The 72,089-nt window shown below is 39.6% G+C and overlaps 2 protein-coding genes and 1 long non-coding RNA gene across 3 annotated transcripts; 2 read left to right on the top strand and 1 right to left on the bottom strand.

Moving 5' to 3' along the window:
• The first annotated feature begins 30,772 nt into the window (after positions 1–30,772).
• Positions 30,773–32,712, top strand: LOC141607281 (CBL-interacting serine/threonine-protein kinase 6-like). The gene has a single exon (XM_074426639.1). It carries the CDS (start codon positions 31,146–31,148, stop codon positions 32,445–32,447), a length of 1,302 nt encoding a protein of 433 aa, XP_074282740.1. The 5' UTR covers positions 30,773–31,145; the 3' UTR covers positions 32,448–32,712.
• A 506-nt stretch (positions 32,713–33,218) lies between these two features.
• LOC141607293 (uncharacterized) lies at positions 33,219–34,764 on the top strand. The gene is made up of 2 exons (XR_012526904.1): positions 33,219–33,478; positions 33,554–34,764. It is a non-coding gene; the product is annotated as an uncharacterized LOC141607293 (long non-coding RNA).
• LOC141607287 (uncharacterized) lies at positions 33,816–39,064 on the bottom strand. The gene is made up of 2 exons (XM_074426645.1): positions 38,488–39,064; positions 33,816–34,556 (listed from the first exon to the last, which is right to left on the bottom strand). The coding sequence occupies exons 1-2, from the start codon at positions 38,960–38,962 to the stop codon at positions 34,048–34,050; spliced, it is 984 nt and encodes a 327-aa protein (XP_074282746.1). The 5' UTR covers positions 38,963–39,064; the 3' UTR covers positions 33,816–34,047.
• Positions 39,065–72,089: the final 33,025 nt, after the last annotated feature.

Genomic DNA, 72,089 nt, shown 5'->3' with positions numbered 1-72,089 from the left:
GTCGCATCATTCAAATTCCCGGAGAATCAAATTACTGTGGGAAATAATCTGTATACTTCCCTTATTATTAAGGATTATAACGAATTTAATGATGGCGATCACTAGTCATAAATTAAAATACATAAACAAAAGTAAAGGATTCAGAATTAACCTTCGGTCCTAGCAAATACGGCCTAAGAACAATATCAAAATAGATATTCTCCTATCAGTTGCACCCAAGATGCTCTGAGAATGCCCTTGATTTTGCTAGAATCGATCCAAAAATTAAAATAATTTTTAGGTTTTCTTTGTGTTTTCCGATGAGAGAGGAGGCAAAAATGAAAAATGAATTAGGTCAGAAAATCCTCTCCCTCACTCACCTATAAACCGTGTATAGGAATGAATTAGGGTAGGCTTTTCTTTTCTATTTTTCTCGGCCCATAACCGAAATAAGGAGTATTCTTTCCTTATTTTTGGTTATTCCAAAAATGTATAAAATGTGTTAAATTGTCATCTAGTGAGGATCGAACCCATGACCTCTTGGTTTGTGTACCCTCACTATTACCACTATGACACATTCAACTTGTTGATATTAAATATAACCGATTACATTTAATTACGAATTAACAGATTAATTCGTCCAAGCTAACATTACATACATTTAATTAAATATAACTTATTATATTTAATTTACGAATTCACAGTTAATTCGTCTCAACTAATATTATTTAATCTTCATTAAATAATTGTCTCATCAACACATTGACTAACTATTTAGTCATATTAGGCATCAATGTGATCATATTTCTATAACCACATCTCTCAAACACATCCTATAGGTGTGACCTTTAGGGACCAGTTGATCACCGCCATCTGTATGATAATAACGTCAAACTTTCTAGCAAGTCAACCGTTATTAGGTAAACGTTAATCAACTGATTAAATATACGAAGTATACCCTTGTGAACCTGTAAGAGATTTACAAATGTTATCACACTAATTTGTGGAGGACACAAGCTCCAACATTTACATCGCAGGATACTGGGAAAGGACCGAAGATGTTCTTGCTAGATGTGGAGCCATCTTCCAAAAGTGTCCAGTTTATGATGCGGTGTATGCTTCATTATATTCTTATGTCCGAGAACCTTGTATTTTGCGTGCATTCCTAGAAGCTTGGTGTTCCATTACCAACGCACTTCATACTATGTTTGGAGAATTTTCTATTTCTCTATGGGATTTCCATCGTCTCAGCGGTTTGCCTATCCTTGGATCAATTTATGATGAAGAAGTTCCTAGTTTTGACAAATTACATGCTCTTGATGCTCAAGGTGTTTGGGTAATTCCCCGAGCATGTCATTTCTTACTAGTTGTTTATCATCGTCTTAAAATGCAATCTGGTGGAAAAGGTATAAAAGGTGTCACTTCACAACAATGGATTGAGTTTTGGTGCAAGAGGTCCCATGTATATAAAATGCCCCCGAAGCGACGACGAGAGAGCAAGAATCCTCCCAAATTCACGGGAAACCCTTCTGGAAACATTTACCCAAAACCGCTTGTCTAGACAGCTAAAGAGGCAAAAATATTTGAGTCATTGGGAATAGTTCATGAAAGTCGGAAGCAATCAACATATTTGGCAGCCTTCTTGTCATATTGGTTATGTAACTTTGTACTCCCGGAATCTGAAGATCGACTTATTAGACCAGAAACTTTTGAGGTAGCAAGCTTGATGGCTCGTGGAGAAGTATTTAGTCTTGCACCGCCGGTGTTAGCTAGTATTTATCGAGGGCTCAAAATGATTTCTACATCTCCCAAGCCTGGTTATTCGGGTTACGTCTTCCCAGCCCATTATTTTATGACTGGCTCGCTTACTATTCCAGGACACATCATGAAGTTGAACCATGCCCGAGGGGTCCAAGAATGGTGCTTTGTTCTAGTGCGCAACATGTAAAATTTTTCAGAGATGACGAAGCTCGTAGACTCATTCATGAGGGACGGTCTATCAACCTTGGCAGTATTACTAAATTTTTTGACAATGGTGTATGTTTGCACGATGATGGAGCCTTAGATAAAGTAAACTTCATCTATTTCATTTGTTTACGTACTGCATATTTTCCATTACGCTCCGGTGCATTATTTGTGCTCCAACCATACACCCCATATAGATTTTCAAACAATTTGGTTTCTGTCAAGCGCTTCCTAGCACTCTTAATTAACTTCAGACGTGAAACATGTATCTTGCAAAAAAAGATCTAAAAAAATGGCGAATGATTTTATTTGAAGGTAGTCGATCTCGGGTGAATTTGTTTCCTCCTCCAAGGTCAAAGTGGCGCGATTATAATTCGGTAGCTTTTGAGAAGTGGTGGAGCAAGGTAGATGTAAAGGACTTGTTAGCAAAAGCTTCTGTGCTGAATTCGGCAATAGAACCTGATCCGACCAAGAAGTTGTCTAAAAGTCATGGGAAAAAGAGTGCAATACGTACGTCGCCGATTCATTCCATAACTGAAGGCTCTGGTGAGACACCATTCATAATTCAATCTCCGAGAAACCAGGCGGGCAGTTCACAACCAAACCAAATTATTGCGGGAGGAGTGGATAGTGACAATGGGGAGTCGGACACCAACTTCAAACATAGACGTCGAGGAGACGTTGATAAAGCCAAAGCTGCTACTATCAATGTGCGAAACCTCAATCGAGTTAATGTAGACCTCTTTGCAAACATACCATAATTCTCTGACAATCCCTCAAAATTGATTCTGGTAGCCCACCTTTTATTCTTGTTATTTTATATATTTTTTGTACACCTTTTATTCTTGTTACTTTTTATATTTCTTTTTTTTTTCTTACTGTTTTTTTATTTCTTTCTGCAGGACGGAGAATTTAACGTCGAGAAAGAAATGCCAAATTTGATAGGTGACCCTCTTCTAGATGTTGTTGTTGACCGACCGAATTCACGCAAAGGCAAGGAGTTAAAAAAGTTCAAACATCATCTTGACGAAGGTATAATAGAATCATCTCATCCAAAGAACAAAACAGTGGCTTTGTCAACCTCTACCAGTCAACCGTTTGTTCAAAGTCCTCACTCCCTAGAAGCAGTTACAAGGCAAAATCTTGAATTCCAGAAGAGGACGCTTGGTACTTTAGTCAACGTACATCCAACATGTTCGTCCCTGTGCCGTATGTGATTACAATTATGCCAGAGACACCAGTAAAAAGGATTTTACATACAGGCTTGAAGTTGGCTGCTATAGTTTGTTGAAGACCGTAAAAGAGGCAGCTTTTGCAGATGTCGAGAAAATCGGGAAAGAGGCTGCCTTGGTTTACAAATGTATAAAACACTTTAAAGGTGGTCCAACACGGGTTGAAGACAAGATAGAGTCGTATGTCGCCACCGTCAAGGTTTTTTGCTTTCTAGAAGAAGCTACCAGGGACCGTCTTCGCCATGATGATTTGGGCAAATAAATTACTGAAGAGCGCGAAGGGCCCGAAAAAGATAGTCATGTTCTTGCTGATTCCGAGGCGGCTTGTCTCACTATAGCGGAAAATATGTCCGATGTAGGCATGTTGATAGCTCAGCTGGAGGATACGTTAGAAAAAGCTCATCAAGCATATCGTCATTTAGCTAGTGACATGGAAAATCTTGAGAGATCTCGCAGGGCTGCCCGAGACCAAATTGAATCAAGAGGGTCGAAGATCGCTAAATTGGAGGCAACCCCGTAATTGAGTGCAGAAGACGTAGCCGTTCTTGAGGATAAGAGACGTTTAGTCCTGAAATTGCAATCATCGTTGGACCCAGATGCTTGGATGGATTTGGTACTCTAGGATAAATTTTATCATAGGTCACCATCGTTTTTTTTTACACGTACCCATTTTTATTTTAACATAATAACGAGGTACGTTATGACTTAGTAAGTAGGAGTTGTAGTGTTTGGTGCACACACGTACCCTTACATGGTAATTTTGTAACTAGCTGATATGTTGTGTACTTCTCTCTTTTGGGTATAATGTAAATGTAATGTTACATTATAAATATGCATTCCGCTGCTAGACTATATCTATGTCTAAGATATAATGTAACTGGGCACGATATAATTTTTTAGATTTAGTCGTTCACAGTTTAGGCTCATGTGGGCCAGGAGCGTTACTTTTTTTTTTTTGTGACAATTTTTTTGATGTCACACATTTTTTTCTTTTTTTTTTATATGACACAATTTTTTTTTATATGTCACACAATTTTGTTTTTTCATTTTTTTTTTTTTGGTACGGCTGCACTTAGGTTACATGTCCATCCAAGCTACTTACGTACTTGCAAAGTAAAAATAGTACTTCATAAGATCAAGCCGACGTAGTTCAAACAGGTTTGCAGTTTACGCTCTTGCTTAGGAGCATGTCATTGTTTCAAGAGTAGTAACGTTTGAGAAATTTACCATTTATTTGGTTTCTGTCAAGCGCTTCCTAGCACTCTTAATTAACTTCAGACGTGAAACATGTATCTTTCAAAAAAAAAGCTCTAAAAAAATGGCGAATGATTTTATTTGAAGGTAGTCGATCTCGGGTGAATTTGTTTCCTCCTCCAAGGTCAAAGTGGCGCGATTTTAATTCGGTAGCTTTTGAGAAGTGGTGGAGCAAGGTAGATGTAAAGGACTTGTTAGCAAAAGCTTCTGTGCTGAATTCGGCAATAGAACCTGATCCGACCAAGAAGTTGTCTAAAAGTCATGGTAAAAAGAGTACAATACGTACGTCGCCGATTCATTCCATAACTGAAGGCTCTGGTGAGACACCATTCATAATTCAATCTCCGAGAAACCAGGCGGGCAGTTCACAACCAAACCAAATTATTGCGGGAGGAGTGGATAGTGACAATGGGGAGTCGAACACCAACTTCAAACATAGACGTCGAGGAGACGTTGATAAAGCCAAAGCTGCTACTATCAATGTGCGAAACCTCAATCGAGTTAATGTAGACCTCTTTGCAAACATACCAGAATTCTCTGACAATCCCTCAAAATTGATTCTGGTAGCCCACCTTTTATTCTTGTTATTTTATATATTTTTTGTACACCTTTTATTCTTGTTACTTTTTATATTTCTTTTTTTTTTCTTACTGTTTTTTTATTTCTTTCTGCAGGACGGAGAATTTAACCTCGAGAAAGAAATGCCAAATTTGATAGGTGACCCTCTTCTAGATGTTGTTGTTGACCGACTGAATTCACGCAAAGGCAAGGAGTTAAAAAAGTTCAAACATGAAAAATGAAAGAGGAGGCAAAAATGAAAAATGAATTAGGTCAGAAAATCCTCTCCCTCACTCACCTATAAACCGTGTATAGGAATGAATTAGGGTAGACTTTTCTTTTCTATTTTTCTCGGCCCATAACCGAAATAAGGAGTATTCTTTCCTTATTTTTTATTATTCCAAAAATGTATAAAATGTGTTAAATTGTCATCTAGTGAGGATCGAACCCATGACCTCTTGGTGTGTGTACCCTCACTATTACCACTATGACACATTCAACTTGTTGATATTAAATATAACCGATTACATTTAATTACGAATTAACAAATTAATTCGTCCAAGCTAACATTACATACATTTAATTAAATATAACTTATTATATTTAATTTACGAATTCACAGTTAATTCGTCTCAACTAATATTATTTAATCTTCATTAAATAATTGTCTCATCAACACATTGACTAACTGTTTAGTCATATTAGGCATCAATGTGATCATATTTCTATAACCACATCTCTCAAACACATCCTATAGGTTACCTTTAGGGACCAGTTGATCACCGCCATCTGTATGATAATAACGTTAAACTTTCTAGCAAGCCAACCGTTATTAGGTAAACGTTAATCAACTGATTAAATATACGAAGTATACCCTTGTGAACCTGTAAGAGATTTACAAATGTTATCACACTAATTTGTGGAGGACACAAGCTCCAACAAACTCCCACTTGTCCTCACAAGTGTATGTGCGATAACCGATTCTCATATCCTAAAATTTCTCCCACTCAATGTAAAACAATTTGCAAATCCATATTCACAAAGGTCGTATTTTACAAGCGATCATCATCAAGAGTGGTTTCCCCGACTAGAGAGTAACTTAACTGATAAACGAATCAACATTCGAGCATGGTCATGCATTTCAGTTACAACTCCTCGAGTGGCCCCGAGAAATAACTTACCCGATAAGGGTTGGATATTTTCCTCAACTCGAATCCTGCAGATGTAAGCACGATATGAAATGACCCAGAAAAAATCTACTTAGCCTCCGATTACGGCGGACCGTGAGAAAGAAACCAAAGTCACCCAAAAACTGCCTTAATCTCAAGAGACAGTCGATAGTCAAAAGAATCGACTCTAGGAACACAATGGATGTCCTATCCACGACCTGGCACCGAATGTTATTAAACATTTAGGACTCCATTACGTTGTCACAAAAAATTTGTCCTACAAGGTATCGTTATAATCTCGCATCTGTGATCGATCAGTCAACCGTTTGACTTATGGCTCGTTGAACCCACCATCAATCGTCTGCACAGTATAATAACCGGAGTTATCAGCTCACATTGGCGATTATGGACCAAAACAAATATAATGTAATTCAGTTCACTTTGTGGCGTTCAATGTTGTCAGTACAATCCACATGAAAAACAAAATATTATATATAAAACGATGAAGTTATAAATAGTATATATGAAAAAGATAACGTATCGAATTCATAATCAACTACTATAACTCAGGTACACGTTTAATTCTCATGGAAATAACGTGCCCTCCATGCTTATCATATTTCAATAGCTCAGTAGTAGAATCTGCTACAACTTCCTGTTTGGAACTATTCCAGCTGACCGCAGCACCATTAAGAGTAACAACGAATCTAGACTGAGATTTCTAATCATCTCGATCCGTTTGGAAGTTAGCATCTGCGTAACCGATTGCGCATAGCTTATTATCTCCTCCATAAGTCAATACCCAATCCTTAGTCCTCCGTAGGTACTTGAGGATGTTTTTAACAGCTATCCAGTGTGTTTCACCTGGAGTCTTTTGGTACCGACTCGTCATACTCAATGCATATGCCACATCTGGACGTGTGCATATCATGGCATACATGATTGATCCTATTGCAGATGCATAAGGAACACGACTCATGCGCTCAATCCCTTCAGGCGTCGTGGGTGACTGAGACTTGCTCAACTGCATCCCAGTCGTCATTGGAAGGTTCCCCTTCTTGAAGTTGGTCATGCTGAACTTCTCAAGTATATTATCCAAATAAGACTCCTGACTAAGTGATAACGTCCATCGTGATCTATCTCGGTAGATACGGATTCCCAAAATGCGCTGTACCTCACCCAGATCTTTCATCTGGAAATGGTTCTTCAACCATTCTTTAACCGAAGATAGGAGAGGAATGGCATTCCCAATCAAGAGTATGTCATCGATATACAATATCAAGAATACAATCTTGCTCCCACTCGACTTGATATATAAGCATAGTTCCTCGACCGATCGAGTGAAACCATACTCTTTTATCACCTGGTCGAAATGATGATTCCAACTCCGAGAAACTTGCTTAATTCCATAAATGGAACGCTTAAGCTTGCATACTTTCTTAGGATGTTCAGGATCTATGAAACCTTCGGGTTGCACCATGTACAACTCTTCCTCCAAATAACCGTTTAAGAAGGCGGTTTTCACATCCATTTGCCAAATTTCATAATCATGAAAAGCGACAATCGCTAAGATTATCTGAATGGAACGTAGCATGACTACAGGTGCAAAAATCTCATCACAGTGCAATCCGTGCACTTGAGTGAAACCTTTTGCCACAAGTCGTGCCTTATAGGTATCTGGTTGCGCGTCTACAGAACGCTTTATCTTGTAAAGCCATTTGCACTGTAGAGGTTTTACCTTATTAGGTAAATCAACTAGATCCCACACGTCATTCTCATACATGGAGTCCATCTCGGATTGCATGGCTTCGAGCCATAGCTTTGAGTCGGAACAGGTCATAGCACCTTTATAGGTAACGGGTTCATTACTCTCTAGGAGTAAAACGTCATTCTCCTCGACCATACCAATGTATCTGTCCGGAGGATGAGAGACTCTACCCGACCTCCTAGGTTCCTCACGAATATTAACCGTATCAATAGTTGGAGGAACAACTTCCTCCATCCGTTCCTCGGTTGTTGGTTCTGGAATCTCCGACAGCTCGAAGGTTCTATTACTTGTCTTGTTCTCGAGAAATTCTTTCTCTAAGGACGTCGCACTAGCCGCAACAAAAACTCGATGTTCGGTAGGCGAATAGAAGTAATGACCAAATGTTCCTTTTGGATAACCTATAAAGTATGTCTTGACCGATCGCGGGCCGAGCTTATCCTCGTGTCCCACTTGACATAAGCCTCGCAGCCCCAAACCCGAATAAAGGACAAGTTAGGGACCGTTCCCTTCCACATTTCATATGAAGTCTTGTCGACAGCTTTAAACGGACTTCGGTTAAGTATAAGAGTAGCTGACAAAAGAGCAAAACCCCATAATGAATCAGGCACTACCGTGTGACTCATCATGGATCGAACCATATCAAGTAAGGTTCGATTTCTCCGTTCGGACACACCATTTAATTGAGGTGTTCCAGGTGGAGTTAAGCTGAGAACGATTCCACGAGTCTTTCAGGTGTTGATCAAACTCATTTAAAAGATATTCGCCACCCCGATCTGAACGGAGTGCTTTAATCTTTCTACCCAGTTGGTTTTGTACTCTGTTCTGGTATTCCTTGAATTTCTCAAAGGACTCACTTTTATGCTTCATTAAGTAGACATATCCGTATCTACTCAAATCGTCCGTGAAGGTGATAAAATATCTATAGCCATCTCTAGCAGTAATTGACATAGGTCCACATACGTCCGTATGTATGAGTCCTAATAGGTCACTAGCGCGCATTCCAACACCTTTGAAGGAAATTAGAGTCATATTGCCAATGATACATGATTCACACGTGCCGTATGTAGAAAATTCGAATGCGGGAATAGTCCCATTATCGACGAGTTTCTTTACGCGTTTTTCATTTATGTGTCCCATTCGACAATGCCATAGATAAGTTTGATCTTTGTCACCAACCTTTAATTTCTTATTATTCATGTGTAATTCTTCCGTGGTTTGATCTAAGATGTAAATTCCATTCATGGAAACTGCTTTGCCATAAATCATTTCATAAAAAGAAAATACAGCTATTATCCTTTATTGAAAATGCAAAACCGTCTTTCGCAAGTACGGAAACTGAAATAATGTTCTTAGATAAACTGGGTACATAGTAACAGTTATAAAAATAACTCAAAACCACTAGGTAGTTGGATTACGTATGTTCCCTTCGAGACTGCAGCAACTCGTGCTCCATTCCCGACTCGCAGGTCCACATCACCCTTTTCGAGAGGCATGGTGTTCTTTAGGTCCTGCAAATAATTACACAGATGAGAACCACAACCAGTATCAAGTACCCAAGTTCCGAAACTTGCATGGTTTATCTCAATCATATGAATATAAGATGACATACCAACAGAACGACGCGGCTCGCTTTTATGTCCTCACGGTACACGGGACAGTTCCTCCTCCAATGTCCAGTCTTGTGACAATGGTGGCACTCAATGTCACCGCCCTTGCTCTTTGTCTTGCCCTGTGAGCCACTAGTCTCACCAGGCCCACTCTTACCGTTTCCTGACTTCATGAACTTTGGCTTACCTACAACTAGGTCGCCATGAGCCTTGCCCTTACCTTTACTTTTATTGGAAATCATGAGAACATCCTGCTTCATGCTCCCACTCAATTTCATATCCTTCTCGGTCTGTACAAGAAGGGAGTGTAGCTCATGAGGACTCTTTTTCAAGTCATTCATGTAGTAGTTCGCCCTGAAAAGGGAAAAACCATCATGAAGAGAATAAAGCATTCGGTCAATGACAATGCTCTCACTGATTTTGCAATTAAGTGCCTCCAATTTCTCGACATTCTCAATCATGTTAAGAATGTGTGGGCTAACCGGTTGGCCCTTTTGGAGTTTCGCATCAAAGAAGCGACAGGTATGCTCATAAGTAACGATTCTCGGTGCCTTTGAGAATTCGTTAGTGAGCGTGGTGAAAATCTTATTTGCACCTTGGGCAATGAAGCGTCTCTGCAAATTTGTTTCCATTGCAAATATGAGTACGTTCTTTATCGCACCCGCTTCCATAACGAAATCACTATAAGCGAGTGACTCGTTGACTTCTGCATTGGGGCCTGGGTTTCGGTATTGGCTCGATTAAGTACACGAGCTTACCGTCAAGCAATGGCAAAGCATTCCGTAGTCTTTGCATCCCGATCCGCAAAGTTGGACCCGTCATTTTTCGGGACGTGTGAACCGATTCATGTTGTCCATAAAAACTTTCAGCCAGGACGCGCGATCAAGTGTGGCACTTGGCATTGGGATTTCGTTATTTCCAGCCATTTGTTGTAATAAATAAAATTAACGTGTTCTATCTTTGCGAAAAGAAAATTGAATAATAAGCCTATGCATCGATTTGATTTTTAAGTCTAATGCAATACTGTTATAACGCGAAGACTCATGCATTTATACAATTGACCTTACTCAAGAATTATATAAATGATCCCAAGACTCAATTTCTCTGTAAATTGATAAGCTAACCTTTTAGCTAATTCTACCGTTAGAATTCTTGGTCGATAAATTTCTGTAAATTCTATCTTTAGTCCATCATAATCACGAGAAACTCTTCGGACTATGATGTTGAGGTAAACTAAGTCAACACAACTACTTACCCAACGTAGAAGGGGTCATATTATGCCTACCGACGAAGAAGGAATTCATAGTTGTTTGCCCTTATAAAGACTAATCTCAATTTCCGTTTTAGAGGAAGATCCCATCATCTTTATTTTAATTCATTTTAAGTGAACTAATATCTAGCATGCGAGAATGAATAAACTAAGATGATGGCTTAAAGACAGTGACATCTGTATGTCCATGAAAACTAACATACAACCTATATGAGTCAATTTTCATGCATTTTAGTAGTAGGTGGTTTGGTTTAGGCGGAATATGATGCATTAACTAGCATGTGAATGAAAAACAATAAGAATAGTAAAATGTAAAAACAATAATAGAGTCCTAGTGTGGCCTATCCTATCAAAATGAACATAAATACAAGTTTGGAATCCATCCTTGGACCCGAGAAGCTTGTCTTGATATTCCATCTTGATCCATGTAGCGGGAGTAAGCTCCAACCTCCATCTTTAGTCTTCTTTGAAATTACAATAAATAAAATTACATAATAAACCTATTTATTACATTCTAATTTCAAAAACCCAAAACTAAAGAAATAAAAAAAAGAGATTCGAGATCGCATAATTACATAAAAATTATGTTTCCTTCATTATGAAAACATAATTTGACTAAGGCCACACTAAATATTACAAATTACAACCGATTGCAAAAATACGTAAATTAAATTCATTCAATCGATTCATTCAACAAAAATAAAATATAATGCATCAACTAAAATAAATTAAACATACATGACACAATTCCTTAATTATGTTGATTAATTTATCCAAACCACCTATTTAAATCAAATTATTAAGTGACAATTCCACAATTAATCACATTAATTTCAATCTTAATCCATATTAAACTTGTAATATGAATTCAATCCGTCAAAATTTTAAACTGCTTTAAAATAATTCGGTATCTTTTAATTGTGAACCGTTTCACAATAACTAATTGGCCAAAATCAAAACAAAAACAAATTCCTTTTTTTATTTGGTCTCGGCATAAACAAAGAAAAACAAAACAAGCATGTTTCTTATTTTATACACGGTTTTATCTGTAAAAACCGAAACAAATTTTTTTTTTTTTTTTTTAAATTCATCCCCCGTGAACGAGAGCACGTGAAAAAGAATAACGAATTTTTTTTTTTTTTTTGGATGCTTTTCCAAAACGGCATAAACAAAACAACCGCGAAAAAAACTTTAATCGGTGAGCAAAAAAACAGCAAATTTTTTTTTTAATACTGTTCATCCGTGAACAGTACAGAAACAGCAAAAAAAAATTCACGGTTTTTAAATTAGGACCCTAATGCCTTTTTAATTTCAACTTAATCTGCATCAAATCAAACATGACGATTCCATTTATGTTTTAACTTAATCTGCATCAAATCAAACATCTACCAATTCTTCATATGATAATTTTAACTGATTAAAACAACATTATGAAAAATAAAAATGGAAATCTCGCATAAAAAAGAACAAATACACACGGCAAAAAAAAAAATTTAATTGGCAAAAAAAATTTTAGCCGTGTAAAAATTTTTCGAAACTCAAATTTTGTTTACATCCAATTTTTATGAAAATCATCAAAATAAATTCGTGGCCTTTGCTCTGATTCCACTTGTGGGAAATAATCTGTATACTTCCCTTATTATTAAGGATTATAACGAATTTAATGATGGCGATCACTAGTCATAAATTAAAATACATAAACAAAAGTAAAGGATTCAGAATTAACCTTCGGTCCTAGCAAATACGGCCTAAGAACAATATCAAAATAGATATTCTCCTATCAGTTGCACCCAAAATGCTCCGAGAATGCCCTTGATTTTGCTAGAATCGATCCAAAAATTAAAATAATTTTTAGGTTTTCTTTGTGTTTTCCGATGAGAGAGGAGGCAAAAATGAAAAATGAATTAGGTCAGAAAATCCTCTCCCTCACTCACCTATAAACCGTGATAGGAATGAATTAGGGTAGGCTTTTCTTTTCTATTTTTCTCGGCCCATAACCGAAATAAGGAGTATTCTTTCCTTATTTTTGGTTATTCCAAAAATGTATAAAATGTGTTAAATTATCATCTAGTGAGGATCGAACCCATGACCTCTTGGTTTGTGTACCCTCACTATTACCACTATAACACATTCAACTTGTTGATATTAAATATAACCGATTACATTTAATTACGAATTAACAGATTAATTCGTCCAAGCTAACATTATATACATTTAATTAAATATAACTTATTATATTTAATTTACGATTCACAGTTAATTCTTCTGAACTAATATTATTTAATCTTCATTAAATAATTGTCTCATCAACACATTGACTAACTGTTTAGTCATATTAGGCATCAATGTGATCATATTTCTATAACCACATCTCTCAAACACATCCTATAGGTGTGACCTTTAGGGACCAGTTGATCACCGTCATCTGTATGATAATAACGTCAAACTTTCTAGCAAGCCAACCGTTATTAGGTAAACGTTAATCAACTGATTAAATATACGAAGTATACCCTTGTGAACCTGTAAGAGATTTACAAATGTTATCACACTAATTTGTGGAGGACACAAGCTCCAACATTTACATCGCAGGATACTGGGAAAGGACCGAAGATGTTCTTGCTAGATGTGGAGCCATCCTCCAAAAGTGTCCAGTTTATGATGCGGTGTATGCTTCATTATATTCTTATGTCCGAGAACCTTGTATTTTGCGTGCATTCCAAGAAGCTTGGTGTTCCATTACCAACGCACTTCATACTATGTTTGGAGAATTTTCTATTTCTCTATGGGATTTCCATCGTCTCAGCGGTTTGCCTATCCTTGGATCAATTTATGATGAAGAAGTTCCTAGTTTTGACAAATTACATGCTCTTGATGCTCAAGGTGTTTGGGTAATTCCCCGAGCATGTCATTTCTTACTAGTTGTTTATCATCGTCTTAAAATGCAATCTGGTGGAAAAGGTATAAAAGGTGTCACTTCACAACAATGGATTGAGTTTTGGTGCAAGAGGTCCCATGTATATAAAATGCCCCCGAAGCGACGACGAGAGAGCAAGAATCCTCCCAAATTCACGGGAAACCCTTCTGGAAACATTTACCCAAAACCGCTTGTCTAGACAGCTAAAGAGGCAAAAATATTTGAGTCATTGGGAATAGTTCATGAAAGTCGGAAGCAATCAACATATTTGGCAGCCTTCTTGTCATATTGGTTATGTAACTTTGTACTCCCGGAATCTGAAGATCGACTTATTAGACCAGAAACTTTTGAGGTAGCAAGCTTGATGGCTCGTGGAGAAGTATTTAGTCTTGCACCGCCGGTGTTAGCTAGTATTTATCGAGGGCTCAAAATGATTTCTACATCTCCCAAGCCTGGTTATTCGGGTTACGTCTTCCCAGCCCATTATTTTATGACTGGCTCGCTTACTATTCCAGGACACATCATGAAGTTGAACCATGCCCGAGGGGTCCAAGAATGGTGCTTTATTCTAGTGCGCAACATGTAAAATTTTTCAGAGATGACGAAGCTCGTAGACTCATTCATGAGGGACGGTCTATCAACCTTGGCAGTATTACTAAATTTTTTGACAATGGTGTATGTTTGCACGATGATGGAGCCTTAGATAAAGTAAACTTCATCTATTTCATTTGTTTACGTACTGCATATTTTCCATTACGCTCCGGTGCATTATTTGTGCTCCAACCATACACCCCATATAGATTTTCAAACAATTTGGTTTCTGTCAAGCGCTTCCTAGCACTCTTAATTAACTTCAGACGTGAAACATGTATCTTGCAAAAAAAGCTCTAAAAAAATGGCGAATGATTTTATTTGAAGGTAGTCGATCTCGGGTGAATTCGTTTCCTCCTCCAAGGTCAAAGTGGCGCGATTATAATTCGGTAGCTTTTGAGAAGTGGTGGAGCAAGGTAGATGTAAAGGACTTGTTAGCAAAAGCTTCTGTGCTGAATTCGGCAATAGAACCTGATCCGACCAAGAAGTTGTCTAAAAGTCATGGGAAAAAGAGTGCAATACGTACGTCGCCGATTCATTCCATAACTGAAGGCTCTGGTGAGACACCATTCATAATTCAATCTCCGAGAAACCAGGCGGGCAGTTCACAACCAAACCAAATTATTGCGGGAGGAGTGGATAGTGACAATGGGGAGTCGGACACCAACTTCAAACATAGACGTCGAGGAGACGTTGATAAAGCCAAAGCTGCTACTATCAATGTGCGAAACCTCAATCGAGTTAATGTAGACCTCTTTGCAAACATACCATAATTCTCTGACAATCCCTCAAAATTGATTCTGGTAGCCCACCTTTTATTCTTGTTATTTTATATATTTTTTGTACACCTTTTATTCTTGTTACTTTTTATATTTCTTTTTTTTTTTCTTACTGTTTTTTTATTTCTTTCTGCAGGACGGAGAATTTAACGTCGAGAAAGAAATGCCAAATTTGATAGGTGACCCTCTTCTAGATGTTGTTGTTGACCGACCGAATTCACGCAAAGGCAAGGAGTTACAAAAGTTCAAACATCATCTTGACGAAGGTATAATAGAATCATCTCATCCAAAGAACAAAACAGTGGCTTTGTCAACCTCTACCAGTCAACCGTTTGTTCAAAGTCCTCACTCCCTAGAAGCAGTTACAAGGCAAAATCTTGAATTCCAGAAGAGGACGCTTGGTACTTTAGTCAACGTACATCCAACATGTCCGTCCCTGTGCCGTATGTGATTACAATTATGCCAGAGACACCAGTAAAAAGGATTTTACATACAGGCTTGAAGTTGGCTGCTATAGTTTGTTGAAGACCGTAAAAGAGGCAGCTTTTGCAGATGTCGAGAAAATCGGGAAAGAGGCTGCCTTGGTTTACAAATGTATAAAACACTTTAAAGGTGGTCCAACACGGGTTGAAGACAAGATAGAGTCGTATGTCGCCACCGTCAAGGTTTTTTGCTTTCTAGAAGAAGCTACCAGGGACCGTCTTCGCCATGATGATTTGGGCAAATAAATTACTGAAGAGCGCGAAGGGCCCGAAAAAGATAGTCATGTTCTTGCTGATTCCGAGGCGGCTTGTCTCACTATAGCGGAAAAGATGTCCGATGTAGGCATGGAGATAGCTCAGCTGGAGGATACGTTAGAAAAAGCTCATCAAGCATATCGTCATTTAGCTAGTGACATGGAAAATCTTGAGAGATCTCGCAGGGCTGCCCGAGACCAAATTGAAACAAGAGGGTCGAAGATCGCTAAATTGGAGGCAACCCCGTAATTGAGTGCAGAAGACGTAGCCGTTCTTGAGGATAAGAGACGTTTAGTCCTGAAATTGCAATCATCGTTGGACCCAGATGCTTGGATGGATTTGGTACTCTAGGATAAATTTTATCATAGGTCACCATCGTTTTTTTTGTACACGTACCCATTTTTATTTTAACATAATAACGAGGTACGTTATGACTTAGTAAGTAGGAGTTGTAGTGTTTGGTGCACACACGTACCCTTACATGGTAATTTTGTAACTAGCTGATATGTTGTGTACTTCTCTCTTTTGGGTATAATGTAAATGTAATGTTACATTATAAATATGCATTCCGCTGCTAGACTATATCTATGTCTAAGATATAATGTAACTGGGCACGATATAATTTTTTAGATTTAGTCGTTCACAGTTTAGGCTCATGTGGGCCAGGAGCGTTACTTTTTTTTTTTTTGTGACAATTTTTTTGATGTCACACATTTTTTTCTTTTTTTTTTTATATGACACAATTTTTTTTTATATGTCACACAATTTTGTTTTTTCATTTTTTTTTTTGGTACGGCTGCACTTAGGTTACATGTCCATCCAAGCTACTTACGTACTTGCAAAGTAAAAATAGTACTTCATAAGATCAAGCCGACGTAGTTCAAACAGGTTTGCAGTTTACGCTCTTGCTTAGGAGCATGTCATTGTTTCAAGAGTAGTAACGTTTGAGAAATTTACCATTTATTGGGCCTATGAGCACACCGTCTTCATCCTCAATCTTGTATGCGTCATTTATGTACCACATACGGGTCATCCTACTTAGAGGTAAATTTACCAACTGGCTTGTGAGAGGTTATAATTGGTCTTCGTATTGCAAGGACTAGGTCTCCTACTTGAAAAGAACGAGGACGTGCTTTTTTGTTGAATGCTCACGACAACCTTGCTTGATAACATTGGAACTTATGTTGGGCCTCTAGTCTTTTTTCATCGAGTGCCTCCAACTCTGCTAAACGTAACTTGTCATTTTCATCTTCTGTAAGTTCCTCTTGAATAATAATGTGTAAGGATAGGATCTGCATTTCTAACGGCAACACAACCTCTACTCCATATACTAACGCATACGGGGTTGCTTGAGTAGGAGTTTTGTATGTGGTATGATAGGCTCACAATGCCTCGCCAATTATTTCATGCCAATCTCGCTTTGATTTTGCTACTACTTTTCTCAACAAGTTACAAAGTGTCTCGTTAAAGCCTTCAACCAAACCATTTGCAGGAGCGTTGTACATCGATGACTTGTACTATCTGAATTTGACCTTCTCTCCTAAACTTGTCATCAGATGGTTATCGAAATGTTTCCCATTATCAGTGATGATATGTTGTGGTACACCATATCTATATATTATTTGAGTTCGGATGAAATTCACAACATTTTCCTTCTTGACTTCCCTTAATGTGATGGCTTCTGCCTATTTTGAGATGTAGTCAGTACCAGCGAGAATATACTCGTGTCCATTCGAGGCTTTTGAAGTGAGGGGTCCCAAAATGTCGAGTCCCCAAGCTTTAAAGGTCCATGAAGATACAGTCGGGTGTAACGGCTCTGGCGGCTGATGTATAAAGTTTAAGTAGAACTGACAGGGTTGACACTTTTTCGCGAAGTCCATGCAGTCTTGAACCATGGTTGGCTAGTAATACCCCATTCTCTTTACACGATCATGAAGTTTAGGTCCAGATTGGTGAGCGCCACAAATGCCAGAGTGAGCTTCGTGTATTGCTTTAGTAGCTTCATCTTTATCTAGACACCTCAACCAATGTCCTACGAAAGAGCGTCTGTAGAGCGTCCCTTTGTAATGAAGAAATTTTGGAGCATGCTGGCGTACCTCTACCTTGTGCCTGAGATCATCAGGTAATTTTTGGTGGTCCAATAAATCAATAATAGGTTGGCGTCAGTCATCCTCATCAGCCGTGTAGCGCAAATCATGTTTGTTGTATCTATATCTTCTACTCTTTCAAGCAAAGGTATTGCCCAACGATTGTAGACTGGCACTTTCATAGATTCGTCTACCCCCAGTGCCAAAGTGGCTGCAAGGTTAGCAAGTGCGTCAACCAACTTATTGGCACTCCTCGGTACATGACCAATATTGATGGAGTCAAGTTGATTAAGCGGTTGCAGCGCCTGTCGATGGTAGGTGTGGACAAGGCCCTCGGGAACTGCGTCCGCGGGATCCACACTAGGCATAATCGACTCGAGATTCTTTCGAATCGAATTAAGACATATTAGAGTCGCCACCAAGTTTTTTGGGAACTTGGAACCGTTCAAGTCAACTTTACACCTTTCATCGAAAAGCATAAAGCCAATCGAATACGAGTGATTAAAGATAAAGACTTGTACCCTATATCACTCGATTTGAATGACTCTCGTAATCCAATGGTATTTAGACGGATCCACAAACCATAGATCTTGAGTAAGGGGTGAGGGTACGTGTTAGGAAGCCCATAAGGACACCTAACCCTGCCCGTCAATAACGGCCTCTACTAAGTCAAGTGTCGGATTTCAAACAAGGTCATAGCTACTACGATATATGATATACAAACATCGTTTTCAAAACCCTAACATGTGACAACAATTTCTATGTCGTTTTAGATGCAACTAAACTAACTTTGTCAAAGTTGTAATTTAGCATGTGGGTTGATTAATCTAACAACATACAAAACAAAGCAAACAAGGCTTAAGGGGGAATGGGGGAGCCGTTGGGATCTACCCTATTACAACCCAGGCATTTCATGCCGACACAACGATAAATTAAAGATACAACTCGATCTAAATACAATTGCTATATACGACACCATACACGACTCATTACACAGCCATTCGGCCTAGGGAAACGTGCACAAGGGGGGTGGCCCACGGCTTACATGACTCACGGCCTTGGGTCACTCCTCGTGATGCGTGCTTTCACTTAATCTCATCGAATTAGACATAGGGCTACGCACCAAAGCATGCATTAGCATAAACCGGGCCATGTTGCTTTAAACAACATGCGATTTACTACGCTCTTACATGCATTGGGGCACAACCATCTAACCAAACAAGACTAAGGTTTTGAAAGAGGTTTTGACTCGATAAAAGAAAGCTAACTTGAAAATTACAACTCGATAACAAACGATAAATTACAAGCGACAAAACAAATAAAGAACGAACGATGTAAAATAAACGAAACAAGAAAAAAACAAAGGACACGGCCAAGCCTCAAGGCCTAAAGCCACGTCCAACCCTAGGTCCTAGGTCAGGTTCATTAGTTAGATCGATTGATTGCGGAACAAGTTCGAAAGCGGGCTAGAAAACAAGTTAGAAACGACGTTGATCGATTTGAAAAGATACCTTGCAAACGCGCATTCTACACGGCCTAAAGGGGTCCAATTAGGTCAAGTTTGCTAATTAATTTAACTCATCGAGTGTTAATAAGAAGGTGCTAAACACGCACTCTTATACTAGCGAGAAATTAGGTGAAAGAGAGAGAGATGCATTCAATTAAGTTACAGAATTGTTAGTTGATTTTTAAAGCTACGTCGATGTACCCTAATGTGTCTAATTAGGTTATTAAACTGATCTAATGTCATCTAAATGAGTTATATGTTAACAATCAGAGGTCATACTAACATGTGACGGGTCCTAAGGTGGGTCGAATCACACGAAACAAAAGAGGGGTCAAAAGCGAAGAGCGAAGTTAGAACTCGTTTTATTAATGCCCTACCTTGAACACGAGGATATGTAAATGAGACGGGGGTGTACGACCGACTGATGTAGCGGTTTCTTTCCCATCTCAAGTCAACGCGGGTGTTCATGGTGGTACTTTAACTCATACTCGGACTAAACTAGTTTCATAGTTAATTTAAACGATAAATAAAAACGATAAACGAAATAAAACGAAACAATAAAAAAACAAACATAAAAAAACGAAATAAAAGGGAGAAAGAGGAGGATTTGATGCACCCTCAACCTACATGTATCGTTGACACCGTCTTGGGTCGTAATCGATGGTAGATTTTATCTCGAGAAGTCGTCGTCGACGAAGAAACAAAGCAAACAACACGTTTTTTGCAAATCTGGACAGCAACTTTCAAACTGCGATTTCTCTCTCGTTTCACGGTAAAAATTCGATTTAAAAGATGTTTTGAAAACTAGAAAGAGAGGAGAACATAGATCTTAAAACAATCCCTGCTCATTTTGAGTTATTGGTCACGAAAAACGAGCACAAACAGAACTGGACAGACAAGAAAAGCCGCGAAAACAGAGTGTATAACACTCTGTTTTTCGAGGGAATTCGTGTACTCTCAAGGGCAATTTGGCTCATAAATCTTTTTCTAATGTGTATATGGATGTTGTATGGTTAATTTGGAACAAGAAACTCGAATTTTGATGGAGGTTTGATGGAGGAACGAATTGTTTTTTGAAGAGGACACACAAACTGTTTCAGTTTGCAAGTCGGTTTTGTGGAGGGTTTTTGAGAGGCAATTAGGGTTTTTTTCTGGGGTTTAAAGCTTGTAACTGAAGGTAGTATGTATGGAGAACTTAGAGGAATGAATGTATGGTGAAGGGTGGGTATTTATAGGGAGTTAAGGTAGGGTAAAAGGGAGGAGAGGCAGACGGGCTTGGCTGAGCATAGCTGCTGTCCAGCAGCTTTTGGGGGGTTTTCTAGGGTTCGTTTGGGGGGTTTTCTTGGTGGTTAAGGTAAGGTAATATGGGTAGGATATTAGGGTATGGGTTAGGGTTAATGGGCACGGGTTTTGGTGGTATTTGGAGCGGGTTTTGGGCTCGGGATTGAGCTGCAAAACAGGGGGGGCTGCTTCGTGTTTTTGCGGGCTGTTGGGGGTGATTTGGGACGGGATTTTGGCCATGTTTATGGGGGTTCGAACTGGGTTGGATGGGTAGAGGCTTAGGTTGGTTAGTGTACTCGAGATTCGTGCCAACTCGTAAAGAAAACGGGCTCAAAAACCGAGCTATAATCGAGCTCCAAAACACGTGTTTAAAACAAGTTTTTTTTTTTATTTTTAAATCGATTTTTCAAATCAATTAACATATTAAAATAAATGATTTTTCAAATCAAATATACTCATAAAATGATTTTTCAAATCAAATATTTATTTTATTTTCAATAAAATAAACTAGGGAAAACAAATTCAAAATAAAATAAAATAAATTGAATTCACCTAAAAAAGCTATAATTTAAATATCATTTAAATTAATAAAATGAACTCGCTTAAAAAAACATTAATTTAAATATCATTTAAATTAATAAAATACTTCATCGACGACGCCCATTCTACATCGTAAAACGAGCTCCAAATAATGACAATGACAACTAAAGAATACATGTGTCCTATCATCATCGGGTGTTTGTCGGGTTCTCTATAAATTCCAATATCGACGGATACGGGTATCTACAGTAGGGAATTAGGTCTTCCTTTCTTAACTCATACTCATCGAGGACTTGGCTGATCACCAATTGTGAGTCTCCATAAATATCCATGTCCCTTACGCCTATTTCAATTGCCATTTGAAGACCTAATATCAAAGCTTGGTATTCTACCACGTTATTTGTGCAAAACTGTGTGAGTGTAAATGAGTATGGCATTACATGGTTTTGAGGAGATATGAACACAACTTCTGCTCCAGATCCGTCTCGCCTTGCAGAACCGTCGAAGTACAATTGTCATGGAGGTAAAATGTCCACGTAAAAGATTTCTTCTTCTGGTAGTTCATCTAAAAGTTCCCACTCTGTTGGGACTGGATGAACAGCGAAGAAATCTGCAATTACCTGACCTTTTACTGCTTTTTGAGACACAAACACTAAGTCATACTGTTTAACACTACCTATTTTGCGAATCTACCAGATAAGACAGGCCGTGAAAGTATATACTTGATAGGGTCAGCCTTTGAGACCACGTGTATAGTATGTGCCTGCATGTAATGTCTAAGCTTTTTAATTGCAAACACCAACGCGAGGCATATTTTTTCAAATGGGGAGTAATTTATATTAGCTCCAACCAAGGTACGACTCAAGTAGTACAGTGCCCTATCCTTGTGTTCTTCAATTTCTTGCGCACACATTGCCCCCAACTAGGGATGACAGTGGGTCGGGGACCCGACCCAGACCCTTAGGGTCGGACCCTAATGGGGCAGATATGGGTCTCATTTTTTCAGACCCAATGGGCATGGGTCGGGTATGGGTCTTCAAGAAATATATCGGGTCCGGGTATGGGTATGAGTTACGAGACCCGGACCTGACCCTTGGACCCTTAAAAAAAACGTTGAAAGTCTTAAACTTATACACATACACTGATACACACCCATTGCCATTTTGCATAAACAAACTAAGTCTATTCTTAAAATAATTAAAAACCCCAGACCACCACATTCACTTATTCTACTATTCTTTCCCCAAATTACTATACTCTCAATCAAACGCATACCCTACATGCTTTGATAAAAATGATAAAACTGTCATATTCAACCAAGAATGAAAAAAAGAAGCAAGGAGAAGACAAGGGTGACAAAGAGATTCTTGTTGAAGAGGAGCTTATTGCATCAAAGTTACTTATTGTTTGTCCATTCTTTTAATTTTGCACTTTAATTAGGTTTAGATTTTGTATGAATATGAGTGAAATTGTCAGAATTAAGTATGAAATTGGGGCGATTTGGAAAATTTGATAAATTAAGGTTTGTTAGATTTGGAAATTGGAGATTTTATCTGAAGTATTTGTTAGTGAATTTGTTGAAGATTGGATCCGCGGGTACACCCGGACCCGACCCAAACCTATCGGGTCTGGGTATGGGTCTGCTGATTTTGGACCCTAGCGGGTCTGGGTCGGCTATGGGTCTGAGGTTGGCATTCCGGGTTTGGGTGGACTCGACCCAAACCCGACCCATTGTCATCCCTACCCCCAACGAACGTTCTTGTGCGGCGATGTATATAATGAGCGGTTTTCTTGGAATCGGTGCCCCCAACACTGGTGCACTGGCCAGGTACTTCTTTATACTATCAAAAGCATGTTTGCATTTCTCATCCCACTGAAATAGAGCATCCTTTTTCATAAGATGACTAAACGGCTGACAACGTCCTGCAAGGTTAGAGATGAACCTTCGAATGTAAACGTCCCTGCAGCCCGTGCAGCCCCTTCAACGTCTTTGGTTCTGGCATTTCGTTCATAGCTTTGATTTTTTTCTGGTCAATTTCAATACCTCTATGCCTTACCACGAACCCCAAGAACTTCCCGGATATGACGCCGAACGCACATTTGAGTGGGTTCTTCTTGAGTTGACATTTTCTAAGTCTCTCAAAGACGGTACGAAGGTATAACAACCCGACCCGCCATTGTCATAACACGGTCCCAATAAGATGAGATGTGCACTTTTGGACCATTATTTACCTTACTTAAGCCCAAAAGCACAAGGCCTTGTTACAAAGTAGTGGGTGGAAGCCCTTATAAATACCTCATAAGCCACTCAATTTCCCGGTATGGAACAACTTCCCTCTCAATCTCTTGGGGTGTTACAAACTCCCCCCCTTAAATAATGCAACGTCCCCATTGTGCCCGGAGGCTAACCGTAGCCAAGCCCAGAATCCTCCCTGCTAGGTGGGTGACCCGGGTACTCTTGGCCACAGGCTCACCACACGATGGCAGGATTGCTCTGATACCATTTATAACAACCCGCCACTGTCGTAACACGGTCCCAATAAGATGAGATGTGCACTTTTGGGCCATTATTTGTCCTCACATAAGCCTAAAAGCATAAGGGCTTGTTACTAAGTAGTGGGTGAAAGCCCTTATAAATATCTCATAAGCCACTCAATTTCCCGGTATGGGACAACTTCCCTCTCAATCTCTTGAGGTGTTACAGAAGGTCTTTAACATGGTTTTCTCTTTTCTTTGACTTGACAACCACGTCGTCGACATAACACTCTATCGTTTTATGCAACATGTCATCAAAGATCTCTTTCATTGCTCGTTGATATGTGGCCCCGGCATTTTTGAGTCCAAATGGCATGACTGTGTAGCAAAATGTCCCTTTTGGTGTGCGAAATGCCGTTGCTTCTTGATCTTCAGGTGCCATTTATATTTGATTGTATCCAGCAGTACAATCCATGAACGAGAGTGCTTCGTGGCCAGTAGTTGCATCGATCATCAACTCTGTAACTGGCAAAGGGAAGTCGTCATGCATCATTAAGATCTTTGAAGTCGACGCATACACGTAGTTTCCAAGTCTTTTACATCACGGGGGTGTGAAGATGGAGGTTTAGACTCTTCAACATTGTTTGGGGATAGACCAGTGAGAACTAATACTCGCCTTCGTGCTTTTAGTGGCTCATGCTGGATGATGTCCATCACTTGCAAACGCTTCATGCGAGAGGGTATTGCGCTTCTTAAGTCATCACTAATATTTACTTCTTCATCGTTTTCTTCCACGTAAGTTGAGCACAGAAGAGTCTTACCATTATCATTATTGGAGGCTCCTAAACGAGTGAAGACCGTGTTTGAAAAAACACCAAAACGATCACTTAATGCATCCTTATTGCTTGTACATGACAGAGGGGTTGATAACTTAACTTCACTTGCCCCTCGTTTATCTAGTCGAATGAAGACAAAAGGATGATTTGTTGTAGGACTCGGTCTCCCTAGCCTGTCGATTACAGAAGTACGGGCTCTCTGTGCAGGTGGATTTATCTTATCGAAGACTGAAGATTTTGATGGTGTTTTAATGTCTTTTGCTTCATTCTCCCCATCCTCTTCCACTATGATATGTTGTGAAGATCTAGTAGTTCTGTTCCTACGAGAACTGATCTTCACGGGCATGGGAGACTTATAACCAAGCCCCGCTTTAGTCTTTATAAATCTTCCTTCTTGCTTGAACAACTCCTGTTGCGTTTTGTTAAGCCAATATGGTTCAACTTCTACAACTTTCCCAAGCGGAGTTGGTTTTGTAAAGTTGTAACCTGCATTTGCCAGTAGCTTATATGCGTTGGAATCAAATATTCTCACATTTTGATTGCTTGATGATTGGTTTGATGAACAGACGAAACCAACTGGAGGATGTCTCATAACTTTCGTTTGGTTTGAACTTGGAAGAGGTGTGGTGACTTTCGCCATCCATTCTTGCTTGATCATTGGACTTTGTTTACTTTTGTCTTTAAGATCTCTCTTTGTTAGACATTCTGCAACAGGACTATCTCCTTCTTTGTGGCGAGACTTGGGAATATACCGCAATATTGGCGAGGTAGACTTATGTGGCATTTCTGGCTTGTTGGGTGATGTAACGGGAGTAGATGCTTTACTAGCATTGTCTATATTTTGCTTGACATAATTTTCTTTTACAGGACTCGTAACAACATCTTCTTTGGTATTCTCTTTTAGCTTACCTCATTTTCCAGTTGAAGAAAGGGTAGTTCGCATGAACTCACTAGAAGTACCATTTTCTTCAAAGAACTTTGCATCAAGGAAGAAAGAGTCAGCCTTAGTGAAAGGCTTGGAGTCTCCATTTAACTTGAATGATGTCTTTGGCTCGATGACATGGAAGAGTGTTTCAGATGACAAGTCGCCCATGCTAAGGTTTACACGAATCATGCCAATAGCCCGCTCTCCATTTAAGTTGAAACCGTGAATTACTGTTCAACTGCTGGAAAGTTCATCAACTGTGATACCTAGCTCTTTCATGGTTGCTTTTGGCATGAGATTGACTCCTGAGCCTCAATATATTAAGATTATGTTGACTTTTTGTCCTCGAATGTAGCCTGACACATAAAGCGGCCTATTGTGAGGCTTGGAACCAAGAATCAGATCTTCATCTGAAAAGGTCAAGGCTGCATTGCATGAGACACATTGTGTTGACTGCTTTGCAGGCTCTCCCACATCTTTCATGTTGCCAGCATATAGTTCTAGTTTATCAAGTCCTTGGAGTATTATCTGACGCTTCTCTTTCGGCAGGTGAAAGATTTGTCTCCACCCCCTATTTGCGGGAAGGGGGTTGAGAAGCTTTACAACTTCAATTTCCTTTTGAGGGTAATATTGCAATTGTTGTGATGGTACCGCATCATCTGCTTCGTTTTCCTTTACTTTTTCTTTATCATCATGACCTACTGCAGAGATGGTACATACGATAACATTGTCCAAGAAATTTCTTTGAAAGAATTCTTCTAGAGCAATATGACTCCACGATTTTTTCTTAGGCATATTGATAGGCAAGACACATGGTTTGACCAATGTTTCAGACTTCTTCTCCCTATCAGATATGCAGGATTTCATCTTCTTTGATTGCTTCTGTCGATGATGGACATGTTCGACTGCTTGTCATACTTGTTTCTTTGTCTTCTTGTATGTGACTAAGGTCCACCCTTCGTCATCATCATCTACATTCTTCCCATCTTGAGGAGCTAATACTGCTTTTGGGGATATCGATGAAGATGGATTTTGGAACCATATAGCAACAGGTTCAAAGCTCCCGAATTGCAACATGCATACATCACACCCACGATGCATCGTTGGCTCCTCGTGTTCCTCATGCTGCTCCAATACTGCAGTAGTTTTATTTGTGGCTACGGTATCATTCAAGTCAAGGATAATCTTTCCGTCTCTGGAGAGTTGCATAATTTTCTCTTTCAGTGTTAATACACTTTTCAAGAGGATGACTTACCAGTTTGTGATAGCGACAATAGTTGGGATCACTTGTCTTGTTAACCTGGTCAGGTCTCTTGGACTCTGGCAGTTGTATAACCTTTTTTTCCAGAAGGTCATCTAGCATTCCGAATAAGTCAGAGTCTGGAAAAGGGTACTTCTTAGCTTGTAACTCTTTTAATGTGGGCTTGTCCTGCTGATAATTGTAAGCATATGACTCCTTCTTCTTTTCATACTTAGACTTTGATGATATTTTAATGGGCGAGCCGCTGATTTCGACGACCATTGCCTCCTTTCCTATCGACTTGAAGCCTTTATATATCTTTCTGAACTCCTTCTTTTCACTTGGCCCTTTAGAAAAGGTTGATCGAGCTTTGCCACGCCCTTTGATTGTAATTTCCATGTCGTGAGTGAGGATTGCCAATTCTGGAAAGCTTTTTGGCTTGATTCCTTTCATTATATAAAGAATATCCCAGATCATTCCGTTAATGCACAATTCCACTGCTGAGGATTCACTTAAGCGATCTTTGCATTGCAGGCTCAACGCACGCCATCGATCGATGTAGTCGATGACAGGTTCATCCTCCCACTGTGCAGTGTTTGTTAGTTCGCTCATGTTGACGATACGCCTAGTGATGTAGAATCTGTTAAGAAATTTGTCTTCCATGCGACCCCAGCTGTCAATTGACTCAGAGTCCAAGTTTGTGTACAAATCAAAAGCAATTCCTTTAAGGGAACGTACAAACCACTTAACTAGACAATCACCATTAGTTCCGGCATTATTTCATGTCTCGATGAAGTGGGCGATGTGTTGCTTTGGATTTCCCTTCCATCGAACTGTTGAAACTTTGGAGGCTGATAACCAAGAGGCATGCGCATACAAATTTGTAACAACAAATTTTGTATTGCGATAACTGAAATATAAAACAAGGAAACAAATTGAGTTTTTATTAATATCAGAAAAGTTCGTGTACAATCTCTAATAATCCTCTGATTCTAACTAAACAAACAGGGTACACGTGCACGATCCACGTAAGGGGTGCGCGTGCGTTTTGCAGGGGGTGCCCGTGTAGAGGGTGTATGCACTTGACGTGCGATGTTGACTTGTATTCTTGAGAGGGTCGAACGAATTGAATCTCTCTTGAATGTTTGAATATTTGAGTTTGAGTGTTTGAGTTTTCTTGCGCAAGCGGCACGAATTTGTTGTGCTTGTTGACTGCTTACGATGAATTTCACGAGTTTTTCAGAGAGAATTGCAGAGCTTTTCTTTTCTTCTTCTTTCTTCAAGTTTTTCTATATTCAAATGAATGAACTTCGGTTTATTTATAGAGCGAAGTTGGGCTTTTCTCAAGCTTCTAATCGTGGGCCCGTTTTCTGCTCGTTTGCGATTTTAACCCAATTTGACTTGTGTTTGGACCCAAATAACTCAGAATGACCCAAATTTGATTTAAAAGGGACAAAAATAATTAAATTGAGTACTTTATTTATTATTAACTCAAATTAATTTATTTCTGTATTTTCGACACTTTAATAAATTTTTAGTGCCTACAATACTATTACAGTAACTTGTAGTACATAAGTTTCTATCAAAAGACGGAATAGTGAATTATTTAGAAATAAAGTGTTTGCTAAAACGTGTTCGTGGCCATTCTGTTTAGTTTTATAAATAATAACAGTAAAATATTTCTATGGCATCATACAGTTAATTAGTGCAATTTCATTTACGTAACGAAATCCGAATATCTTATTAATATGTCTATCCAAATTGAAAATTATACACTTTTAATTGGAATATAGTTATTTATTGTTTTGATAGTGACCCACTTGTAAATATGATATAACGATGTCTAATTATAGAATAATTCATTTAGGCGGAAAATTTTTAGTAATCTCTTATTCTTTTAGTATGTATATAAGGGGAATTCTAATTTCTCAATTTTGTAAAAAATATGGCAACTAATCAATCCAAGGTTATACAAATGATGGCATTTTCCAATTCCTATATTTTTCAAGTGTCAACCAAACAACCCTTATTGAGGGATTTGTAGGGAAAAAGGAGGGGAAGGAATTAAAAAGGATGAGAAATCTATTGTTTGGTTAACAAATTGAAGGTAGAAGAATTTGAAGGGGAGGAAAAATGAATCCCTAATATTTTCTTCCTTCCTAGAAGGTAAATTATTTCCCTACCAATATGGGTAAGATTTGGAGGGAAAACCACCTCTTCCATTCCCTTCCCTCCCTTTCATTTCCCTCCTTCCCCTCCCTTCCTTTCCCTCCTATTTTGCTATCCAAACAAGCCCCGAGAGTGTGTTTGGATTGAGGGATTTGGAGGGGAAGGAAAGAGAGAAAGGATATGGGACTTAAAATCTCTTGTTTTGATATCAAATAAGGGGAAGGAAAATGGAAGGAGAGGGATTCTGAGAGATCCATTTTCCCACGCGGCAAATCAAAATCTCTCCAAAATAAAAAATAAATGTAGAGGAAATTGTATTTGAACACCCACATTCCATTTTACCTCCCATCAAAGCCCTCCCTTTCTCTTCCCTCTTCCTCCCCTCCCTTTCCCTTTTATTTTACATCCAAACACTCTCTTCAAGTTCACTAACATCCAAATATGTTTGAAATTAAAATACTTCGTTTTATATCTAAACAACTATTCGTTTCGTATCTAAACAATTACACAAAAACTTCAGAGAGACGGTATCTCAATAGCGTTATTGAGAGACCTCTCACATGATAGGTGAGAGACCCATAAATTTATTTTCTCTATTATGTTACCAACTAAATTAGTGAGAGACGGTCTCTCATGAGACTTACTGAAACAATTATGCTTGTGGGATATGAATGTATGATGTATTAATCAATCATTTCATAATTCCTTGTTTAAAATAAGTATATTTATTTTAAGAAAAAAAAAAAGTCAAAAGAAAACTACAGTACTTTTGTAGGACCAACAACCTAGTGGCTACTAAAAGTTTGTTCTTGCTAAATTCCAATCTAATTGTAGTTGCCTTTTTCATATTTGTCAATCAGTTGGTCTCCCTTGTGACGGGTTACCATTTGTGCCGGATATTTTGTAAGTTAAAATGGTAACAAAATGGGTTAGTGGAGAAAAGGGACCACATGAATAGTGTTGCAGAGAGAGAAAAAGTGGGTACTTTGTGAGGTAAAATGGTATCCGTCACTCAAGAGTGACGGATATATGCCGTCACAAACAAGAATTTGTGTTTGTCCATACACATCTTATATTGTTATTATCTTTTATTACGAATTAATAAAAATTCAAAATATTTATTGTACTCTTTGAAAGAATCAAACTCAAATCCCATACGAATATATTTTTACTTATATTGGAAAAATTTTGAATTCTTCATATTTATGAACAATGTCTAAAAAACAAATGTAATAATTGAATTTGAAAGGAGGGAATAGTATTGAAAATTCGTTTTAATGATAAAATAGATATGTCCGTCCTGCATTTCTTCTGGAGAAATCTATAAAATTCGGAAATTCTACTAGATGATGATCTATTAATCAATTTAGGATCATTTTCACACATAAGCGAATTATCATTATCAAGCTAAGCTGTAACCACATATTATTTCTCGACGTTTTACTTTCAAAACGCGTCAACCATTTTGGTTGGCTGACCATAGATTCCCAAAACAATAGGCTACAAATTAAATCAAATTCTATCAACAACACAATAATACAAAACAATCATCAATAATGAGCAGTCTACAATTATCTAGACATTAAATATTAAATATTAAATATATGATAAAATTTCAACTTTTCCACGTCTGAATGAGTAAGCTTGATGTTAACCAATCTATTATTTACAAATTCTCGTTTAAGATTGACACTATCCGTCCTAAATTTAAGATGGATCAAATACATATAAAATTACATGATCACATGGCAAATTGTTGTAAAATGTCAAAAAAAAAATTGTCATTATTACCAGTTTACCACCATATGATAATATTGAACCCGTCTTTAATTTATGCATAAGTCGGATAGTGTCCGTCTTATGCAATATTTACTGCCATTTATTTCATTGGTCCACGATTGGACTAATTCCACCTATAAATAAACACACATTTTTCTAATCATTAAATCATATACCAAAACTAGATAATAATAATCCTTCTTTTTAAAGATAATAACAAATCTATATCTTTTATCCTAAATCTTAAATCACCCTAAAAAAACCGTTACAAAGATTTTTTTTCATGCATCCAAACACCCTAATTGCCTACAAAAATCACCATGTTATCCACGGTCGAAGTTGCCACCGTAAACACGTTGAGGGCGGATAGCACGTCGCAACAACAATAACAACATTACCCCAGTAAGAATCCTGTTTTAGACACGGTTGTATTAGTTTCGTTTGTGTTAGATTATTATAGAGTCCAAGTTTAGGAAATTTAATATGGGGGAGTTGAATTTAGCGAAAGAAGAAATTAGGAAGGACGCGATATTAGAAGTTGAAATAAAACACGGGGTGTTACAGGGGAAGTATGAATTAGGAAGGTTGTTAGGACAAGGCACGTTCGCACGTGTGTACCACGCACGTAACGTGCAAACAGGTAAGAGCGTGGCGATGAAGGTGGTTGGGAAGGATAAGGTAATTAAGGCGAAGATGATGGAGCAAGTTAAAAGGGAAATTAGTGTAATGAAAAGGGTTAAGCACCCTAATATTGTAGAACTTTACGAAGTTATGGCTACAAAATCGAAAGTTTACCTAGCCATGGAACTTGTACGTGGAGGTGAATTTTTTACAAAAATTTCGAAAAATGGTAAATTAGATGAGGACCTTGCTAGGACTTATTTCCGACAGCTGATATCAGCTGTCGGATATTGTCATAGTCAAGGGGTGTACCACCGCGATCTAAAGCTTGAAAATCTTTTACTTGATCACCAAGGTAATCTTAAGGTATCGGATTTTGGGTTAAGTACGTATTTTGAGGATAGTGATCAAATGGACCGTATGCTTAGGACTAGTTGTGGTACGCCACATTATGTGGCTCCTGAGGTTGTTAGTAAACGAGGTCAAGGTTATGATGGTGCTAAGGCCGATATTTGGTCTTGTGGGGTTATCCTATATGTTCTTTTGGCAGGGTACTTGCCATTCAATGATGATAACCTTATGACCATGTATAGGAAGATTTACAAGGCTGATTTCAAGTGCCCTTCTTGGTTCTCTCCTCAATCTCGAGATTTGATTACTCGAATGATTGATCCAAAACCCAAGTCCAGGATTAAAATCTCGGAAATTATGTCCCACGAATGGTTCACCGCGTCCCAAGAATCCGATTCTGATTTAAATTTGACCGATAATTGGGCGAATAATGATAAAGTGGTCAAGAATAAGGAGCCAGAGGAAATGAATGCGTTTCATATAATTTCATTATCCCGAGGGTTGGATTTATCTGCACTGTTTGAAGAGAAGAGAAAAGAGAGGGAAGAAGTGATATTTACGACAAAAGAAGCAGCAAGCAAGGTGATATCAAGGCTTGAGGAAGTTGTGGCCAAGGCAGGGGAGGGAGCAATGAGGATGCCAGGCAACGGGAAGGGTGGGAAGTTGGCTATAGCAGCCGAGTTATACTCGTTGTCGTCGTCGTTTTTGGTGGTTGAGGTTAAGTTGGACTCTGGGGATAGGACGGAGTTCAACCAGTTTTGTCATAGCCAGCTTCGTCCTGCGCTTCAGGACATGGTTTGGACTGCATGCTGATAACTGATCATCCAAGTCCTAATTCAAGTTTCACTAATCCGTCCAGTCAATAGTTTACATTTTGCTTTATTCCCGTAGTTAATATGTGAATTATGAATAGCTGAAGTTATTAAGTTTTTTTGGCAAAGATTTTGTAAATGATAGGATGGTTGAAAGTTTTCTTTTTATTTTATGGTTCCAAGATTAATATGCAACTTTTTGGTATTTTTCAGCAAATGTAAAGAAATACCTTAGAAAATACATGTTCACTATTTTCCTTGTCTAATCCATATGATCAAAACAGCTTAGATTTCTAGAAATTGAACTTCAGATTTAAACAATAGATGGTACGGAGTACAATATCAGCGAGCGAAAGGATATATCTTAGAATACTGTATGTGCATCTATCTGGCCAAATCCGTCTGACTAGAGGGAGGTAGTTCGCGAGGATGTTAAGTGATAAATAGCCGTTTCAGCTTTGATCCGACTTCCTTACTCATGCTTATCGCCCCTTCTTAAGTTATGGATCACCTACTCTTTCCTAAGCGCGGTCAACCTTACGAGTTCACGACATTCATCTCTTCATTCTCTCCCTACAATAAAGGACTTTTCCGCCTTATTGAATCCCCCACATTCCCACTTCTTTAGAATCTCTCCCTTTCAGCCTCCAAATTAATACTAGTGGGCATTAATAATACATCTCACTATCGCACTCTTTGAATCCACCTTACTTTGACAAAGATTAAACAGAACTTCAACGAAAGAAGAGGTTTACATCCTTACATCTAAGCAATTGAAGTTCAAGTCTTATTCTCTCCTTAGCACGCTACCAGCCTACCACCGTCTGTGATTCTATCCATTCATTTCATTCTGTGTTATCCTCCATAGTCAGTGGCAAGGTATATAGTCACAGAGGCCAACGAGGTACAAACTAGCGCTCTCTGCACATGAGTCCGTTTTAGCCAGTTACACACAGGCCAGATGATGCAAGCTTCTTGAATCATCTCTCAAGCCTAGGTAAGTGGGCCATGAAAGATCAACAAGCCGAGAGAGTTATGAGTTATGACTGCTTGAGTACATTCTCAGGGTGTAGCTCGCTCTTTCTCTTGTCCAGTTAAAGATGTTAGTAATGTACTGTACGTCTGTACTAAGCTTCAAGATTTTGGGACAGCTTTTTGTTATGGCTAACAACAGCTGAACAGCTCTTATGCGGGTCATTTACACCTTTGGCATCATTGGTAATTAGAATTTAGACAGGTCAGGAATAAGACCTGATGTAGTAGTCTTAGGGTTCGGCGTGACACATTACAATACGCCATAATCAATGACAAAACGGACAAGTTTTACTCCCCGAATCAAACATATAACTGGAAAATCTGAAAACCATCATCAACCAAAAGAGGTATTATCTCAATTAATTATTCAATGTACAATTTCAATTAGATAAAGCATCTACCTCTTGACGAAAGATCCGTAATACATAAAAAAAAAAAGAGACGTTCACTATGGCAGGATTTCAGTACCATGATCATTTGATTATGTTAAAATCAGCCATCTTCTCCTCGAAAATGCTACTTGTAAAACCATAAAAAGTAAAAACTACTCCGTATGTTAAAGGTTATTAAGTAACAGCAAAAGGAACCACCCTAATATGCTTAAGAGGGTGCTCTATATCAACTCCTCCTGCATGCTCAACGAAACCAGATGGTGTGAAAGACGCACCATGGCAAACACAAACGATGCTCACTTCCGTCTTTGAGTATTTGTACAAAAACCCGGAGATAGTCTTTCCGTCAGGCCCGTTTCCTGTCGCTGAAACACATGGCATTTGAGGAAGCAATACACTTTGCTGGCTCATCTGTCTACTGGGCTTCGGTGGCTTTCCCGGTACAAATTTGGGTGCCTTTGGGCTTGTGCTTCGGCTTTGAGGAGTTGGGCTAGGTTCCTTGTCCTTACTGTTTGTTGAAGTTATCTTTCGAGAACATTGGTTATGTTTCAAAGAGTTAAGATGGGTGTCTTCTTGTGAAGAAACAGTTTGTTTCACTGAGGGACTGGCTGTATGTAAGTTTACGGAGGGTAAACGTCGTAAGTGATGGCTTGAGTTACTGCTAGTATCACTGTTATTTCCACCTGCATCAAAGAATAAACATTGTTAACAAGGATAACGTCCCAAATGCAAGGTAATGCTTGATTTATTATATGGACTGTTCTAGCAAAACTTATATACACTTCGTAAGCAATTACATGGTTGAGTCACTTTAGGAGGGTCGGACTGGGTCATTCCCAATAAGCTATGTTTCATTTCAGGTTCGTAAGAAATGAGTTCAGATCGGGTCAATTTTGGTTTCGGGTCAAAATAAAGCTACTCTGTTTGGTTACGATTCAGGTCAATTCTGCCATATTTATACACAGTCAACCATATCAATACCGGTACTCCGGTAGGCATTATTCTCAACTCAATTGTAAGGCGTCATAATAAGGTGGAGGTGTTAAGCAATACACTAATAAGTACTAATACCCTATTTGGATGACTGGATTTAGACCCGTTCCTTTTGACACTTAAAACAGTCGGAATTAAACCTAACTAAACTGGATCTATAGGACTTGACACGAACTAAACTGAAATGAATAATGAAAATCTCAAACGTTTCATTGGATAAAAATAGAATGACACATACTCCGTAATATTAAGTTCATTGAATCTTTATTGTCTTTTCAACGAGTAAGTCTCTCTTAAGACGATAGTATTTGACTTGGATGAAAATAGGTCAAATATGCTCCAACTTACTTAAATTGGACAAACCCTCCTTTAATTTCATCAACCATACTTAACCAGCTTTAAATGTAAGACAATTCTTAAACAAGAATTTGTACTTTCAAATAGAGACACTATTAGGTGATGAAACATACCAAAGGGCCAAGGGTCAATTGCATAACTAGGAGGTGCTGAGTAGTCACCCACCCCAACTTTATTTAACAACTTAATTACTTAAACTCCTTTATTATGAATGAAGTGGTTAAACCTACTTGCAATTACAATCACCTAACATAGACAACCTAGTTTACCTAAGTAATACTGGTTCAAAATTATGAACATCGTCCACTTTCAAGTAATTCATCAATGACACAATTAATTACCTCAAGACTTTATAAACTAACCAGCCTCCTCAACCATCTTATAGGCACACATATCACATACCATCTACTTTGGAGATTGTCATTCTCAAATTATAAATTAGTGTAATTAAATGTCTATTAAAAAAATGTATTTGATCGATTTACAAATAAGATGATTAGGGAAAAGTTGTAAGTGGCGCCAATAGAAAACATTAAGAGACCCTCCAATACCGAGTCATTGATCAATGTTACCTCACAAACTTATTAAGCTTACAAGGCTCCATGACAACATTTTTAAGGAAACAGATAGCATACCATCATCTACTTTGGATCTCATCATTCTCAAATTATAAATAAGTTTTAATTAAATGTCTATTGCAAAAATGTGATTTATCATGAGCATAAGACCGGTGCTCTTCATTTGTTCTTCATTAAAATTTAGGTACGGTTAATATTGATATAAAAAATTCAACATTATTAACCAAATAAAACCTTCTTAATAAATAACTTATAAAATGACAATTTCATAAAAGGCAGTTCTAATATCTGCATTCCTCACTCATTTAGTTGATGAAATCTTCATTCGAGGTACATAAAGTATTTTGTGATGTCGATGTTATTATATACCATAAAATTTCACATGACAATTTCAGGAAACTAACGTAATTGACCAATTTCAGAAAAGACACTTTTAAAATCTATATGAATAATAGATAAATCTCTTTGAATCTTCATTATTTTTTAATGAAATTCAATAATTTTTTTCAACATTTGATCCTAGTGGCTTGTTGCTTCTCCTCCTTGGCTTTTGGTTGGCTATACGATGCCATTGATTACATCATTGAATAAGATTTCCTAATCAACTTGAATAAGAAATGAATAACATACACGTGGTATGTTTCCACCAAATAATAATTGTAATAATAAAAATGTAATGATAGCAAAGTTCCATAGGTTACAAATCACCGTCCCATTTTTTTTAGTCACCATCATATGCAACTTGACACTCTTTTATCATTTTTAGAAACACATTAGCAACTTGACACTCTTTTACTAGTTATTACTACTTAATTAGATAATTAGCAACTTGGCCACAATCATATAAAATCAAATCTCCAATTAATCAATGACAAATCAAATAAACCCTTTGCTAATCACAAATTTTAGTTTAATATAATTGTATCTATCTAAAACAATAAAACAAGTCAAATAGATGAACAACATAAAACACATCGCGTTGGGCACAACAAACTCTAATCCCATCTACTTATACAACAACAACAACAACATAAGTCGCGCAAAATGCAAGGTAAGGTCGTAGCTTTACCCTTGTGTTGCCAACATAAAAAGGTTGTTTTCGAATGACCTAATATGAAAATTGCGTCAAGAACTGCATCGAAAGACCGCTACTTCACAAGAGCAAGAGGCGCAACCAATTTAGTAAGTCATTTTGAGTTATTCCATCATATTTCAAAACTAAAGAAAACTCGCTAATTGTCTTAAAATCAATATAGTCGTCTTAAAAAAGACTCCCTACGAATAATTAATTACATGGTTGGACACCTTTTTAATCACATTTTTAATATAATCCTTATTACATTATCCTGGTTGAAGCAATTTGCAATTTCTTATCTCGTACACAATGACACTTGGTCATATATTCTACGCTTTTGCTTCATGTACTTACTCACATATTCTTATTACTTTTTCCTTTTCCTACGTAATATAGTACTAACAACTTGCACAACAACTAACTAGCACAAAATTCAAAAGAAATCCTTTTTGAAAATGACATTTTAGAATAAAATCTTTTTTCCCTTTTTCTACCTAAATTTTTCACAAATGTCTATTATATCAATTATCAACAATGTACACTTGTCGTCCTATCGCTCTTCAGAGTTTCGGGTTACCAACATTTCGAAATTAGACTATCACAAATCTTACATCGTACTAACTTCATATTTGCATGAATGTCATCTATAACGTTCAATTCTCTGGTAGTTATTTGTAAAGTTGATTAATTTTTTTACGTTGGATATGTCAATCAAAGCGCTAATGGTAAAAGCAAGATCATTTCTAACATGTTATATGTTATAGTAATTGAAATCATATTTATAAATAAATAAATGTGAATACAATCCCATGTTAGATTATTACTCCAAGCTTTTCACTTATTGGGGAGATATCTGATATGGTTTTGAAAACTTATCCTCGTGATGGGTAAACGGAAGACAATAACAAAGCAAATATGATTAAAAGTATTGCTTAATGGGTACGGATACGAGGAGCCGATATCAAGTCCCTAGATGTTATAATGACATTCTTAATACTCCCTCCGTACCAGATCAAAGGTAACACTTACTATAAACGGACGTACCACACCAAAGGTAACATTCCTTATTTGGCCCACAACATTACCAAGTTATCCTTATACCCATTTGATATTTACACAAAATGTCATTACATACCCCACATACCAACCCACAATTAAACTCACAATTACATACCCCACCTATTTTTTTCTTCTTTACTCTTATTTTTTTCACCTTTTCTTAAATATTCCACTTTTCCCTACGTTACCTTTGGTGTGGTACGGAGGGAGTAATATCAATCACCCAATCACCATCCAATCACTCCTCATTTCTCAATAAGGTAAACTTTATTCAAAACACTAAATTCACCTAACCATAATGGAATCACGGGATACGTAAAATTAGTAAATTACCTTTCATGCATTTTGTGAAATTATAATCACAATAAATTGTACTATCTCCGCCTAGGAAATTTAGACACGTAAATAAAATGTTCTAGGTCCGCCACTATCTAACCAGCCCTATACGCTAATTTATCATTTATGAATTAAAATTCTAATTAGGAGATATACAAAAAAATATTAATTAAAAATTAATAAATACGGAACGAGTAATAAAAAAAAGGGAAATACCTGCATTAGAACTTGTATGGTAACTCTCAGAAAAACCAGAAGAACTTTCGCTAGAACCGGAAGACCTATTTCCAGCATTACCCTCATTCACCCCAACTAAATTACCATTCTGACCCTGATACACCTGAAAACCACCCGCATTACCACCCCAACAAAACGACGATTTCGAACCAATATTAATAACTTTACGACGTCGTTCCGAAACCCCTTCCTCTTCTTCTCCAACGACGTCGTTTTGGTTATCACAAACATTACCAACTTTACGCTTCAACTCCTGCTTCTGCTTACCCACCATGGTTTTGTCCTCCTCATGGTTTGATACGATCCGAAAGTCGGGATTTAACAAAACTTTTTGGTTTAAACACAATTGAAAATTATTCACCTTATTATTGCTATTAAGAGAACGTGTAGAGGATAATCCGAGGCTGAGGTCTAAATCATGGTCTTCAACGGCGGGTTTTGGTTCGTCCGTCATTATTAGTAAAAAAAAAAACGTACTGTGAAAATCAATTACCCTATTTATTTATTTATTTAATTTTTGTGGAATGTTGAAGGAGAACAATGGAGGAAGGAGGAAAGAAAGAGGAGAATGAAGACGAAAAGGTTAATTTATATGGAGAAAGGTGATGACACGTGTGATAGGAAAGATGGTGGCAAGAAAGATGAGTGGTGACACGTCAATGAGAATTAAGGAATATGAGTTGTTACCTTGATTGTTGGTTAATCAACAAAATAAATTGCAATTAATTATCATTAAAGCACATTTTTAATATTATCTTTAATGTTGTAATTAAGGAGATGAGTGGTTAATTAAAGAGATTTTTAGTATTATCTTTCAAACAATTTTGAATAAAACGATTAGTTAAATATCAATATTTACGTCGTAATGTTTTGTTTTTCCCAGGTTAGTCTTTAGTATTAATTTTTATCAATATATTTTTTGTTTAAACATAATAAAATTAAATTCTTTACGGAAAGTTATTTTATAGTAATTTTTTTCTAATATATTTTGAAAGATATTGAATATTATATGATTAATGTCTCATAATTTGAAAATGAAACAATATTCTTCTAATAGAATTAGTATATGATCATAAATATTTTATTTTACGGACCAAATTTTTATAACAATTCAATGTGAAATATTTTTTTTTTAAAAGAAAATCTGCCATGGGTGATTTTTAATGTTACCAAAACATACTTTTAGAAGAAGGTGATCTTAATGGTAATTGGTAAGTGATCAATTATTTTTGTTCATTGATTAGCTTTTGGCTATGAAATATTGATGTTAGATAGTAGTATAATATTTGGAAAGTTTATTAAGAATATATACTTTATTTATCAACTAATTTTAATTATACTTTTTTTTGTTACTATACATTAAGACTTAAGTTTGAATTTTAAATGCTAGTAAAATAGCATACAAAGTTTATAATTTGTTTTTGTTATTACTAAATTATATAATTAATTAATAACTCCTCTTTGTTAAACATTCAATTTTTAAAATTTGTTTAATTATTTGTAAGAATCCTATTTATGTCAACTAAGCTAAATTGGCAAATGACAATGACAATAACAAAAGTATAAAATCTCTATTTCAATTCCGTGCCTCATGTTACATCTGACTTCCATCATTTTTCATAAGAAATACTCCTATAATCTTCAATCAAGAATTGCTTAAGACTCGGTTGTAAATTTCGCGTTAATTTAGACGATTTTTGAAAGAAAAGGCTGAGAAAATGTTGAACAACGGAACCAAGGTTGCAAAACACAGGTAAACACATGTACAATAAAGCCGGACCCACACAAGTGGATCCTTAAAACCAGTTAGAATACGAAACGTGGAGCCAGAATGACAGCTCAATGCTGCAAGTAGACTGTAAGGTTTGACAGTAACCGGCCAATACAAGTTGACAACACGCGTCCAAATTTCTTTGGATAACTAAATATTTAATTATTTATAGTTGGTAGTATACCGGTCGTGCAGGTGATTGGTTAATTCATTTTTTTAAGGCGTAGAAATAACTGCGATGAGATAGTGCATGTTGGACACGTGTCGTTGAAAGTATCACTAAATGCAATGAACTGTTGTATCGTACGATACTGTTTCTGGAGTTAAAGTAGAGCGTGATACTTCTCCTCTGAAAAAAGCCGAAAGTAAAGTATTGTACGAGGGTATGATCTGGCTCAAGTACTCGGTACTTTTTTTTATCCATACATAATTACGAAGTTAACATGAGTACAAGGACCTAAAGTATCATTATCGCAGGGAACCCGGGTTACTTGACTTGTTAGTATCTGATTCGTGAGGGCTATCTCTAATATTTTGAGACTTTGTGCAAAATCAATAAAAATAGGCCTCTAAAATATACATACACCATCCCTAATTATAAATTAATTTTTAAAAACTATCAAAATAATTTTGATAAAAAAAAAAACTAATGAGACCCAACATTTATATATGATAAATTAAATTTAGCTTCCTACTATCAAGTAAATTTCATTGCTATGTTGGTTAACCGTTCACTCTTTCTTAAAGTTGGGACGGGTTCAATCCTCGTTAACACCACCTTTATTTGATTTTTAAATTAAAAAATTAAACTTAAAGACGATAGTGGGCGGAATCGAACACAAAATGTTCGTTAAGCAAGAACACACTACTAATGAACACCTAATCCCGCCCGCCTCGATAACGGCCTCTACTAATGATTAGGAAAATCGTTCGTATTTGATATGTCGTCGATATATGCATGCAACTCAACATCCAACGTTTTAATCCTAGCATGTGAATTAAACTATGTCGGTGAACAAATAATTAGCATTCAATTATGTCGAATTGGGAATTAAAATTATTTACATGTGAAAAACAAATAAATAAACCATACATAATAAATAGGGTTTTTTGATAACTGCTACCACATATAGTTCAGATTTTACCAACTGCTGCCAAAGTAAAATTTCTTTAAAAACTGCTACCAATATTGTTGGTTCGGTTTAAAACTAACTACCAAATCAGGTTAGGAAGCAAGTAGAGATGATCTCAGCCGTCCATCTCAAAATCTCATTTTAAGTTCTATTTTTTCTTCCTTTAATACCCTTTACCCCTCCCTTATATGTTTCTCATTCATCACACCTCTCATTCATTCATCACACCTCTCATTCATGGAGATCATTGACATCTCCTCTACAAAATCACACCTCTCATTATTCATGGAGATCATTCACACCTCTCATTTATTCATCACGTTTTGACCCTCACCATAATACGACTTAATACAAGGGCATACCTTTGTCGTTTCCGCTCTATATATCCGCCAATCATGGAGATCACTCGCATCTCCTCTAGAAAATCACATTTTCCCTCTTCTCTCCTTCCACATAACTCTAATTATCTCTAATTATCCCTTTTTTCAACTCTAATTTCCATCATCTCTCCAAAAGATGATCAACAACAAAGGGCATGGCTTGCAAAAGTAGCTGAAATTGGAGAAAAAAGGTGGGATCTTTAGAACCCGTTAGCAAAGGAAAAGCTTTATTTTTCATCTAGGCTTTTCAAAAACCGGGTTAATTTATTTGGTTTTCGAAATCTTGAGGTGTGTCGATCTTATCGTCTTAAATTGATTGATATTTTTCTGAAGATAGTAGATTTGATTTCGAAGATTTTAGTTCATCAATTTCTGTGAAAAAAGAAGTTGTTGAGGATCAAGTTTTATGTATTAGGGTTGAATACATACGGTGAAATTGCTATTTGGAATAAGGGTCATGAAAATTGGAAGATAATCGAAATCAGGGAGAGAAAGGAGAATCAATTTGATGATGTTATATGCTATGATGGACGATTTTTCGTAGTTGATCGAAGTTGACAACGTACCGGGGATAGGAACACATTGGGTTCTTTAGATATGATGTAACCCTAATCTGGAATTTAGCTGATTTGGGGAAGAACTTTAGACGATTTAACTGATTTGCAGAATTCCCAATTTAATTGGGAGTAAAATGAGAAGTTTAAAGGGGGATATAATTAACGAATAAGATGATCTAAGCTGACAAAAAATATGCTCAAATTGAAAAGGAGATAACTTTGATAGAATTTGATTACATTGAGGGAAATCCAGAGATGCTTTTAATAAAATTGAAGAAATCCACTTGAGATTAACCTTGATTAAAAGGGGATAAGTTTGGGTAATGGAATGATATGAGTGAGGGAGTCATATAGGGGTATAATTGTCTTTTCATGCATAAATAGGTGGTTCGTGTTAATTTGGTAGTTAGTTTTAAACCGAAGCAACAATATTGGTAGCAGTTTTTAAAGAAATTTAACTTTGGTAGCAGTTGGTAAAATCTGAGCTATATGTGGTAGCAGTTATCAAAAAACCCTAATAAATATGATAAATAAATAGCAATAATTAAAATTACAATGAATTAATTGATTTACGTCAAAAATACACTCAAGACGGAAATTTGAAGAAAAAAAAAGAAAACGAAAGGGTTAAAAATAAAAATAACAAGATTAAGACAGATTAAGAGTGATATTACGGTTAATAGTCGATTAGTTACGTAATAAGAGACTAGGTCAAAGCGAGAGCAGAAGTTCAGGGACAGAACTCATCCCGGAACAGGCGCAGCATTGCTGCATCCCTTGGAAGAGGCGCAGCTACCACTGTGTCTGTTCCTGGGTTGAGTTCTGGATGTGAAGTCAGAACCGCAGGTTGGTTAATGTTCTTTAGTGTGCTTAATGGTTGATTATCGATATTTAACTCAAGTGAAGGTAGTGATTTAATATTTTAATTACATATGAAGCCGTCATAAAAGCGATAAACACGGATTAAAACTAATTAAAACGAGTTAGAAACGAATTAAGACGAATTAGGTTTGATTTAGTGACGAAAATGAACTTGAAAGGACGTGATAAACTGGAAATAAGTAATGGAAATATGTACAAAGGTCGAATTCCAGAAACTTGATATGAACAAATCGAGTTTCTAACATCCGGGTTTGACTTAATGACGAAAACCCGCAAATATCGATTATAAGGGATCCAAGTCGTAAATAAAACGTGATAATTAAAAGGAAAACATTAAAACACGGTTTATATACAAAAGAACATAAGAAAATAAGAAAATAAAATAAAAGGAACGGAACAACAGGAAACCGAGGAAGAAGAAGAAGAAGAGCAGGAACTGCGGCAGCCTCTGGAAGAGGCGCAACAGATGCTGCGACCCTTTGAAGAGGCGCAACAGTTGTTGTGTTTCTTCTCGACGTCTGGTTGCGGCTGTTTTGTAAAAACAGCTTGATAAAAGGGTTTTAACAGTCGGTTTTAAGCATACTTTTGACGTGAATCTTACAATAATGAGTACAAAAATAAAATACAATAAAAAGATGGGATTTACACCCTCAGACTTACATGTTACCGTCGCGAGATTTAAGTAAATCGGCCTTTAGTGGTAACTCGACTCGATCTATGCAAATATGAAAAGTGCCCTTGAAAAAGGAATTAAAAGATGGGTTATTTAATACGAATACTCTGAACTATGAAGGTGCTTCTCAAAATACTCCAAACTCTTGTTTAACTACCAATAAAACCAACTAATGTCACCCTTCACTTTCAATAGAATCGATCTATTTTTAACCTGTTGTAACAGGTAATTGGCTGACCAACTCATTTCCTTTTATTAATCTTCTTCATCTTCAACCTCTTTCTGCTTCCTTTCTTCCCTTTTCATTCTACATCTTCATCTTTTTTCAAAATTTTTTTATCTTTCCTCCGTCTTCTTTGTTTTCCACTCCACTCACCTTGATTTCTTAGGCATCTCCATCTCCATCTTTTTTTCTTTTTCTTTTTTTCAAATTGATAGATGTCCAAGCATGAACACGGCCACAATAGGAACAAACTCGGAACCCCGTCTTCCCCGCTGGTTTTGTCTGAGAGTTCGCCGGTAGTCGAGCTTCGTCGTCTGTTACTATTTCGATGCTTGTGGACCAATGAACTCATTAACAAGATTGTGTTGGGGTTGTTCAATTGAATTGAACAATTATGACAATTTGGAGGAAAAAATCAATTTAATTAGCAAGATGGTTTCACTTTTTTCCCTCTTATGTGACTCGTGTTCGTCATTCCCCCAACTTCCCAGCTTTAATTATTTTCCCTATCTCCTCCATTAAAAGACCATTTCAATTCAACCAACAAAAAAAAAATTAACATCTACATAAAAAAGAATAGGGTGATTAAAGCTTCAGATCTAAAGAGGAACTCAGATTGTAATGGTCAAATTAAATGGTGGCCAGAGGCGATTGTTGCTTGGTGGCAGTATAGCACCGTCAAGAGACTCCGATGATGGTCAAGCGTCGAGTATAGGTTGTCAATTTTGACGGTGGTCGAAAATGGACGAGTTCTTCGGACTTGGTGTGCAATTATATTGTGTGGTTGAAAATGGATCGTCGATGGTCGCTCAGTAATAAGTGTGGCTGTGGCTGGTGGAGTTCAGGGAGAAACGATGATGGTGAAGGAGTATATAACAGACAATTAGTGAGGGGTTTAATGGTGTTGAAGAAGTTTAACAGACGAATAAAAAGAGAATGGGTTAAATGAGTGTTAAAGTTTTATTTACCTGCTTAGCAGGTTGACGGTCGTTATAGTGTAATAAAAGCGGAGGGTGCTATTAGTTGGTTGTATTGGTAGTTAAACAAGAGTTTGTAGTATTTTGAGCAGTACACCTATAGTTCAGAGTATTGCTATTAAATAACCCTTAAAAGATTGATTAAATGATTGTGTAGTGGCCAAATTGGTCGGTCATACAAACGTGACCGGTACTCAGAATGATCTGAGCTTACGTGGTCGATTGATCAGGGACGTAGGCGTCAAAATCTTAGAGCAAGGTCTAGAATGCAAAGGGAGAAGAGAAGGGCAGACACTCGCGTGAAAAATATGTGAGGCAAAGGCCTCTATTTATACTAAACACACGGAGGAATTATGGTAAGGGTAGAATTTGGGAAGGAATAGAAAAAAAAGATCCGGAAACAACCGACTTAGTTGAAACACGAAAACTTGGACAAAAGAAAGCCTGGAGAAAAGGCGCAGCAGGTGCTGCGTTCCTTGGAAGAGGCGCAGTACTTACTGCGTCCTTTCTCGGGTAGGGTTCTTCTGCGCGAGAAAACGCGTTTGACAGCCTGTCGTATTTTAGACATAACTTTCTCTACAAGATTCGGATTACGGTGATTTTGGTGGCGTTGGAAAGTTAAGAGAAATATATAGAACTTTATTTGAAATAGGCCAGACCCAAAAAAGTCGTTACCACCTCGTAAAACGGGCCTAAAGTTCGGATTATCATTTTAGCTAAATGAAATGCACATTTTATAATGTAAACTTTAAATTTAGCCTAATGAAGTGACATGGAACACAAAATAAGATATACTTATAATATTTTAAGACATCCTAACCTTAGGTAGACAAGCACATTGCTTTTTGACTCGGGATTTGACGGTTTTAGGAAATGAAGACAATTTTTGACCCGAACTCCAAATGTACTCTAATTACTGCCAAAACGACCGTAATGACACCTAGATGACAACCAAGGGGTAGAAACGAGTGTATTAGTTACCTTTTATTAACCAATTTATGAAACGTCAGAAAATCGCGACATATGCTAAACATGCGGCCCAATCATCACTGGGTGTTTGGCGGGTGGTGTAGAAATGAGGTGTCTATAGAGCCCCCAGTTTGACTGAGGCTTGGACAAGGCGAAATTCAAAGTATAGCCCTCAGGTCAATCGAAGATTATACTCTGAAGACTATGGCGACGCGAGGCGGCTCAAGGGGTCTCAGTCAAGGACCTGTCGTCGGGAACATTTTAGAGTCTGTCGACTTCCGAGGAGGGTCGTTTAAAGTCCATTAGACTACGTAAAGAAGCTCGCCAACCATAAGAAGAAACCATACCTGAGACACCCCTGGGTGAAACGATACTGAAGGCGATTCAGCAAAACTCTTTGGTCTGAAGATAACTTGGTGTCTGAAGGCATTATGGGTTACAGGGATTCTGAAGGAACTTCTTAACACTTCTGAAGGCTAACTCTGAAGGCTGTCTCTCTCTAATGGGAAGGCTGAAGGATAACTCTCTTAAGGACTGAAAGGAGAACTGAAAACAACTGAAAGGGGGTTATCTGAAGGTTACTAAAAGGATTATCCTGAAAGTTATCTGAAGGGATAATATATGAAGGACTATCCTGAAAGGGTTGTTTGGAAGATAAGGCAAGTTTCCGAAAGATCTGAAGGTTTATACTGAAAAAGGGTTATCTGAAAGATTAAGGCAATTTTCTGAAAGATCTGAAGGTTTATCCTTAAAGGGTTGTCTGAAAGTACAGAACTCTCCGAGAATAGTTTCTCTTGAACTCCGTGGGGAAGAATCATATGTTGAGTCAACGACGGCGCGCCCTTGGCACCGTTGAGGAGAAAATACGCTCGGGTCGTCGCAAGCGAAATTCCGATAAAGTGTGGATAGCGGGCCGCCCACGGGGGCGCTTGGTGAGAACGAAACAAGCGTTTGCATTTTGTATGGAGTCGCCACCAATTTTTATGGGAAATTGGAACCGTTCGAATACCTCGTGTCATGTCAAGACACAAAGTAGAGACATGAACACTAAGCAATCGTTACCCTTAGCATTCTATGTCTAGAATGACTCTCGTGGATGCCAATGAACACGGGTGCTCACGGAGATCTGGAGTAAGGGGTGAGGGTACGTATTAGGAAGCTCTTTTGATCGAACACCTAATCCCGCCCGCCTCGATAGCGGCCTCTACTAATGATTAGGGAAGTTGTCTATACTCGATGTATCGTCGGCTATATGCATGCAATGCAACATCCAAGTTTTAATCCTAGCATGTGAGAATTAATACTAAGTCGGTTGACACACGTAATTAGCATACAATTGGGTCGAAGCAGGATTTAATGTTGATTTACATGTGAGAACATACAAATGATAAAAGAAATACAATAATTATAAATTACAATAATGAAAATTACAATAATTACAATGGATTAGGCGATTTATGTCGAAAATACCTTTAAAACAGATGATTTGAGAAAAGAATAAAAGAAAGAAGAAATAAATTAACGAACATGAATTAGTGCGATATTACGGGTAATAGTTAGTTAATACGTAGACTAACTAAACTAGGTCAAGGCAACAACGGAGTTCAGGGACAGAACTCAGCCAGGAACAGGCGCAGCAGGACTGCGTCCTTTGGAATAGGCGCAGCAGACGCTGCGTCTGTTCCTTGGCTCAGTTCTGGCTGTGAAGCCGTAATTGCAAGCCGTTAATGTTAATTGGTGATTTAATGATTGATTAATGAAATTTACTCGGATGAAAGTGATTAGCATGTTATTTAGCATATGAATGGGTCATGAAAACAGTAAAACATGAATAAGACGGAATTAAACGAATTAACACAAGATGGATTAATGATAGAAGTGAAAAATATTAACAAACTAAACAAATTAAATCAATTAATTAGGTTAGATACGATGGATTAATGACGAATATGCGGCGAATACAACGAAAGACAGGTGAAAACTATATCAAAGACGAATTCCAGAAACCCAATATGGATGAATTGAATCTCTACAACCCGGAATTGAATTTAATGACGAAAACCCGCAAATATTGGATTATTAGGGACTTAAGTCGGATTTGTGACGATTTAAACATGTTAAAGACGATGAATAATATATACATGTGATTTATATGTTATCATGATGAAGAATAGACAAACGAAACAAATAAAAGGATTTTGGGACGAATAACAGAGGACGAACGAAGAAGAAAGGAAGCAGGAACTGCGGCAGCCTCACGGAGAGGCGCGGCAGAGGCTCGCGCTCCTTCAAGAGGCGCGGCGATTCTTTGCGTCCTTTCTCGACTTGTTATCTCTGGAAATCCGTAAAAAGAGGTTTTAAAGCATGGTTTTAGAAATCGGTTTTAATGGTATTTTCGACATAAACCTTACATTTGATTATACAAAAAGGTAAATACAATAAATAAAAGAGAGATTTACACCCTCAGACTTACATGTTGACGAAACGAGAAGGACTAAGATATCGATTAGTGATGCTCGACGCGAATGCAAAGAAAGTGCCCTCGTAAGAGGAAAACGATTAAGTAACTAAGTTGATTATTGGTGTAGTTGGTCAAATTGGTCGGTCATGCAACGGAGAGGCTGGTACTCAGAAGGATCCGAGCTTACGTGGTCGAAAGTTCAAGCACGTAGGCGCCAATAAGTAAGAACAAAGTCTAGAATGCAAAGGGAGAAGAGAAGGGCGGACACTCGCGTGAGAAATATGAGGAACGAAAGCTCCTATTTATACTAATCACATGACGGAATTAGGGTTTCGGAGACTCTTTGGAAGTGAATCTCGGAAAGATATGAAAAAGATACGTAAAACATGCGAGAAAAGGGCACGGGAAAGGCGCGGCAGCCCACTGCGTCTCTTGGAAGAGGCGCGGCGCTTTCTTTGCGTCATTCCCCGAGAGGTTTCCTCTTTGAAGAAAGATTTCCGCGTTTGAGTTATGGTAGGACGGAAATAATTCGAATATCTTATGAATATTACGGGATATTATTTGCCAAAAGATAAAATTTGTGAAATATGGAATAGAAATATCAGGAACATTCGAACATTCGACTCGGGATTTAACGATTATCGAGAAAATGGAGACGGTTTTTGACCGGACTTGAATGTACTCTAATTACGCCAAAACGACCGTATCGGGACGTAGATGACAACTAAGAGGTAGACATTTAATATTTGAGCAATCACTTGACGATAATCTTACGAATTGTCACAAATCGTTCGCGTATCAAACATGCGGCCCAATCATCACCGGGTGGTTTGCGAGGGTGCGAAACGAGGTGTCTCTGAGCCCCCACTTTGACCGAGGATTGGACAAGGCGAAAGTCAAAGTATAGCCATCAGGTCAATCGAAGATTACAACCTGACGACTATGGCGACGCAAGGCGGTTCAAGGGGTCGAACCAAGGACTGTCGTCGGGAACATTTTAGAGTCTGTCGACTATCGGGGAGGGTCGTTTAAAGTCCATTAGACTACGTAAGGAAGCTTGCCAGCCATAAGAAGAAACCATACCTGAGATACCCCTGGGTGAAACGGGACTGAAGACGCTTCGGCAAAACTCTTTGGTCTGAAGATAACTTGGTGTCTGAAGGCATTAGGGGTCACAGGGATTTATGAAGAAACTTCTTAATACTTCTGAAGGTTAACTCTGAAGGATATCTCTTACTGAAGGGAAGGACTGAAGGATAATTCTCTCTAAAGGGAAGGCTGAAAGGATAATTCTCTCTAAAGGGAAGGCTGAAAGGGGACTTAACTGAAAATGGGTTATTTGAAGGTTACTGAAAGGATCAACATATGAAGGATTATCTTGAAGGGATAAGGCTGAAGAAAGGACTATCCTGAAAGGTTATCTAAGGAGTTATCTGAAGGATATGAAGGTAAGTTTCTGAAAGATCTGAAGGGTTTATCCTGAAAAAGGGTTACCTAAAGAGTTGGGTGTATGAACCTAAGGTCGTTTGGTATGGGATCTGAAAGGTTTATGAACCTAAAGGAGGCCATTTTGAGATATAAGAATCTAGGGGTAAGAATCCTAACTTTGGGTTTACGAACCTAAGGAAGGGGCTCTGGTTTGGGAACTTCTGGAGAACGACACCTTTGCCGAACTCCGCGGGAAAAAAAGAAATATTGTGAGTAGCAGGACGTCGGTAGAAACGTCTGGGGAATCTTCTTGCGTCGGTCTCAAGCGAACTCTGGCAAAAACTTGAGGTTGAATCTGCTTGCGTCGGTCTCAAGCGAACTCTTGTTGGGGAATATATTGACGATTAGGAACATCTTAATCGCCATGGAAGAAATCTTGAGTGAGCAATACTGCAAAATACTGCTGCGCTGGGGACAAATATTTTGACGACTAGGAACATCTTGATCGTCATGGAAAAAATCTTGAGTGAGCAATCTTTGCAAAAATCTTTGCTATTTGGGGAGAATGAAGACTTGGGTGAGCCCCCTAGTCGGAGCGAGTACTGCTTCTGATACTTACCTGCATGGATATTAGCCACACAAGAATGCAATCTAATATGCAAATAGAACATAAACACATATGCACGTAAGCAATTATCACATGGACCTCGAATGAGGAAACACATAGGTTTTGCAAAAGTTGTTTCTTTTTAAAAGTCGTTTAAAACTTGTTCAAAGAAGTTTGTCGTTTGTAATGCGTTATGCATATTCAATGGGCTTTAGACATAGGACTTACGCGACGTAGGGATGACTCTGACAGACTTTGTTTAAGTATGCGCAACCTCTAGCCAAGTTTGGGTGACAATGCGTATCAGTTCCAAAGGTAGAAGAATTGCAAGAAAGATGGGGACATATAAAGGCAAGGCATGAGCCATGGATCATCTGTCTATTAGGACTTCTTTCACCACCGTTTGCTATAAAAGAGACCCCTCTTGAGGCACGATGACTTGGAGAATTGATCTAAGATCTTTGTCATTGTACGGACCGAGTACTAACTTGGCTAAGAGGAATAAAGGAAGGGTGGCATCTTGGAAGAGAAGCCCCCAGGATGAGAAGATGACTCTAGACTTTGGTAAAAAAGAGACTGGGCGACAATAAGGAGCCCCCAGTATAGAGGTGTTGGTTGTGGAAGGGATGTTAATTGAGGTTGGAAGGTTGAAAGATTGTGATGGTTGAGATGGTTGTGTCCTTGAGGACTGCCTACGTATTCACGCGAGGTGAAATCAAACCAGATCGTAGTTCTGAGGTTTGGTTAATTTTGTTTGGGTGTTGTGGTTGTATCCTTCTTGTGTAAGAAAGGACTGCCTACGTATCCACCTGAAAAGGTGAAATCAAACCAGATCGTAGTTCAGGTGTGTGCCTAAGCTTATGTTGCCAGGGCCTTAAAGTGCATGGGTCAGGAGAGTATTTTCCTTTGGTGACTCGAAGAATCGATTTGAGATAACTCCCTCTGATCATAGACCAAAGAGGTATAATTAATTTTGTAAAAATTTCCTTGTCATGTGAGCACACTTAGTGGACCCTAAGGATGGTATGGGTATGTCCCATTATGGGTAGCAAAGTATATGAAGACTCCGTGTTTGGGTCAAGGTGAAACTGGATTGGATATTTGGAATGTGGAGCTCGGTAATAAGAGGCTTTGATGAACAAATCTCTGGAGCTTGATTTTGTGGTGTTAAGGCTTTATGGGGTTATGACTTGTAATGTGGCTTAGAAATGGAGTCTCTTGGCTTGATGTAGCCTGAGCACATAAAGGAAGGTTAAAATGACGTGGGTTCAAGTTTCCATGTCTTGGCCCTAAAGGATAGGTATTATACTTGACAAGCTTGAGAGGATTCTCAAAATTCCTAACTATCTCCCCGTAACGGTTTCGAGAAGGACTTAGGGTGTGTGATGTGTGAAAGGCTAAGCGGGGGTGCTAGCCGACCATCTTGATCGATGTCTTGATTCTATACTGTAACTTGATTCTATATAGACTTCAGGAGTATTCCGTTTAGTATTTGATTTCAGACTTGTTCTTGATTCAGACTCAGATTCTTGGTCTAGAGTATATCTTGGATTTCTGCTCAGATTTTTGATCAGTTTTTTTTTTTTTGGGATAGCATCGTCTTTGGATATTGACTTGACTCGCTTGATTGAGCCTTCTTATTTTGACTCTTTTGTGTTTGATTATGGGCATAATTGTGGCCTTGAATATTGACCTCAGTTTCTCTTGGTTGAGCCTTTGTCTTTGATCATGGCTCGTATCGTCTTGGATTTTCTTGCTACCATGGATTTGGGTTAGACTAGCACCTTTGGTGTGAAATAGGGTTGGTCTTTAGTAACACGGGTTGTTTATTGTGGGGAATGGGCTTGCCTTCCGTCATGGATTGTCAACAAGGGAGACGGTCTGGATTCGTCCTAGAATCTTTTGAGATATGCTCGTCCTAGACTAGGGTTATATTGTGGTTTCTATTGCCAGACATGGAATAGGTAAGGAAAAGAACACGGAGTTTCAGGTCCTCTACAACTTTGAACGGAACATCATATAAGTGCACTCCCATTGACTGTCATGGGTTGTTGTTGTTGTTCATTTTAAAATGTCTCAAACCAATTCTTGTTGTCACAGGAAAAAGGATAAAAGATATGAAGAATATAAGTGGATTGAAAATTGTACTTTTATTGAAATGAATTTAACGTAGACTCGAGAAGACATGTGACTCGTGGGACAGCCCCCAGGTTGTCACCAGGAATGAAAATGGACACGAAGAAAGATACCAGAAACAAATTATGGGATAGAAAGCCTAAGACTCGGACTCGGACTCGGACTTTGACTCGATTTCAGATCTAGACTCATAATCATCGGCCCCTGCTTGAACATTTTCTCTTCCAGCAGCTGGCTTTGACATTCTGTAGACACCTCGTTTCTGCACCCCTCGCAAACCACCCGGTGATGATTGGGCCGCATGTTTGATTCGCGGAACGATTAGTGACAATTCGTAAGATTATCGTCAAGTGATTGCTCAAAAATTAATGTCAACCTCTTAGTTGTCATCTACGTACCGATACGGTCGTTTTTTGATAATTAGAGTACATTTGAGTCGGGTCAAAAACCGTCTCCATTTTCTCGATAGTTTGTTAAATCCCGAGTCGAATGTTCGGAATGTTCCGGATATTTCTATTCCATATTTCTCAAATTTTATCTTTTGGCAAATAATATCCCGTAATATTCAAAAGATAATCGAATCAATTCCGTCCTACCATAACTTAAACACGGAAATCTTTCTTAAACAGGAGGAAACCCCCTGGGAATAGACGCAGCAGGTGCTGCGCCTCTTCCAAGAGACGCGGTGGCTGCTGCGCCTCTTCCCAGGCCCTTCTTTGCATGATTTACGTATCTTTTTCATATCTTTCCGAGATTCACTTCCAAAGAGTCTCCGAAACCCTATTCCTCCGTGTGATTAGTATAAATAGGAGCTTTCGCTCCTCATATTTCTCACGCGAGTGTCCGCCCTTCTCTTCTCCCTTTGCATTCTAGACTTTGTTCTTACTAATTGGCGCCTACGTGCTTGAACATTCGACCACGTAAGCTCGGATCCTTCCGGTACCACCTCTCCGTTGCATGACCGACCAATTTGACCACTACACTTAATCAATCTAATTAATCAATTTGTTAAATCGTTTTCCTCTTTCGAGGGCACTCTTTCCTTGCATTCGCGTCGAGCATCACTAATCGATCTTCTTAGTTCTTCTCGTTTCGTCAACATGTAAGTCTGAGGGTGTATTTAATTCCTTTTATTTATTGTATTTAATTATTGTATAACAATTGTAAGGTTTATGTCGAAAGTACCTCATTAAAACTGATTTCTAAAACCGTCTTCAAAACCTTTTTTTTTTTGCTGATTTCCAGTGGGCAGACGTCGAGAAAAGACGCAGCAACTGCTGCGCCTCTTCGAAGGAGCGCAGCTCCTGCTGCGCCTCTTCGTGAGGCTGCCGCAGTTCTCGCTTCTTTTCTTCTTCTTCGTCCCTCTGTAAATTCGTCTTTTGTTTTATTTGTTTTCTTTTATTTGTTCTTCAATTCGTCCGTATAATTATTTATCATTAATAATTCATATGTATATATTAACCATCATCATTAACATGTTTAATTGTCATTCATCCGACTTAAATCCTAAATAATCAATATTCGCGGGTTTTCGTCATTAATGTTCAATTCGAGTTTTAGAAGTTCAATTTCATCACGTTGAGTTTCTGGGATTCATTGTTGATATATTTGCATCCTGTTTAGTTATTAATTCGTCATTCATCATGTTTAGTAATTGATTAGTTCGTTTAGTTAGTTTAATTAACCATTAACATCGTCCCTTCACATAATTAATCCGTCTAATTTCCGTTTACCGCTTTTATGACACAATCATATGTAAATAATACATTAAATCACTTTCATCCGAGTCAATTGTCGTAACCAATCCATTAATTTACCAATTAACATTAACGGTTTGCAGTTCCGGCTTCACAGCCAGAACTCACCCTTGGAACAGACGCAGCAACTGCTGCGCCTCTTCCAAAGGGCGCAGTGCCTGCTGCGCCTGTTCCAGGGTGATTTCTGTCCCTGAACTCCTTTTCTGCCTTGACGTAGTTTAATTAGGTTACATATTAATTAACTAATACCCGTATTATCGCTAATTTCTGTTCGTTTGTTTCTTTAACTTTATCCTTTAATTTATTCTTTTGTTTTCTTTTCTCAAATTATCCGTTTTAAAGGTATTTTCGACATAAATCGCCTATTCCGTTGTAATTATTGTAATTTCCTTTATTGTAATTTATCGTTATTGTATTTCTTTCATCATTTGTATTGTTTTCACATGTAAATCAACCTTAAATCCTACTTCGACCCAATTGTATGTTAAATTACGTGTTCACCGACTTAGCTTAATTCTCACATGCTAGGATTAAAACTTGGATGTTGCATTGCATGCATACAATCGACGATATATCAAGTATAGACAACTTCCCTAATCATTAGTAGAGGCCGCTATCGAGGCGGGCGGGATTAGGTGTTCGATCAAAAGAGCTTCCTAATACGTACCCTCACCCCTTACTCCAGATCTCCGTGAGCACCCGTGTTCATTGGCATCCACGAGAGTCATTCTAGACATAGAATGCTAAGGGTAACGATTGCTTAGTGTTCATGTCACTACTTTGTGTCTTGACATGACACGAGGTATTCGAACGGTTCCAATTTCCCATAAAAATTGGTGGCGACTCCTTACAAAATGCAAACGCTTGTCTCGTTTCTCACCAAGCGCCCCCGTGGGCGGCCCGCTGTCCACAGTTTGGCGACTCCGCTGGGGAACATACACTTACGTGTAGCTAGGGTGAAACTTGAACAAGGTTAGGGAATAAGTTTGTACAAGACAATTGTCGGTTTTCATAACTCGGTCTTCCTAGACCGTTTTACTCGGCCTTCCTAGGCCCAACCCAACCCATTCGACCAATCGTCCCGTCTAAACGGTCCTAATTCTTATTTGGGCCTAAGGATGGATAGCGATTGACGTCATCCATACCATGATGCTTACTCTTGTTTGTATCAAGGACTTTCACTACTTGAGGAAATGGACTAGGAATCGGCCTTACTCTTGTTTGGCACGAGCCTCTCCACAGACTTCGGGTTTGATGGTTCGGTATGGCAACCCACCCTTTAAACCAAAACCCTTCTAAATGCACTCAGCATCCCGTTATAATGCTTGTATAAATATGCAAAACCTTATGTGACCACCATTTCAAAACAAATCATGACGAATTTTCAAAAAAAAAATCAAAACCCGTTTTCAATCAAAAATTTCGAAAATAGGGCCTTTAATTAGTACAAAGTCCGGTCAAAACTCTGTCCGTCTGTCAAGTCAAAATTCGGGCCACAAGCCCATTTCAAAACCTCACTTCGAGTCCACTCCTACAACTACACTACAGTTGGCTAGGACACACATTTTCAAAGACCTTGTCTTTCTTCAAAAACTCACTCAACACAAGTGGCACACACCCACTTCACAAGTCAAAACTTTTCCTCTTTTAGCAAATGTGATAGAATGGTCGATCGTGTTTTGATTCGTCGCCGGTCTCTTATCCAGTTTCCAAGATGCCTGGGTCAAGTGATGATACGAACCTCCAGCAAATTCAAGAGAGTAATGATCGAATCCTGGCCGAGATAACCCAAATGCAACTCACTCAAGAACAAACCTATGACCGCCTTGAGCTCATCGAAGGCCGCATCTTTGATGTAGAGGGAAAGCTACCTCCCATTAAAAGTGAAGTACTAGGTTTTTCCGATGACGAGTCCAAAGATGAGAATCCTCTCATGGGGACAACCGCGGTGAGAAAAGACTCCAATACCTAGAAGAGCAATTGATGTACCTTAAGGGGGATGACATTTACAGGGAGAACAATCGTAAGTATGAAGCCGTCAATTCCAAATTACCCACTAACTTTAGCATGACGGATATCCCTAAGTTTAAAGGACATGAGAATCCTTTGAACCACATCCGCGCCTTCAAGGACTATATGTCTATCAAAGGCATCAAACCCGAGATGTTCTTAAGGATCTTTCCTTCATCTCTTGACACTATCCCAAAGCAATGGTTCTACACTTTAGATCACAAAAAGGTCGCTACTTGGGAGGACGCCGCCATTGAGTTCTCGAAACAATACGCGGATAATGCCGAGATCCAAGTCAACATGCGCACTCTAGAGGTTCTTACCCAAAATGACAAAGAAGGATTCACCGACTTCCTAAGTAGGTGGAGGAAGACTAGTACTCAACTAGTAGAACGTCCAGATGAGGCCACTCTTGTGGAGAAGTTCGTGGACAATCTCAAACCCATATATGCCAACCATTTGAGATATCAAAACATCAAGACTTTCAAAGATTTAACCGTGTTGGGGACACGAATTGAAGATGACATCCGCAAAGGGCTCTTATCCAAAACGGTAGGTCGAGGATATCAAGGGTCCACAAGTCGTTCATACGGCTCTACTAGCAAGACCGACGAAGTTAACCTTCTCGAGCCATCCAAGAAAACTAGCCCACCAAGGAAGTTCACAAACCTTGGGGATACGTACTCCAATGCTCTAAAAAGGCTAATGAAGCAAGGCAAACTCCAACCCATTGGACCTACTCCCGAACCCGAAAGGAAGTCCAAGTTTTGGGATGAAAACTCTTCTTGTGAATACCATAGGGGCAAGGGGCACGACACGGAAAAATGCTACAAATTGAAACACGTGCTTCAGGATATGATCGAAGATGGTCGGCTTCCAATTCCACCAGGAGGTAAGCCCAACAACACTCAGAATCCTCTTGGAGTTCTAGTGATTACAAGTGACGAATCTACCTTAGATTGCTCACATCTCATTTCTCCCACCGAAAATGAAATTCATGCAATTGAGAAGGAAAGACTCTACTCTATCATCTCCCCTACCACTTCCGACTTCATCGCATGGGCAAGGAGTGTAGATAGACAAGTGTGGGAACTAGAAAACATGGTAATAATCTTACGCGATCCCAAGGCAACGCCTAAAGAACGCATACCATTGACCTTCTCTCAAAATGCCACTATGCAAGAAGTAGTCGCCGTGGTCGATAAGCTAGTCGACCAAATCATACAACTAGAAAGTGACATCATGAGGATGAAGGAACTAGCTGCAATTAATGGGGTTTGGGCCGATGACGATGAAGACGAATATCTCATCGAAAACTCTTTAGTCAAAGAGATAGTCCAAAATGGCGAAGACCAAGATGTGGATCACCTAACTCGCTCGGGCCGTCCATACCAGAGTACTACTCAAAGCAGTCCAACCAATGTCATCACACCAAATGACAACGAAGACGATCCCACTGACCATTTGCTCAAGCAATTACAAAGAACCAAGGCTGATCTTTCGGTCTTGCAACTAGTGGCAAGCTCATTTCCACACCGCCAAGCTTTACTGCAAGCTTTGGCCAAATTGAATGTGGCACATAACTCTACTCCCGAAGATGTAGTCAACTTGGTCTTCCAAGAATCACCGAAGTTAAGTAATCCTATTACTTTCTCGGACGAAGATTTGCCACCTTTTGGCGCTAGTCACAACCTTGCTCTATACATCATTGTCATCTGTCTAAAGAAGAATGTGCCAATGACCTTGGTGGATGATGGCTCTGCGGTCAACGTCATACCCCTCAAAACGGCATATAAACTGGGCATGAAAGAGTCGGATTGGACCCCTACAAGTCAAGGCGTACGCGCATATGACGCGATGACGCGACGAAAAGTGGTTGGACTTGCTAGCCTAACCATAGCTACGGGACCGATCGAGCGAAAGGTCAACTTCCAAATAGTGGACATCGAAGCTTCATTCAACATACTTCTGGGAAGGCCTTGGATTCATGCTTCCAAAGCAAAGAACATCCACCCTTCACCAAAAGATCAAGATCCCACTCAATGGCAAAGTTGTGACAATCACTTCATCGCCTATCAAGGCAATAATTGAGAAACAATCAAGCAATCAAGTCCTTGCGGATCCCATAATACGAACTTGGGGGCTTCCAAAGTGTAAGTGTCATAGAAAGCGAGTTGGCACCCTTGTACTATAATCCCTACTCTAACCTAGTGGTCAATCACATACTCAAAAATCAGGGATACTTCCCTGGAATGCCTTTGAACCCAATTCGGAAGAACACCTTCGCGCCATACAAGAAAGGCAACTCATCAAGAATACCACTTGGGTGGGGTACAAACCCACGTGAAGAAGTTCTCGAAATGCTTGCTCAAGTCCAAAATCGCAAGTATGTAGGAGTCCAAATGAAGCCATATCTCCCCACCTTAAATGGATACTTCGTTCAAGAAGGAAGTTCGGAACTCTATCACGGATTTCCTGAACCTTGGCATTACCTTGAGAGGAAGTTAGCCGGAATCGAGATCTTTCACGATTGCTACTTTATCCCTCCAGAAACGGTTCCTACCGTCAAAACCCGTCAAGCACCTTGCTTAGACGAACAAGCTGTTAGCCTCCTATTTGGAGAGGACCGATTTGTTAGGGCCGCGCAGGATGAGATCATTACTACGATACTTCAAGACGATCGCTTTAACCCCACCGCTTTAATCACAGAAATCGACACAAAGCAGCAGAAAGGATGGAGAAAATCAATCAAATGGACCAACAATTAAGGAAGACTCTTCAAGCTCACCACTGGAGAAGGAGAGATGTTCAAGGAAGAGCCAGGAGACGACGAGTTCGAATCAGAGTCGGAGTCGGAGTCAGAGTCAGAGTCTAGAGAAGTCATTAGAGAGTCTACTCCTGTCGTCACCCCCACTCCTTTCGTTTCTCCTAGCTTACTTTCAAGTAGTCACATTAGTTCGGGAAATGCCCCAACTATCTTTTTTGCCGCCATGTGACCATGGATCGGTTGGCTTCTTTGTTTCAACTTTACTCAAATCTTAATATGAATAAATCGGGTTCTGCTTACTCTTTGCGTTATCTTGAGTGCAATTACATTTATGATGATACCGAGGATGACCAAAACCCGGACTTGACCGAAATACCTCCCTACGTAGCCAAAGAAATACTACAGGAAGGGGAAGGGGGACCAGGTGAGGACACCGAACCCATCAATGTAGGAACCGAACTAGAACCCCAAGAACTTAGGACAGGGACTACCTTGAGCTCTACCGAACGGGCCGACTTCATAGACCTCCTAAATGAATTCAAAGACGTTTTCGCTTGGTCCTACAAAGACATGCCAGGGATCGACGGGGACATTGCAGAACATAGAATTCCGATTAAGCCAGGCTTCAAGCACAGTAAAATGAAGCTTCGACGGATGAGAACAGAATGGGCCCTAAAGATCAAGGAAGAAGTGGATAAGCAATTCAAAGCCGGGTTCATCAAAGTTTCCGAGTATTCTGATTTGGGTGGCTAACATAGTGCCCGTACCCAAAAAAGGATGGGAGAATTCGAGTTTGTGTTGACTTTAGAGATTTGAACAAAGCAAGTCCGAAAGACGACTTTCCTCTACCCCACATCGACATATTAGTGGACAATACTGCAGACCACGCATTACTATCCTTCATGGACGGATATGCGGGTTATAACCAAATCAAAATGGCCATGGAAGACATGCACAAGACCGCGTTCGTCACCCAATGGGGAACCTATTGCTATCTGATGCCGTTCGGATTGATCAACGCGGAGCTACATACCAACGCACCGCAACTACACTCTTACATGACATGATGCACAAAGAAGTTGAGGTATATGTAGATGACATGATCGTCAAATCCAAAGAGAGAGAGGGACATATTGCGAACCTTCGCAAGTTCTTCGCAAGGCTACGGAAGTACAACATGAGGCTCAATCCTCAAAAATGCACATTTGGGGTAACGTCTGGCAAACTCCTAGGATACGTCGTTAGCCAACGAGGTATAGAAATAGATCCCTCGAAAATCAAAGCTCTGATTGAAATGCCACAACCTCAAACAGAAAAGGAAGTCAGAGGATTCCTGGGAAAAGTCCAATACATAAGCCGATTCATATCGAAACTTACGATGATTTGCGAGCCTATCTTCAAGAAACTCAAGAAAACAGACCACACCATGTGGGATGATGATTGTCAAAAGGCGTTTGACCGAATCAAGGAGATTTTAGCTAAACCACCAGTGCTCATGCCACCACAACAAGATCAACCTCTTGGTTTGTATCTCACAGTAACTGAAACCGCCATGGGTGCTATCTTTGGCTCAAACCGTAGGAAGTGAAGAAAGAGCTATTTACTATCTAAGTAAGAAGTTCTTGGAATACGAGTGCAAATACTCGCAACTCGAAAAGACATGCCTCGCTCTTGTGTGGGCAACAAAGAAGCTACGCCACTACATGCTTAGCTACTCCGTCAAAATATTCTCCAAGATGGATCCAGTCAAATACCTCTTCGAGAAACCTGTCCTCAATGGACGCCTAGCAAGATGGACCATGATGCTCTCAGAATTTGACCTCAAATATGTGCCACTAAAAGTAATAAAGGGTCGCGCCGTTGCCGAATTCTTCGCAGAAAATCCCATCAACGACGCACAAGCCATAGATACTTGGTCATTTCCCGACGAGGATATACTTCAAACAGATGTAGACTCCTGGGACCTATACTTTGATGGAGCATCAAACCTAAGAGGATTTGGGATAGGAGTGTTGCTCATTTCTCATGAAGGTGAGCATACACCGATCGATTGTCAAACTCGACTTCGAGGTGACAAACAACGCCGCATGAGTATGAGGCTTGTTTAATTGGACTACAAGCGGCAGTAAGCTTAGGCATCAAAAACCTCCGAGTGCATGGAGATTCGTCACTAATCATCAACCAAGTTACAGGATCTGGAAAATCCGGCGAAAGCCTAGCACCCTATCAAGCTAGGATTGACCAAGTCGCTCAATTCTTTGATCACGTAACCTACTTGCACTTACCTCGGGAGGAAAATCAATTTGCAGACGCTCTTGCGAAACTTGCATCTTTGATAAACATGCCGGATTACATGATGGAAATGCCTTTGTGTATCGAACGACGGTGTGAGCGGCTTATGTCCATCAAATTACCAATGAAGAAGAAATCGCACCGGAACCCTGGTTCCAAGCAATCCTGAACTTCAAGCTCAATGGTACCTATCCGCCGGATATGGATAAGAGGGGACAACGAGCTATACGCCTACTAGCCTCACAATACGTCCTCATGCAAGGAGAATTATACAAAAGAACACCTCTTGGTGTAGTCCTACGTTGCCTTGATCATTCACAGGCACGAAAAGTGATGGAAGAAGTCCACGATGGAGAGTGCGGTCCTCATATGAGTGGACCTATGATGGCAAAGAAAATCACACGTCTAGGGTACTATTGGACCACAATGGAATCCGATTGCATCAAATATGTGAGGCATTGCCACAACTGTCAAATCTTCGGGAATGTACAACACGTCCCTCCTTCGTTGCTCTATACAATGACATCTCCTTGGCCATTCTCCGCGTGGGGAATCGACATAATTGGGAAAATAACCCGGCAGAACGGGGAGGTCACTGTTTCATCCTGGTAGCAATTGACTACTTCACCAAATGGGTAGAAGCGGCTTCCTACACCGCTCTCACAGCCAAAAATGTAGCCAAGTTCATACAAAATAACATCATCTGCCGATATGGTTGCCCACATGAGATCATCAGTGATAACGGGTCCCACTTCCAAGCCGAAACCGAACAATTGCTAGCCAAATACAAGATCAAGCATCACCACTCATCGCCCTATAGACCACAGACTAACGGCGCGGTAGAAGCGGCTAACAAGAACGTCGTCACAATCCTCAAGAAAATGACCGACAATTACGAGAGATTGGCCAAGCAAAATACCCTTCGCTTTGTGGGGGTATCGAACATCCGTCGGGACACCCTTTGGGGCCACTCCTTTCTATTTGACCTACGGCATGGAAGCCGTACAACCAGTCGAGCTAGAAATACCATCCTTACGTATTCTACTCGAAAGTCAAATCCCTGAAGCCGATTGGAAGAGGGATAGGTATGAAGAACTCATCCTCTTGGATGAACGTAGGCTTCGTGCCTTACATAATGTCCAAACATATCAAGCACGTATCAAACGAGCTTTCAACAAAAGGGTTAGGCCAAGAAACATCAAAGAAGGAGATTTAGTTCTCAAATCGGTCAGAGCTCTTTTACCTGTCGACCCAAGGGGAAAATTCAAACCTAACTGGGCCGGACCATATCTAGTCAAATCAATACTCCCAGGGGGTGCGGTTAGAATCACAGACCTAGATGGGAATGAATTCTCAAACCCCACAAATCTCGACCAACTGAAACGGTACTATGCCTAGAATAGGACAAAAACGCGCCTCGCGTAAACCTACGTGTCGCTCTTGTGGCACTAAATAAACGGCCCCTGGCCCATCTGAATGTCACTGTGCTCTTGCATCTTGGCAAACTTGTCATCCTCATATCATCAAACAAACTAAATTCGCACCTCCCGAGTAAGCAAAAGCTCATGCTTGTTTTCTATGTTCATTACAAGCTCTTGCTTCGAACAATTATTCTTTTACATTTACTCGAACTACGCGCAAGGGTTTGATTTCGCTTTTTTTAAGTGAATACGTAGGCAATCCTTCACGGGATTCAACCCACCATTTTATTTAAAATGTAAATAGAAGGACATCTGCATTGCATTTGAAATTCGACAAGAATAATTAAAAGAAAATAACAACGGTTTCGTAACCACTTAACCTTTTTTATTTCATTCAATTTCTAATAATAATAATACGACAAATAATAAAAATAGATTAGGCTAGGATTCTAAAAATCCCTCCTTTTATTACAACAATAATAATAATAATCAAATAATAAATAAGACTTGGGCTATTCTTCCATCTTTCCCTTGCCCTTGTCGTTCTTGTCATATTTCTGGTCACGACCTCGAGCCGGCGCTCTGCACCACTTCAGACCTAATCACCAACGGTCTTTCTCGAGGCCCGACTCTTCCGTTCTTGCCAACCACCACCTCTGCGACAGGAGTAGTCTTCGATTTCTTAGAAGGATGAATGACTTGAAACCCGGCTTCTTCTTCTCCTTGATCGAGATGCTTCTCCTTCTCTTTCTCTCCTTCACGCACCTTGTAGTCAACGGGCTCACGCTTCCTCAGTCTTTCACGCTCTTCCGAAGTTGCGGCCTTCCTCCATCTCAGATAAGAATCCGACACCCACAAGGCATTGGAGGAGAAACTCAGGAACCACATATTCCTTTGGGCCCACTTCATAGCCCACTCTCTTCGGCTCTCGGTAGTCAATGCCATGGCGATCTGCGGGGACGGTGTCAAGCCTAGGAATCATCTCGCTTCAACCCGACTTGCCTCATCAACCTCTCGGGAAAGATGCATACCATAAACTCCAATCCAGGGATGCGCACGGACCTAGTAGGATCCAAAGAAGACACTCCAGTGACAGACTTGAGATGCCACCACGGTACAATCCACCTGATCAAGGGGCCATCGTCGTTCTTCAGCTTGTTCTTCCAATAGTCACAGACCGGGTGAAGTCCACCATGTACTGTAGTGTGTCCTCATCGAAATCATACGGGCATGATAGGAAAGTGCATGAACCGGGGGCTCGAGCAATCGGAGACGTTCCATAAGCCAAACCTACCAAAACAGGTATTAGACACCGAAAAAAAAAAAAAAAAAAAAAAAAAAAAAAAAAAAAAAAAAAAAAAAAAAAAAAAAATTTGTCTTTTTACCGTAAAATGACGGGACTCCCAAGAACGGAAGATCGCGATTGGATTTCTGTTATCCAAGCCCAAGATAATCTCCCCAAACACAAGCAAGTGGGCTCTGCGTGACTCCATTTGCTCAACGAGACCCAATAGACGGGGATCACCTCGCAAATCTTCATCAACATGTCCCTGAAAGACATAAACGTGAAGCAAACAGAAACCGAATGCTCTCCTTCTAGCAACATAAGAGACAGTAGGGTCGGCCCTGTTGATGAATCGATCTATGAAATCCAACATCCGCACGCCTTTCGAAGTAACAAGACGATCTACCTCGAGTCTGGTCAGTCCAAGCAAATCTCTAAACTTACTCTTATACCCCTGAGCAGTAGAAGGGATGGCAGGTAGATGTTCGGGGTCCCACCCGCCAATAGCAGCAATTTCCTCCGGAAAAGGACAAATATCACCTCCTGGGAACGCGAAAACATGATAATTTGGATCCCAATAATCAAGACAAGCATCCAAGAACGGCTTTACTACCTTAATGAGTTTCAAACTCAACAAAGATCCAAGGTTGTAAGCACCCATGTCATGTTTCTCAATATTCGAAAACTCGTTAGTCCATTCCTTCAAGCGAATTTCTAGGGTATTCATGATGATAATTTTCTCTTGAAAATTTATGGGGAGTTTTTTTTATGTGAATCGACGAAGAAAAGACGGAAGAATTATATGATTTAAGGCTTCATCGACGATTCTATTTATACTAATTGCTGTTTCCAAAAATCTGTCAGAACCGACCTGCTTGGGAACGGGCGCGGCACCTGCTGCGCCTCTTCAAAGGGACGCAGCTCTTGCTGCGCCTCTTCCCTAGCATCACTTCTGTGATTTCCGTGTTTGGATCTTTCCTAATTCTATAACAAATAATTTCCTATTCCTACGGGATTTTATTTTGGTAAATCCGCGAAATTTACCATGCTTCAGGTTTCCTTGATCTAGGAACGCGCATTTCGAGGCGACGTCAACATTTTCGGCCATTTTTTATGTTTAGTTCTCATTCTAATTCCTTTTCTTTAATTCTTTCTTTTTCATTTTCACTTTTATTTAGTCAGTTCATTTCTATTTTCTTCATTTTCTAACTTATATATTTCTTTTTTTCTTTTTTTTGCGGGGTAACCCTCCCGACCGTCCGGTCATTTCCGACAAAATTTTTGCATTTTCGCGTTCTTTTCGAGTCTCATTTTTCTTTTTTTTGCACTAGTTAAAGGCCTTATGTGTATATAAAAATGTAAATGAATGTGTTTTTTTTTCTATGTGAACTTCGGTAGCATGACGGTGCAAACCACTGTCTACCAAACTTGTCCAAAAGCTAACCTGCAGGTACAAACAACACAACCCAGCATCAAAAGGCACTCAGGCCGTCGTATATACAACAAAAAGCAAATATACAGTAAGCGGGGCTTCGCCCCAAACAAATCCAGATGTGCGGTACTGGGCTTCGCCCAAACAAATCAAGTCTAAATAACCGGGGCTTCGCCCCAAAACAGTCCAAAATGTTCAAAATCAAGACTACAAAGACCACGCAGACTCTTGCTAGGCACCCCCAGCTCGGCAACCCTCGCCATAAGAGCGGCAATCTCGGCATCCCGAAACTCGAGCTCCCTCGACAAACGAGCCGTCTCCTCCGGATCGGGCTAACTCTCGCTCCACTCACGATCGGCCGAGAACAAGAAAGCAAATTGGCTCATGTCAATCGATTCAAAAAAAAAAAGAATAAAACAAAAAAATCAATCAAAAGAAATCAAATAAGGTTCATACCTGACGACCTCGACCACCGACGAGTGCCTCGATAGCGGTAGCCCGTAGCCGGTTGGCCACCCTCCATAGTGCCACGAACCGAGATGGCGCGACCTGCATTTTCAAGAAAAATCCTCGACCAAATTAAACAAGTTTAATCGAATGTGTTCTTACACGAAAGGAATATAAGCTGGAGGCTCACCCTCCGAATCGAGATCTTTGCCGATGCGTCGAGGCCAAGCATCCGTCACGGCCACGTCAAAATCACGCAACTCGGAGATCGTCGTCCTCCCGGTCGCGTCGGTGTACTCGAGAGTCTCGGGATACACTGGGGGCTCGATGCCCGCCGCCTCAACCTCCGCAAAGACGAACGACTCTCATTAATCGGTGATCTTTCATCGAAATTCCCAAAGTCAATCAAAGAAAGCAAAGGATACTCACCACTCCGGCCGACGCCAACCTCCCGTAGAGGAACGCCGAGTAATCCTCACCCCGGCGGAAGAAGGTCGTCCCCACCGGCACCGGCCAAGTCCGCCTCCCTCTCGGCCTCGGAAGGCTCCCGAACATCGTCCTAGGAGGATCAACGGGAACCGTCAATGCACCCGAGAGCACCGACGAGCCAAACGCTCGCCTAAGTACCACACGGGACCCATCGACGTCCACAACAACAGCCGACTCGAACTCCTAGGTCGAAGGACCTCAGCAACAAAAGGAGGCGCCTCAGCGTACTCCGCCCAAGGTCTGGGCACCCACCGCAACAAGATAAAGACAGAGATCATTCCTGTGATCAGATGAAAGGAAAGAAGTATAAATGCATACAAGTAGGATACTCACGCTTTCGGTGAAGAGCGTTCACGTCCCGCCGGTAGACATTGTGAGAAGAACGCTTGCTCTTCGTCGGCACATCACCCAATCCCTCACCACAGGATAGGCCCTCTCCAGCGGCTCCGTCCTCTTGGGCGCGAGGCCCGGAAAGTAAGAGTACACCCACGCCTGTAAAACGGAATAGTCAATGACGATCTTTCGATCTTTGATAAAAGAAAGGAATTTATTTTGGTCTAAAGGAAGGTTCATACCTCCAACAGTAGCCCAGGTCCGACAGCGCCAGGAGAAGTCCCCTTCTCCATCAACTCCGGACGAACCATGGCCCTCATGAAGCGGATGAGGACCGCAAAACCAGCAGTGACCCAATCCCAACGCCCTAGGGAGCTCGGGTCGGCAAGAAAGGGAAGAAGCTTCGTCGTGACCTCTCACCTTTGTCTCGAGGTAAATCGAAGACAAGAACCACCAAAGCCACGGGCACGGCCCTCCGCTCGGTTTGTACAAGGAGGAGGAACCGTCTCCCTCCCGTCGATCACCACCGTCCGGGGTCTTCCCGCGAAGTAATCTCGAACATAGGTCTGGGTACCAAACCCAAGCACCGCAACGGCCTTCGGCGACGGGTTCAGCCGATCGGCCTCCTCGCCTCGGCCGAATCCGCTCTCATGCCAGCCTCCGGCCACACCATCTCCTCGATCCCCGCACGGGACGAGAAATCATGCCGTAATCCTCCAAGGTGACTCCCACCTCACCAAAAGGCAGGTGAAACGTGGAAGTCGTATCCCAAAATCGATCCAAGAAAGCGCGGACCAGGCTAAGGTTGGCCCGCAACTTCCTCTTCACGATATCCCTCGGACTGAACCAGAGGACCGAACGCTCCACGCTCGATCATGGCCCTCTCCTCCTCCGACAGCCGCTCGTAGTGCTCCATCGCCGTCGTGTACCCCGAGAATGACCGGATATTCCCGGCCTCCTATTATAATTCGAAATAAAGCTATCTTTAATTTTGAAGTAAATTTGAAGGAAATTTGAACAAAAAACAGAAAGAGGATAAGTAATGAGGTAGGGAATTCCTATTTACCAAGCTCTTCACCGTCCTGTAGGACAAGTGACCCTCTGCAGCCCACACAAGGTGCCTACTCTCCCAAGTCTCAGCCCACGCGGGAGCTCCTCTCAGCTGACGACCCCCTCGTCCGAGGTGGGCCCGTCGCGGAATCTCCTCCTCAGCCTCCTCCTCAGGAACCTCGTGCGGCGGCCATCACCGCGTCGGTGAAAGCCTGCTCCAAAGCCTCCTCAACCGCACTGGCGTCTACCTCCATGGGAGTCCTCCCGGAAGTGGAAGCGTCATCACCTACAACATTAAAACAAGTTCAGGCCGCGTCACGTGACGGCGAGCCTTTGATTAAGAAGTTTTCAAGCCTCCGGAGCCCTGGAAGCTATCCTTTTCGGCCATCCTTGGCCATGTTCTCACCAATTCAATCACTCATGTGACAAATTGGGTCAAGTCAAGTCAAAATCAAAGCCTGGTTCCGGGTTCGAGTCGAAAATTCGGCAGCATTTCGCTATAATGGCGGTTATGCCCTAAAAGGTGCCCTGCAAAAGTTGTCACCAACCAAAATTCCGGGATGACAGGAAGTTTACCCATCACCCAAGGGTCCCAAATATCAAATTTCATCACAAATGGGCAATCCTAAGGCCGTTTTCGAAGCAATCATCGATCTAGCTGTGAAACCGTCTCAAAATTCGCTCAAGGGCTCAAAACTCGATGAAAATTCAAAGTGAATACATGGTTATGTTCCTAACATTGCCTACTATCCATTTCTAGCATCAATTTGGCAAGACAAATCCATTTGGGGGAAAAGCCCCAAATTTTCGAATAAATGGGTCGAAAACCCTAATTATTGCAGCTCAAAATTCAACAAATACGGATGATTAATGCAAGATTAAAACACATACCTCGATTGGTCATATTTCAAGCAAACTTTTGAATCTAACCTTGACGGAAATGGTGAAGATTTGAGAGAGAAATTGGAGAATTTGTGTTTCGAAATAATGAGTTAAAACCCTTCTGATTTCGCGTTTTTACGCAAGAATTGCCGAATTGGGGAAAGGACGCAGCAGGCGCTGCGCCTCTTCCAAGAGACGCAGCTCTTGCTGCGCCTCTTCCTTTTGTTCCCACCTTACGAATTTTCGAAAATTCGTTATGAGTTCGTTGTTTGTGGGCCCATCTTTGGTGCGCCTCTTCCTCGATGACATTTGTATCATTTTGGTCCGTTTCGACGATTTCTTCGTTCCGGCCCACATTTTTATCTAAGCGCGACAATATTTTGCAGTATCGTCCAAACCCATTTTATCCCTCGCAGCAGTATTTTGCAGTATTGCTCATTTTGTTTCAGCGCAGTAGTATTTTGCAGTACTGCTCACTTGAAGTTTCTCCCATGACGATCAAGATGCTCCTAATCGTCGAAATAATCGCCCAACGAGAGTTTGCTTGAGGACGACAGAGCAGATTCCCCAAAATCATCATTTCTTTCCCCGGCGAGAGTTTGCTTGAGGACGAGACAGCGAGATTCCCCGGTTAGGTTCCCTTTCAATCCTTTAGAGAGAAGTATCCTTGACCTTCCCTTTAGAGTGAATTATCCTTCATCCTTCCTCCGGTGAGAGGTAGCCTTGAGTTAGCCTTCGAAAGTGTTAAGAAGTTTCTTCAGAATCCCTGTGACCCCTAATGCCTTGAGACACCAAGTTATCTTCGGACCAAAGAATTTTGCCGAAGCGTCTTGATCCGCTTCACCGGGGGTGTCTCGGTATGGTCTCTTCTTATGGTGGCGAGCTTCCTTACGTAGTCTAATGGACTTTAAACGACCCTCCCGATAGTCGGCAGACTCTAAAATGTTCCGACGACGGGTCATTGGTTCAGACCCCTTGAGCGCCTCGCGTCGCCATAGTCGTCAGGTTGTAATCTTGATTGACTGATGGCTATACTTTGACTTTCGCCTTGTCCAAGCCTCGGTCAAAGTGGGGGCTCTGTAGACACCTCGTTTCTGCACCCCTCGCAAACCACCCGGTGATGATTGGGCCGCATGTTTGATTCGCGGGCGATTAGTGACAATTCGTAAGATTATCGTCAAGTGATTGCTCAAAAATTAATGTCAACCTCTTAGTTGTCATCTACGTACCGATACGGTCGTTTTGACAGTAATTAGAGTACATTTGAGTCGGGTCAAAAACCGTCTCCATTTTTCGATAGCATTTGTTAAATCCCAGTCGAATGTTCGGAATGTTAGGATATTTCTATTCCATATTTCTCAAATTTTATCTTTTGGCAAATAATATCCCGTAATATTCAAAAGATAATCGAATCAATTCCGTCCTACCATAACTTAAACACGGAAATCTTTCTTAAACAGGAGGAAACCCCCTGGGAATAGACGCAGCAGGTGCTGCGCCTCTTCCAAGAGACGCGGTGGCTGCTGCGCCTCTTCCCAGGCCCTTCTTTGCATGATTTACGTATCTTTTTCATATCTTTCCGAGATTCACTTCCAAAGAGTCTCCGAAACCCTATTCCTCCGTGTGATTAGTATAAATAGGAGCTTTCGCTCCTCATATTTCTCACGCGAGTGTCCGCCCTTCTCTTCTCCCTTTGCATTCTAGACTTTGTTCTTACTAATTGGCGCCTACGTGCTTGAACATTCGACCACGTAAGCTCGGATCCTTCCGGGTACCAGCCTCTCCGTTGCATGACCGACCAATTTGACCACTACACTTAATCAATCTAATTAATCAATTTGTTAAATCGTTTTCCTCTTTCGAGGGCACTCTTTCCTTGCATTCGCGTCGAGCATCACTAATCGATCTTCTTAGTTCTTCTCGTTTCGTCAACATGTAAGTCTGAGGGTGTATTTAATTCCTTTTATTTATTGTATTTAATTATTGTATAACAATTGTAAGGTTTATGTCGAAAGTACCTCATTAAAACTGATTTCTAAAACCGTCTTCAAAACCTTTTTTTTTTTGCTGATTTCCAGTGGGCAGACGTCGAGAAAAGACGCAGCAACTGCTGCGCCTCTTCGAAGGAGCGCAGCTCCTGCTGCGCCTCTTCGTGAGGCTGCCGCAGTTCCTGCTTCTTTTCTTCTTCTTCGTCCTCTGTAAATTCGTCTTTTGTTTTATTTGTTTTCTTTTATTTGTTCTTCAATTCGTCCGTATAATTATTTATCATTAATAATTCATATGTATATATTAACCATCATCATTAACATGTTTAATTGTCATTCATCCGACTTAAATCCTAAATAATCAATATTCGCGGGTTTTCGTCATTAATGTTCAATTCGAGTTTTAGAAGTTCAATTTCATCACGTTGAGTTTCTGGGATTCATTGTTGATATATTTGCATCCTGTTTAGTTATTAATTCGTCATTCATCATGTTTAGTAATTGATTAGTTCGTTTAGTTAGTTTAATTAACCATTAACATCGTCCCTTCACATAATTAATCCGTCTAATTTCCGTTTACTGCTTTTATGACACAATCATATGTAAATAATACATTAAATCACTTTCATCCGAGTCAATTGTCGTAACCAATCCATTAATTTACCAATTAACATTAACGGTTTGCAGTTCCGGCTTCACAGCCAGAACTCACCCTTGGAACAGACGCAGCAACTGCTGCGCCTCTTCCAAAGGGCGCAGTGCCTGCTGCGCCTGTTCCAGGGTGATTTCTGTCCCTGAACTCCTTTTCTGCCTTGACGTAGTTTAATTAGGTTACATATTAATTAACTAATACCCGTATTATCGCTAATTTCTGTTCGTTTGTTTCTTTAACTTTATCCTTTAATTTATTCTTTTGTTTTCTTTTCTCAAATTATCCGTTTTAAAGGTATTTTCGACATAAATCGCCTATTCCGTTGTAATTATTGTAATTTCCTTTATTGTAATTTATCGTTATTGTATTTCTTTCATCATTTGTATTGTTTTCACATGTAAATCAACCTTAAATCCTACTTCGACCCAATTGTATGTTAAATTACGTGTTCACCGACTTAGCTTAATTCTCACATGCTAGGATTAAAACTTGGATGTTGCATTGCATGCATACAATCGACGATATATCAAGTATAGACAACTTCCCTAATCATTAGTAGAGGCCGCTATCGAGGCGGGCGGG

This window comes from Silene latifolia, chromosome 1 (assembly GCF_048544455.1).
Source record: "Silene latifolia isolate original U9 population chromosome 1, ASM4854445v1, whole genome shotgun sequence".
Taxonomy (NCBI): Eukaryota; Viridiplantae; Streptophyta; class Magnoliopsida; order Caryophyllales; family Caryophyllaceae; genus Silene; species Silene latifolia.
Note: the sequence above shows the minus strand (reverse complement) of the source record. Positions and strands in the feature narration are given on the sequence as shown.

Excerpts from the sequence above, each read along its gene's own strand:
- LOC141607281 (XM_074426639.1), top strand. The coding sequence starts at position 31,146 with ATGGGGGAGTTGAATTTAGCGAAAGAAGAAATTAGGAAGGACGCGATA.
- LOC141607287 (XM_074426645.1), bottom strand. The coding sequence starts at position 38,962 with ATGACGGACGAACCAAAACCCGCCGTTGAAGACCATGATTTAGACCTC. Across the intron at positions 34,557-38,487 it reads CCATACAAGTTCTAATGCAG|GTGGAAATAACAGTGATACT; the intron begins GTATTTCCCTTT and ends TCTTTGATGCAG.